Here is a 72,089-nt window from a genome sequence, read left to right as displayed (position 1 = left end):
CATTCTGCCTGCAAATTGTGAAATCATCTCCTTGGGATAATAAGTTCTTGGTAAAGCAATCATCCATTGTACGGAGTAGTCATAAACTGTATAATTGTACTCTATTACACAATTAACCACATGGAAGTCAAAGAGCTAATTAGCAATTTGTATATATTAATTCAAGATTTTTTTTAATAAAAAAATGTTTGAAATCCATTGTATGCAGATCTGTGTCTTCTTTTGTTCTCTGTTATAGCCACGAACTTTGCCATGTTTCGGCTATGTATGATGAGTGCAGCCATATTAAGAACTTCTCGATTCTAAGTTTTGGGTTTCTCCCTGCCTTCCCTTGCTTCTGTCTACTGAAGATAGTTTATAAAGCTTGCCAAAACAATTACATGCTTTCAGAAGAGAAATGAAAAGTAAAGCAGTGAAGCAAAATATGGACCTATTGCAGCCTACAAACACACACACACACACACACACACACACAGAGAGAGAGAGAGAGAGAGAGAGAGAGAGAGAGAGAGAGATTTGAAGGAAATGCTGCAATGCAGACAACCAAGGCTCAAGCATGGAGGATAAAAGGAATATGTTCTACCAATACCATGGGATCTGGGAAGCCCAGGACTGGGCTGTAATGGCATTACTGTGAAGAGGGAGGGGAATAAGGTGAAATTGCTTTAGGATATTTATGGGGGGAGATTTGTTGTAGAGATATTTTGAGATTTGCTAGAACCAATCAGAAGAAGTGTCAGAGCAAAAGGAAACAACCTGTATAGTTGGCTCTGACAGCAACTCTCTTTTGGAGAATATGCCTGTGAAATTAAAGTAGAACTTTCAGTCAGAAACAGAAATTTGTGCTTTTCCTGTACTTTCTCAAAGACTACCAGTCCCAGAGTTCCTTGGGCAGAGGCAGAAAAGGGGTAGAGTTTGTGGGAGGGACAAACGCCATCACAATGGAGGACATTGAACCTAGGGGCAGCAGGAATATGTGTTGATTGTAGGATTTCCAGACAGTGTGCGCGTGTGAGAGAGAGAGGGAGAGGGCGAGAGAGAGAGGGAGAATGTCTATCTCACAGATATCCTACAGATCGTTCTAATGATTTCCCCAATGAAATATTGCACCTAAAATATATACTGTATATTCAGTGTCTAGAACACCAAAAATATTTCTTCTATTTCAGCAATCTGTTGGAATACTGCCTACAAGTGATGAGAAAGAAATTTGGTTTGGTTCATATTAAAATGTGAAATTACACCATAGTCCACACCCTGGCCCACTCTTTAAAGCTTTTGCAAAGTTGTACTCCCCAAACAATAATCAAACACAGCGATGCTTTGAAATTTGCACTTCTCTGATTTTTGCAATGCAGTTCTTCAGCCAAAAATGTGCATAATAACTGAAAGTGTGCATAAGGCATGTTGACATAAATAACATACAAAGCACATTAAATTAGGGGAAATGTGTGTTATTAGGCAAAACTGCACACAAAAAGCATTAAGAGAAAGGCAGATTAACATGTTGTTGGTTTTGACAAGGACTAAACATAAATCACCAACTAATGTGGAAATGTGGTGAATGTAGGTTGGAAAAATGAGAAACCAAGAGAAACTAAAATCAGCAAATTCATCCATCCCTGTTGTCTAATAATGCTTTCCCTTATAAATCTAGAACGTAGAAGGACTGGAACATTTACCGTATTTTTCGCTCTATAACATGCACCTGACCATAACACGCACATCGTTTTTAGAGGAGGAAAACAAGGGGAAAAACATTCTGAATGAAACAGTGGATGTATCATTTTTGTGCTTCATGCTGTGGCCACAGACATGTGATCTGATGGTGAATTTGGGGTGACCCAATGCAAAAATCCTGAGAATTCCTGTGGATCCATGCTTTGTAACCACGTTTTTGCACCATTGCAGCCCCAGGCAACAGTGGGTGCGTGATTTTTTGGGTGCAGGCTGTAGCCATGGACATGCTATGTGATCTGATGGTGAATTTGGGGTGACCCAATGCAAAGATCCTGAGGATCCATGTGGATCCATGCTTTATAACCACGTTTTTGCACCATTGCAGCCCCAGGCAACAGTGGGTGCGTGATTTTTTTGGTGCAGGCTGTAGCCATGGACATGCTATGTGATCTGATGGTGAATTTGGGGTGACCCAATGCAAAGATCCTGAGGATCCATGTTGATCTATGCTTTGTAACCACATTTTAAGTGGGGAGCGAAGGAAAAACAAAGAAGGGACATGAGAGGGGTGTGCAGAGAAGCAGCTGGCTAAGAATGCTGGAGAGGGATTTAACTGGTGGGAGGAAAGAAAGGCAAAAGTTCCCCCCCAAGCCAGCCATCTCTCTCTCTCTCTCTCTCTCTCTCTCTCTCTCTCTCTCTCTCTCTCTCTCTCCTCCCTCCCTCCCTCCATCCCTCCCCCCTCCCTCTCCCTCCCCCCCTCTCCCTCTCCCTTCCCCACTCTCTCTCCCTCTCCCCCAGCAGCACCGGAGCACAGAGAGGAATTAGAAAGAACGACACTCTGCTTGCCTGGGGGCTTTCCCTGCTCTTTGTTCCGTTTCAGCAATCACAGCAACGAAACAGAGGAGGGTGGGCAGTAAGACCCTGAGCCAGAATGCAGGAAAGCTGCCACTTCCTCTTTTCAGGTTTCCCTTCTCCGTGACTCGCGATTTGACTTTTGCTTGATTTTTTGGCTCCAGGGACCACACATTCGCTCTATAACACGCACAGACATTTCCCCTTCCTTTTTAGGAGAAAAAATATGCGTGTTATAGAGGGAAAAATACGGTATTCATATCTAGAGACAACAACTGATTTACATGCAATTGTGCATGCACACACAGCACTGAACCCGGAAGTGACCTGAAAACATCACTAAAACACTACAAAAATGGCACTAAAATGGTGGAACAGGGACATCGCAGGGTGGAACACTTTATGCGGGACCTGCCAATGTGCATGGAGGTTTGGAAGGTAACCCTCACACGAAATGAGGATTGCCTGTATCCATCTACAATCCCCATGTTGCTACAGCCAGAAAACTCACCTTGCAAGAGAAGTATCAAAATATTCCTTTTACTATAAACAAGGACCTCACACAGCATTTTTCAGCAACACAACTATCAGTTGAGATTTTGTCATTTCTCAGGAGACAGCTGCCTACTGAGAGTTTCAACTGCATTACTTCCTTCACTGTTCTATGGAACTTGGCTGCATTGGAACATAGAATCATAGAATCATAGAATCATAGAGTTGGAATAGACCACAAGGGCCATCGAGTCCAACCCCCTGCCAAGCAGGAAACACCATCAGAGCACTCCTGACATATGGTTGTCAAGCCTCTGCTTAAAGACCTCCAAAGAAGGAGACTCCATACTTAAAGACCTCCAAAGATATTCTCTAATTAATTAATATATAGACACTGCTCTTCTTCAAAGACCACGGGGCAATTTACATGGTGCAGCTGAAAGTTGAGACCCCAAAATCTGCACTGCTGTGATATAGCCAGACTTTCTCTTCCTAATTGTTGAGTTGGTACCTTACTCAGAATGGAAGTTAGCACTGTTTGATAGGGCTTGGAAGAAACTCCACCTGCAGCTGTGACTGGCTCTGCAACATGTTTAATTTTTCTTTTCTTTTTCTGCTTGCCTCATAGCAATGCTGATAATTGTCATTTGCATGGTCATTGCACAGTCTATGGTTTGAACGGTCATTGGAATTTTCTTCAATTTATTGTCACAATTTTCTTCTGGCAGATAAGACACTGGGCCAGTCTACTTCAGTGTCTGTGTTCTTGCTCCCCACAAATAATAATAATAATAATAATAATAATAATAATAATAATAATAATAATAATAATAATAATTTATTTATACCCTGCCCATCTGGCTGGGTTTCCCCAGCCACTCTGGGCGGCTTCCAACAAAACACTAAAATACAATAACAAAGACACAAAATGTTTCAGAACTTGTTTTCAGCATTGCTCCACATCAACCCAGAAGACATGAAGAACAGAACAGAGGGAAAGCTAATTCCACCTGACTCTTGCTGCCTGCATGAAAGGGTGGCAGATGCAGCCATCACAATTGCCTTGATAGCTACAATGGCTTATCAAGTCACAGCAGCTACATATTGACATCCTTAAATGAGCACAGCCCAGCCACAGGTGCCTGCATCTCCAGAGACTTGTTGGGAGCTTCCAGCAAGCATGAGCCATTCCTTTGTGCGTTGACAATGGAGAATATGCCAGTAGTATTTTATAGAGATGTATATTTTTTGACATTTTGATTGAAAGCTACTGTCAAATAAAGAGTGACAGGAAATCCTATTTTTGAGATACCAGAAGAATGGTTGTCAATTTTATCCACTGCGGTCTTGAATGTTAGTAACAGTATTCTAATGTAGATGGGCAGTTGTTATAGCATTTGAATGTGGCGCTGTGGGATAAACCACAGAGCCTAGAGCTTGCTGATCAGAAGGTTGGCGGTTCGAATCCCCGCAACGGGGTGAGCTCCTGTTGCTCGGTCCCTGCTCCTGCCAACCTAGCTGTTCAAAAGCACTTCAAAGTGCAAATAGATAAACAGGTACTGCTCTGGCGGGAAGGTAAATGGCGTTTCCGTGCGCTGCTCTGGTTCGCCAGAAGCGGCTTAGTCATGCTGGCCACATGACCCAGAAGCTGTACCTTGGCCAATAAAGCGAGATGAGTGCCACAACGCCAGAGTCGTCCGCGACTGGACCTAATGGTCAGGGGTCCCTTTATCTTTACCTATATTCTTGAATGCCTACCATATACTCTATTTAGTTGAGATTTGAAGCTCACATTGTAGCTTAGAGTTCTGTTTGTTTGTTTTCAAAAGCATGGTCTTATAAATTTGTAGCACCAAAACAAGACAGCTATTTTGCCACTTAAGGTTGTGATCTGATGCAGACTTGCCTGGAAATAAGTCCCACTGAACACAATGGGCCCTACTTCTGAGTAGGTATCTACAGTGAAAGATTTGGTCCTTTACTGTGGCATGGGGAAATGTCAAAATTCTCGTCACTTTCCTCAAAATCCCAACAAGACCCTTTGGAGATTCATTTATATTTCCATTTACTGCAGCTTTTAATATGAACCTGTGGACTGTTTGGTTGGGTTTGTCATATTTCACATGCCAGCAAGGCACAGTTATTAAATTTATTTTAATTTATTATATTTGTATACCACCCTTAATCTATAGATCTCAGGGTGGTTCACAACATAAATATACAACATAGAAGCAGAAAATATATTATAAAAACAAGAACAACAACAAAAAATCAACACCCCCCCCCCATCACACATTTGGGGTGTGAAAGTGCACAAGGGAATATTCTTGATTTTTGTTTTGTTTTTACAGTTCATATTAAAATAATTATTGTTCCTTTGTCATTCCTTTGAGGGATATCTCACACCTGGTTGTTCTTCAGGAAAGTATGGTCACATCCCCACCATTCATCTAGCTTCCCTCAAAGAATCATGGTAGCTGTAGTTTGTGAATTGTGCTGGGAATTGTAGCCATGGGACAGACAACCAAAGTATCCAGAATTCTTTGGGGTTAGCCATGACTGTTAGTATGGTATAAGAGTGTTTCGGATTAATTGTGTGGTTGTGACGTTCTTCACAAGAACAAACAAGTGGGAACTAGGAGATAAGGAGGGAAAGTTCCATTTGCAGAACCATAAGTACTTGTGCTAACTTCGCCCATAAGCATCCAACCCATAGGAACCATTTATGAATCCGACTTTCACCAATAGAGTGTCTTCCAGATGTTTTTTATTACAGCCCAGCCAGAAGAGAGAACAGTCGTCCAAAACATCTGGTTGGTGAAAGCTGTCTTAATAATTCTGTCCTTAGAATAAAATCCTGGAGTATTTCAACACCGTGAAATATATTTTTGACGTTTCCTTGGATCCAGAGACATCAGAAGAAGACAGGGCAATTCTCCAAGGCATGTAAGAAGACACAACCTGAAATTAAACCGAACACCAGAAGTGGGGGGAAATAGGGAAGTTAGCTCAACGAAAAGTAAACTGAAGCAATTTACATCCAAGCAAAGATCCAAACTCTCCCAGTACTCCAATCACAAGGAATTAGCTCCAATAGCAATAAACAGCCCCTCCCCCACTCTAAGCCTTGCGAAATACTTCCCTGGCTTCTGCAGACAGCAAGGAGGTTAGACCTGTTGACTCACTGAGGGACGACGACGAATGAGGAGGAGGCGGAGCTAGCACCACAGCATTAAGCTGCTACACACGTCCCCCGGAGGCACCTGGTTGGCCACCTCCGGTGGGCGTGGGCACCAGCCAGGTAGGAGGGGAGGGGGCTAATGCCCCCTACCGGGTACGGAGCTCGGTCTCCCGCCCACAACCACTCCCCTCTCTTCCAGGGAGGAGAGTCTTTCTCATATTTCTATAAAGTAATTAGGTTTTACTAATTGATGGCAATATACTACCATAGTACACCATTAAGTCGTTTTATTTTACTACAACTTTCCAGCTATTGCAATATTTCTACCTTATAAGCCTTTCGTATTTACTTTTTTATTTTTAAAAAACAAACAAACATGCTTTTAGGATTCTGTTTGTTCTGCTACTATATACTGAATTAATAGATTGGAGTGGTTTAGTTTGTTTTAACAAGCCCAGAAAGGGAAGCATCTTGCAAGATTTAAAAGGTCTCCTGTGGGGCATTTATAATTTTACTGAGAAAAAGAAAAAGAACATGAGTGGGGAAAGAAAACATGTATTATACATTGTTGTACAGCAAAAAATGCTAATTTCGGGTTCATCTTAAGCAAGCTGGAATGTATGATGGCTCTGAAGTTGCATTGTTGGGGCGACGAGAGGCATAATAAATTATGGTAGGTAAAAATAGAATAGCCACAAACCGGGGGGGGTGTGTGCTTTGATATTTGGGCCCCTTAATGCTAATCTTTCAATCTCAGTCAAAATAATAATGTGGTCAGGAAAGCACTGTCAACAGCAGAAATCAGATCAAATATTGTCTTAAATCAATAGTCACAAGTCACTCACCGTATTGTATTTCTAATGCTGGAAAGCAAAAAATAGTAAAACAGATAGCATGAGCAAAAAACAGCCAAAGTTATTAGCTTTTAAAAACATGGATTCTGATGCAGTAATTAACTACATGCTTCTGCTTTGGCTTCAGTTTACTTCTCGAGTTTATTTATAGAAAAGGAAATAAGAAGAACATTTTGCATACCCTTCAAACAATGGAACAAAATTACAATTTTGACAAGTCTGGAAGGTATCGAATGAATCTACCTATCAGTGTAGCTGAAACAAATTCAGTCTGGCATATTTTGGGCAACTGAATCCAAGGAATTTGTACTGCTGTTAACTGCTGGCAGTGCTGGTGTTAGGACCCTCACAGTGTTGGAATTACATGTTGTTTATCTCTTATTTTACTGATGCCACAGCCGGTTCTTCATTACTGGCACAGAAAGTCTTAGAATAGCATCATATGGACATTTTTCATGACATATTGAGTACAAAAACAAATGTATTGGGTCATTAATTGGTGGTACGGGGATATATTGCCAGATTTGAAATTAAGTTGCTCCCCAAAATTTATCCTATTCAAAAATTCCCCTAAGATATTTTTTTTATATCAGATATTCTCCAGGTGTTCTCTAATGTTTGATATCTGTTGAATATTTCTGTTGTCAGCTTTTATATTATAGAATATACACAACATACACAACAATGTCACATATTTTGTAATTCTGTATTTGGACCACATAGCTACATTACCTGATGGCTGGAAAATATTGCATATAAAAAAGGTTGGATCTCTCACACACTAGGTGACAGAGCTCTTTTTAGATCTATCTCACATTTATTTCATAGATGCATTTGATACTCTATGCTAATTGACTTCTACATAGAATATTTGATAATTGATGATAGCATTAAATACATGAAATGCAGTAGATTTTGCACCCAATGATGTTATATTTTACTAGAGATGCAATGATATTTCAAGTTGAGGCCCACAAGGAACTCATAGGAGCAAGGATAATACACAAAAGGAACCAGCTGCAGTGGTTGGTGGGGTGGCAATATTCCTCACTTGGCTTCCCAATTCCAAGCATCACTGATGGCTATTGAGAGGTGAAGGGGCAAGGCACTGGGGGCTCAGTATGGTGTGGGCACAACAGAAGAACAAATCTGATGCCTTCACTACTGCACCCGCACTGAACTCCCCACTGGCTCGCCTCTCTACCTCTCAGTAGTCAGTAACTGTGCTCAGCATTGGATAGTCAGGGGAGTAAAGGTAAAGGACCCCTGAGAGTTAAGTCTAGTCGCAAACAACTCTGGGGTTGTGGCGCTCATCTCACTTTACTGGCCGAGGGAGCTGACATTTGTCAAGCAGACAGTTTTCCGGGTCATGTGGCTGTTAGGATTCTTGTTCTGTGCTTGCAGTCATGAGATTGTTGTCTATCACATGACGGTGTATGTTTTCATTCCACAGTGTGGGAAGTGATGGAGACAGGGTGTTTTGTACTACTGTGTTTGGTGAAGTGGGACTATTATCCTTTGTTCTTTCTCTTTGTTGTCTGATGAGAAAGAGGAAAGAGCTGAGGCAGAATGCTCCGAGTGTATTATATGTAAATAAAGTAGATTAGCCAAAATGCTGCGCTACTGAGTTTGTTACGCGAACTGCCAATACTCTGCAGGATCCGTAAGCGTGCTATTGCCACTTCGTATCAGTCGCTGTGATGTTCAGGCTGGAAAAAGCTTTTGAAGCTACCAAATGATCGACCAGTAGGGAGAGAACATGCCAGTCAGGCATGTGTCTCTGCCAGGGTCCTACACACGAGTAGGACAATCCTAACAGTGGCCAGCATGACTAAGCCGCTTCTGGTGAAACCAGAGCAGCACATGGAAATGCCATTTATCTTCCCGCCAGAGCAGTACCTATTTATCTACTTGCACTTTTGACATGCTTTTGAACTGCTGGGACTGAGCAACGGGAGCTCACTCCATCGCAGGGATTCAAACCGCCGACCTTCCGATTGGCAAGCCCTAGGCTCAGTGGTTTAGACCACAGCACCACCCGTGTCCCACTAGTCAGGGGAGTAATGCTTGCCAACTTAGGCTAGTAACTGGTGGGTTGAAGTATACCCAATTGGTGGCTCTTGGTCTTGGTTGAGCAGGAAGCAAGTGTCATTCCCCATCTTCCCACTGGCCCAGCAGTGGTGTCTTGTATTCTCCCTGCTTCAATTGGAATATGAAGTAAGGAAAGTCAACGGGACCACTCCTTCTGTTTGGACAAGCAAACTCTGTGCAATTTCTCCCCGTTCCCTCTTCCCAAGGAAGCACGCTGCCACACAACCCAGGCTTCCCATCAGAAGAAGTTATGGATGGGTTGCAGTGAAGTACATCCCCCTTGTCCTTCTGCTCTCTTAGCATTTAATGCCACCCAATAAATGGTGGGTGATGCTGAAAGACCAATTTGCTCATAGACCTTTTGGTTAGGGTTAGCATCTCTGGTGGTTTGTATTTCTAGCAGCATGTCTAGTGGCTAAATTTTGGTTTGCTTCTATAATTCCTTTCTTCTTACACTTCCTCTCCCACTGTTGTCTTGTCTTGCTTCTGCCTCCCCTCCCTGATTGTATGCCTCTTGGGGCAGTGACTTGATTTCCCCCTCCCTATTACACTATCCCCCCTTCTATCCATATTATATTCTTATTAAAATTCTGAACATCTTCATGTACAATCAGTTGGATGGGTCTTTAATTTAAAGCAGTATGAGGAAGGGAAGCAGATAAACCTAGTCATACTGTTCTATCTGAATTTATGTCTCCCCACCAACACCTACGTGCCCCCACCCCGCCCATGAGTGGATCTTTGTGCAAATTACTGTGAATGCACATTAGTCCCATATTTTGCTTTCTGGTGAAAGCTGTTCTTTTTTTTTTTTTAAAAAAAGCCATTATTGTTAGTATTTGCCAGCTAGGGCAAACAGTAACACTTAACTATAGAAAAGCTTTGGAATTCTTAAGTGGCAGAAAAATCTCAGGCTACATGTTGGTACGCACCTTTCCTTATTGAACAGGGAAATGTGTGTCAACACACAGAAGATGGCAACCTTTTAAAATATTACCTCTCATCTGTTTGTCTGAATTAATGTCAAGTCCCTTTGTAAAACCAAAAGGTGGGGAGTGCACCAAACAAAGCTTTTACACCATTAATTAAAGGCACTCAGTTGCTCCCTCCTTGAAGAATGAGGGTTGTGTAGGGAATGGATGCACATTTGCAGAACTGTATTTTTATCACCAAGGAGAAAAACCACTGGTGTTTTTTTTAAAAGGCTGAACAAATACACCCCTGTGCAAGGGGGAAAGAAGCTTGGAGGGAAAGAAGGAGATGTGACTGGAGAAAACAGGGAGGAGGAGAGATAGAAGCAAAAAAGTGGAGCTGGAACATCAGCAACTGCCCAAATGTTTCGCCTGGCAGTGCTTGCATGTACCTCACTTCTTCTGTTGCTGCAGCCAGGTGGAATGTGGCTTAGAAAAGAATGATCCGTGGGAAGAGGAGCAAATTATTGAACTTACCAAACCGTAAATGATCTTATAGCCCCCTTCAACAACTCCAAAAGGGGGTTATCTTGTGGTTTAGTAGCATCTAACTGTATTTAAACTTGAATAAAAGTGAAATCCTACATATATCTGCTCAGAAGTGGAGTTCAATGGGACTTACGCCCAGGTAAAAGCATGGGTTGCTAACCTCCACCACCCACATCCTAGGGGCCTGATCTTGCTCCCAGGAAAATATCTCTGACCTCCAACGATTTTAGACACATAAGGAAAAAGGGGGGAAAATGCACAGCACAAGCCTGGGAAGAGACATTTAAACTCCCCTGGTAGGGAGGAAAATTTTCCCCTTTCTAATCATCAGATTGATTATTGTCAAGAGCCAAAATTTATTCCATGCCCTCACCTCAGATACTGATTCTTGACCAGAGGAACAAGTACAGTAGTTGCAGACCTCAGAACACACTGAGGTGGCAGTGGAGGGTATGGCGAACAGAACAATTCCTGCAACTCTCAGAGAAGAAAAAGACGTGTCCCGTATGGAAGAGGACAGAAGTAGCAGTGTGTGGAGGAATGACTCGTGGTTTCAGTTGTTTCTACATGAATGCACAGAGTATTGGAAACAAGCAAGAAGAACTTGAACTCTTAATATAGGATAGGTTTCCAAGTCAAAGAGACAAAAGTGAAAAGAAGGAAAACACCTTGTGAGGTTGAGAATCAGTGCTTTGTCCAGTGCTATCTAGTAAGCCTGATTGGGGTTTTCCAGATCCTCAATTCAACACTTTATTAATATACCGGCTCAATTTTAGCTCCAAACGAGCACTGGTTTGGCACAGTGCGTAAGTTATATCCAGACTTAGTTTTGCTGAAAGAAGATCCACTGAAATCACTGAGTCTTAACTTAGTAACGAAATAATTTAGGTGCCATTGATTTCAGCAGGTCTACTCTAAGATTGAGGGACGCAGGTGGCGCGGTGGATTAAACCACAGAGCCTAGGACTTGCCGATCAGAAGGTCGGAGGTTCAAATCCCCGCACTGGGGTGAGCTCCAGTTGCTCGGTCTCTGTTCCTGCCAACCTAGCAGTTCGAAAGCATGTCAAAGTGCAAATAGATAAATAGGTACCACTCCAGCGGGAAGGTAAACGGCAGTTCCGTGCGCTGCTCTGGTTTTCCAGAAGCGGCTTAGTCATGCTGGCTGCATGACCCAGAAGATGTACGCCAGCTCCCTCGGCCAATAAGGCGAGATGAGCGTCGCAACCCCAGAGTCGGTCATGACTGGACCTAATGGTCAGGGCTCCCCTTTACCTTTTACTCTAAGACCGATAAGTCTGGATCTAATATCGTGTGCTTGTAGAGCAGGGGGTGAGGAACCTTAGCTTTCCAGATGATGTTGCACTCCATCAGCTTCAGAAAGATGTCCAATGGCCAGGGATCTGGAGTCTAACATCATCAGGAGGACCACAGTTCCCCACTTCAGCTGCATACACATCAGAGATACCCCAGACCCTGACAAAAGGGTTGCCCCTCCACACTCCGTTCTCCTTGGCTTTTATCTACAGTACAGGCTGATACTAGTTTAAAAGTCTTAATTCAACTTTTCAAAGGTAGGCACAGTTCCAAATGGTATAAAGAAAAAAGGAAGAGAAAAGAGAACCTCAACAACCAACAGAAAAACAGTTCATGGTAACAAAATGCTGTAGGCCAGTGTATTCAGGTTAGATAGCCCTTCTTCCAAGGTAACTCAATTATGAGTAATTGAAACAGCAAAAATGTAGTATTGTCTGGTGACATAAATGAATGGATTGAGCTGTCCCTGAAGAAGGCTTTAAACTCAAATCCCATTTGGACTGCAGCATTTCTGAACAATATAAAATTTCATAGAATCTGTTGAGGCAATGTATTCACTCGTTTCCTCAACTCATTGTGTTGCCCTCATTTCTTCCCCCTCTTATCCAGCAGAGAGACAACATAAAGCTTTCCCTGTGTTGCACTGGTTTGGTGGACTTGAGTATCTTAAATATTGAATAGGGGCTCTGAAAGTTGCTTTTGTTCTCTCTGCTCTTTCAACCATTGCGGTAACCACGCAAACTATGTAAAAGTGAGGGACGAAATTCAGAGATGAACAATTCCTGGAAACCTGTGCCTTTCAGAAACTAGAAAGACAAAGAAAAGTGTCAGTCAGAAAGCTTCAGGCAATTACAGAAAGGACTGATGGTTTGAAAGGGGAGATGCCCTCACTTTGCTCTGTATCGCTGTTCAGCAGAAGCGAAAGTATGGGAAGAAAACTTCCCCACCTCCCCTTTTGCACTGCATTCAGCAAGTCTTGTTAAGTGCAGTTTCTGTTTTCTTTACATAATACGTAGTCTGTCAGGACAAGAAACGAACAGAGAGACGGATCATGAGACTCTTCATCTCTGAGGAACAATTGCTTTAATAAGAAATGTAAGAATCAGGCACTTCACTTTCAGTGCTTGAGTTTTCAGACGGCTACGCAACCAAGATTAGTGTTCCCTCACAAGTGCCATGGGTCCAATAAATGTTATTTAGGCTTTTTTTTTTTTAAAAAAAAAAAAAAAGTAGAACCACAATCAATGTTTAACTGTTTCATTTTTGAGGCAGAAAGAGTGCCTCCACCAACATTTCTCAAACGCTCCACTCCCCAGTACTGATCATGTTTAACTTTTTTGCACCTGTTAGCTGATATCTGATCTACTCCTTTCTCTGATCAGTTGGTATTTTGGTGTCCTTTGCCCTGGGGGAAATCACATGGGAAGTCCCAACCTATAAGGGATCATGCAGTAAATGGAACATCATGAAAATTGTTATGTGCTGCTGTCATCACAGAGGGAAATGAACCAAGTGAAACATGATAGCCTTCACTCTCAACACAGTGAACACTTTCTCTTCTGAAGAATCACCCATACTGAATACTGAATTGGGGGTGGTAGGTGCTTCCCCCCCTTCATGGATCACTGCCTTGTCATGGTGAAGGGGCTTCAATAACTCAGAAAAGCTATGAGCTATGCCGTGCAGGGCCACCCAAGACGGACAGGTCATAGCCGAGAGTTTAGACTAAATGTGATCCACCTGGAGAAGGAACTGGCAATCCACTCCAGTATTTTGCCAAGAAAACTCCATGGACATCAAAAAGGAGAAGCTTTGAGAAGAAAGTGAGAGTTTCCAAGGCATGCTCTGGTTCATGGGGCCACGGAGAGTCGAACACGACTAAGATGACTAAACAACAAAAGGTGCTTTTTGCTGCTGCTTCAAACTTCCTTGAATAACACCCTCCTTCTAAGCTCAGCCCTATCTCTGATTATTTAATATATTGTCTTTTGCCTTCACTGAAGTATGCATCTCCACTCTTAGGTCCCCAGCTATCTCACGCAGCAATTTGTGACTTCCACCAATGCAAACCACCAATGCAATGGGGAAGTCAATGTATGTGGACCACTAGATACATGGACAAACCTGCCAACTGGAACCTGCTTGCATGGAATTTCAGCTTGTGTACAAAACCTAGTAAATGTAAAGGGATCCCTGACTGTTAGGTCCAGTCACAGACGACTCTGGGGTTGTGGTGCTCATCTTGCTTTACTGGCCAAGGGAGCTGCTGTACAGCTTCTGGGTCATGTGGCCAGCATGACTAAGGCGCTTCTGGCAAACCAGAGCAGCGCACGGAAACACTGTTTACCTTCCTGCCGGAGCAGTACCTATTTATCTACTTGCACTTCATGCTTTCGAACTGATGGGTTGGCAGGAGCTGGGACCGAGAAACGGGAGCTCACACCGTTGTGAGGATTTGAACCACCGACCTGCTGATTGGCAAGCCCTTGGCTCTGTGGGTTCCCTCTTCAGCTGGATAGACATCAGATGTCAGGGTAATGTGAGACTGTGGAGCCAAGCAATATTGATGATTGTGCCAGTGCTGTATAATGCATGACGTGAGCTTTGGAATTAGACAGGTGTAACTGAGATGATGTGTCTGCACCAGAGGACTGACCACATCTGTGTCCCAAATCGGGCCTGCCAGTTTACTGCACCATCTTGCATTCCTATCAGAGTCATATGTAGAGACTGAGCTGATCTCATTTAAACTGCTGGATTCTAGCAGCGCCTGATTGGTAATTAAACAGCATTTGTGTTAAATGGTTATCTTCCAAGCTCAACTTTACATTCTTGAATATGTTATTGTAATGAAACTGCCAAACAAGGAAGCATCATAGATGCAGCAATGCATCAAATGGCACACAGCTGTAGGATGCTAAAAAACTCTCTTAATAGCATTAATTATAGCGGACAAGGAGGCTTTCTTTAGTGTCCAATGGCTCCGTTGCCATTCTGCTTAAATAAAAGCACAGCCACAACAGAAAAACAAATGCACAGGGGGCTTTGTGAGCCAAACCCTGAATTAAGCCACAGCTCTAGGAAATCTGTAATTTTGTAAATGGGCAGCTAGGCATGCAACATATGTTAGGAATCAGAAACTAGAGTCTATTGGACCAATTTGAGGACGCTGAGGAATTGGCCAACCTGGAAGCAAGGGAGGTATTTGGAGGGTGTGACAGCTTGCTGGTAGTCCACTTTGGACAGGGTTGTGTGCAATGTGAGGGAATCTTGTCTGTGTTTTATGTGCTTCTGATCAGCAGACTGTTTTGCAGAAAGCTGAGGAGCTAGACCTGGAAGCAACTTGAAATATAGAGTTCTGGTGGTTTTTTCTCATCGTAATGTGTGTTAGAATCTAGCACCTTCTGAACATACTTTTTATAGTGCTATAGCTGCTGTTGCCTCCCCAGCATGCTTTTGTGTGATATTATTACCGCCCACTGCTACTCAAGAACATTGCAATTGGATGAGCAATTTTTCTTCTATTGCAACAATTCCAACATTTGTGAAAGAGCTGGAATCTTTTCACAGTATCCCCATTGTGGAGAAAGTGCTTTGCCTAACTTCCTGCTTTTACATGTGGTTGTGTGGTTTGAATGACTTCCATTTTGTACCTTTCCTGCATCTCTTTGACTGGAGGCCTGAAATTGCAGTGTCTGAAATGGTGGGTCATGCAGATTGACAGAGTGTACTCAATTAATTCCTGCTGTCTAGTTTCTTAACTCCCACTGGGTCAGAATTCCTGAAAACCAGGTTGTGTGTGTGTGTGTGTGTGTGTGTGTGTGTGTGTAAAATGAAAACCTATCAGTATTTGTGTGCATGCTCAGAATTCCAACATTTACTGGCTGGTGAAATTATGGAATGGAAGGAGTGTGACTCCAGGCACAGAACATTTCTTAGTCTGAACACATCCTGTTGTTGGTGTAGACATTTAGAAAAGCACAATTACACACCCTCCAACATTTCTCCAATGAAAATTAGGGACTTCCCATTCCATAATAATAATAATTCCCCCACACAACTTACTGGGTTGCCCCAGCCACTCTGGTCAGCTTCCAACATATATAAAAACATAATAAAATATTAAACATTTAAAAAAGCTTCCTTATACTGGATTGCCTTCAGATGGCTCAGAGGTCAGATATCTCCACACCATCCAACATTTCTGCAGTGAAAATAGGGACAACCTAAGGAAAAGCGGGACATTTGGGGATCAAATCAGAAACAGGGGTGGTTTCTCTAGATCAGGTGCATCCCTGGAAAAGAGGGACACTTGGAGGGTCTGCAGTTACCCTCCAAATAACAGTCACATGCAACTGACGGTGTGGACACAGTCTGCTACAATTTCACTTCAAAAAGTATAAGAACAAACAGCACCTATATTGCTGTAAAGTCGTTTGATCTCTCATCCCCTGTACATCCTACAGGGGTGTGGCCCATGGACCAGAAGCCCTTTATCCTTTTCTCCTGCTACTCCTACTAAATCTAGCTGCAGAAGAGAAGCATGCACCTATTGATTTCCATGAAACAACTATAATTTCTGCCATATATGTGTATTATTAAAGCATCTGGAGGCAGCTGGAAGGTTCAGTAATCATCAATGAGGAACAAGACATAGGTCCCCCTCATTTTCTTTTCTGACAAAGTGTCAAATATTTTCTGCCCCGTGTTGCATAAAGCACATGTGTGGTTTCCCCTTTAAGCATTACAAATGAGAAACCTTTCCATCTGTTACCCCCATTAATCTTCAATGTAAGAAAGAGGAATTTATGATCCTAACAGGAGGGGGAGTATCCAGACCCATGTTTCTGTATCAAAGGGTGAAATGAAATGGCCATTCCAGTTTTATTGCCACATCTTCAGGTGACAAAATTTCAAGGCCATTGTGGTGACTTTTGCATGGGATGATTTTCGACTTCTGAAATGGTCTCGCGAGGAAGGTGTCCTCTTTCCCCACCCCCCACTGCATCACTTTAATTAAACAGCTTCATTCATATATATATATATATATATATATATATATATATATATATCTCCTATCTTTTGTGACTATCTCAGCCAATGAGCTAAGATTCTGATTCTGACTGGAGTGCAATAAAAAGTACATCAGGGAAAAGGTGGTCCTAAAGTTGCTCAGTTCTGCAGCTGTCTGAACTGACCCCACAAATTAAATGTAACCAGTGAAAATGGTACAATATTGAGTTAGACGCTCTGTGCTGCCAGTTCACATAACCATCCTAAAATTGGCATTTTGGGACAAATGAACTTCCTAGCACACTCTTCACAAAGGCCTAACCCTCCTAGCTCTCACCTGAGAGCCTTCTATTCTTCTCCCAATGTCTCACCTTTGAGATCTTTCTTTCCCTACCTTTCTCTCAGTGTCCTTCCACCAACCATCCAGAAAAGAGAGAAAAAAAGGGAATGAAAAGAAGAAAATAAAATAAAGATAAAAAGGACTTCTAATTTTCCATTAGTCAGTTACATAAAACAGAGAAAGATCTTTTGATGATGCGGAAATATTTTAGATAGCAAAACGAGACAGAGTTCAGACATAATCTAACATACATATTTTATCTGGCTATATCTAATTAATAGATGCTGCCACAAGGAAACACTGTTCAGATATTGGTTTTCTTCTAGAATATTGGCAATATGAAAGATAATTCCTCAGTCTCTGTAGACTACTTATCCTTATAAGTGATCAACAAATGGGAGATGACAGTGATTTAAAAATGGCAATGTATTTGAGTTTGTTAGCATATGAGTGTGAGCAGGATAGTGTAGCCAGTTTTCACACACCCATACTGGGAGTCTTGACTTCACCTGTAGCATGGAAACAGAGGGAATGATTGTTATATCTGAAGGAGAGTCTCCACCCCCATCGTTCTACCCGGATGCTGAGATCCAGCACCGAGGGCCTTCTGGCAGTTCCCTTGCTGCGAGAAGACAAGCTACAGGGAACCAGGCATTATATGTTTACAAGAAACCCATGTAACCAGGCTCCACAGGAAAGTTTTGGTTAACAAAAGACTAGGCCAAGAGTTTATCTCTTCAGATAAGGTGAAGAAAAGAGGAGTGGTGATCTACGCTAAGGAGAGCCTGTCACCTAAATTTCTATTTAAAGATGAACATGGAAGAATTTTGGCAATTGAAATTCAGACTCAAGGAGAAAAAATATTGTTATTAGGAATTTATGCTCCAAATGACGGGAAATCGGAATTTTTCAAGAAGCTGCATGAGACTTTGTTGGACTATCTGGACTATGCTAACATCATAATGATGGGAGACATGAATGGAGTGGTGTCTACACATATGGATAAGTCTTACAACCAAAATTTAACATCAGACGGCAGACTGCCTAAAACTTTTTTTGAAATGACTGACAATCTGGATTTGATTGATATTTGGAGGACAAAGAACCCCCTAGGTAAAGAAGGCACTTTCTTCTCTGAGGCCCACCTGTCCTGGTCAAGGATCGACCAAATTTGGACCTCCAGGGGGCTGGCACCCAAGACCAAAAAGGTGGAAATCTGCCCAAAAACATGCTCCGACCACAACGCTCTGAAAATAGAACTCAGACTAACTCAACCCGGTTCCTTCAGATGGAGAATGAATGACACACTATTAAGAGATCAAGAGATCGTGAAGAAGGCCCAAAAAACACTAAAGGATTACTTTGAGATAAATCTGAACACTACAGTAGAAAAAAGAACAATCTGGGACGCAAGCAAAGCTGTTATGAGAGGGTTTCTGATACAACAGAATACAATTAAGAAGAAGCTCTGGAATGGAAAGAAAGATAAAATATTGGAGAAAATACGCCAGGGAGAGGAAAAATTGAGAACCAAACCAAAGTCAAAGGAACTGCTGAGAGAAATTAAATTCCATCAAGCAGAATATTCAAAATTGACTAACCAGGAGATTGAATGGAAAATAAAACAGATGAAGCAAAGATCTTTTGAATCAGCAAACAAATGCGGAAAGCTGCTAGCCTGGCAGCTGAAAAAAAGACAAAAGCTAAATACGATAACAAATCTAGAGATTGAAGGAAGGATGGTACAGAAACCAGAAGAAATTAGGAAGTGCTTCCACAGATATTTCAAAGAACTCTATACACAGGGGCCTCAGAAAGAATCTGAGATAGACCAATTTTTAAAGATAAATGGATTATCAAGAATAACTCAAGATAAAAGATCAATCTTGAACTCTATAATAACTACTCAGGAAATTGAAGGTGCCATTCAGAACATGCAACTAGGCAAATCTCCAGGCCCGGACGGGCTTACCTCCAAATACTACAAGACTTTGAAGGATTATTTGATACAACCTTTGTTGGAGGTATGCAACCAGATTTTGGATGGGAAGAGGGCACCAGAAACGTGGAAAGAAGCCTTCATCACATTGATACCTAAGACAGAATCTGAAAAGACTCAGCTCAAGAACTATCGCCCCATCTCACTCCTGAATGTGGATTACAAAATATTTGCAGACATTTTGGCAAGCAGACTTAAAAAAGTCTTAAATGAAGTAATTCACAAAGACCAAGCAGGCTTTCTCCCTGGTAGACATTTATATGAGAATACCAGAAACATCATTGATATCTTGGAACTTTTACAAACCAACATGAACACAAGGGCGGTGTTAATTTTTATTGATGCGGAGAAAGCATTTGACAACATATCTTGGAGGTTCATGAAGAAAAACTTGGAAGGGATGGGAGTGGGGCGGGGGTTTGAAAATGGGTTACGAGCAATTTATTCAGAGCAAAAGGCTAAATTAATAGTGAACAATGTGGTGACGGAGGAGTTTAAAATTGAAAAAGGGACACGACAAGGGTGCCCTCTATCCCCTCTTTTATTCATTTCAGTCCTGGAGGTGCTATTGAATATGATAAGGAAGGATCGGTTGGTACAAGGGATAGAGGTCGGAGTGAAACAATACAAATTGAAAGCCTTTGCAGATGATCTAGTTTTGACACTGCAGGAGCCAGAATCCAGTACAAAAAGAGCTCTTGAACTTATATCTGAGTTTGGTCGGGTGGCGGGATTTAAGTTGAACAAGCAAAAAACCAAGGTTTTGACCAAGAATTTGACACTTACAGAAACAGAGGGGTTTCAGAGAGAAACAGAACTGAATGTGGTAAAAAAAGTGAAATACCTAGGGATCTATTTGTCTTCCAAAAATTTGAATTTATTTAAGGACAACTATGAAAAATGTTGGTCGGAAGTTAAAAAGGATTTAGAAATTTGGTCAAGATTGAAACTTTCCTTGTTGGGAAGGATTGCAGCAATAAAAATGAATGTGTTGCCGAAAATGTTATTTTTGTTTCAAACCCTACAGATCGTGGACAGAGTGGAATGTTTTGGAAAATGGCAGAAGGATATATCTAGGTTTGTCTGGCAGGGCAAAAAGCCCCGAATAAAGTATAAAATATTAACAGATTCAAAAGAAAGAGGGGGGTTTGCCCTGCCGGACATGAGATTGTATTATGAAGCTGCAGCCTTCTGCTGGCTGAAAGATTGGTTTTTGCTAGAAAACACTGATGTCCTAGATCTGGAAGGGTTTGATAATGCTTTTGGTTGGCACGCATACCTATGGTATGACAAGGTTAAAGTTCACAAATTGTTTAAAAGCCATATTGTCAGAAAAGCAATTTTTGCAGTCTGGACGAAATACAAAGACTTATTAGAGAGTAAAACACCGAGGTGGGTGTCACCGGTGGAGGCCAAGGCTGGAAAAAGACCCAATATGGAGGCTTATTGGCCGAAATATTGGGAATTAATTGAAAAAATTGGAGACAGTTGGAAGTTGCAGAGCCAGGATAAACTAAAAAACAAGGTGCGAGATTGGTTACATTATGCTCAAATGCAAGAGGTTTTTAAAATGGATAAAAAAGTTGGTTTCCAGGAGGAGAAATCGAAACTAGAGACAGAATTGCTAGAACCAAAGACCAAGATTTTGTCTAGAATGTATAACTTGCTGCTTATGTGGAACACACAGGACGAGTTGGTTAAATCTGCTATGATAAAATGGGCACAGGATGTTGGACATAATATTATGTTTGAAGACTGGGAGAGGTTATGGAACACCGGAATGAAATTCACGGCATGCAGTGCCTTGAAGGAAAACATTATGAAAATGATATACCGGTGGTACATGACCCCAGTCAAGTTAGCTAAGATACATCACCTGTCTGACAATAAATGTTGGAAATGTAAGGAGGCAGAAGGTACATTTTATCATCTCTGGTGGACCTGCCCAAAAGTGAAGGCTTTCTGGGAAATGATTTATAATGAATTGAAAAAGGTATTTAGGTATACCTTCCCTAAGAAACCAGAGGCCTTCCTGCTGGGCATGGTGGACCAGAAAGTGCTAAAGAAAGACAGAACGTTGTTTATGTATGCTACTACAGCAGCAAGAATTCTCATTGCAAAGAACTGGAAGACACAAGATTTACCCACGCTGGAAGAATGGCAGACGCAGTTGATGGACTACATGGAATTAGCTGAACTGACCGGCAGAATCCGAGATTTGGATAAAGAAACAATTGAGGAGGACTGGAAAAAATTTAAAGACTATTTGCAAAAATACTACAAGCTGTATGAATCTTAAGATAGTGCATGATTAGGAAAAGTTATGCTTCTGCAATTATGATTAAGTAAATTGTAAAATAAGTGATAAAAGAGAAAAGGAGACAATTTGAATCGAACATGTTATGTTTATTTTAAAGGCATCGAATATGAGATACAATATATCGAATTTGGGTACATAACATTGGAAAGTTACAATAAGGCATGAAATAAGGTAACAAAATGCTGACATTGTTAATGTAAATAACGCAGAATCGGAAGGGGTGGGGAAGTCCAAGTTGTTTTTGTTTGTTTTTGTTGTTAAAAAAAGGGAAAATTTGTTTCTTGCAATTATGTTATTTGTTTGTAACCTATAAAATTATGGAAAGAAACGCAATAAAAAATTTATAAAAAAAAAAAAATACAGGGAACCAGGCAGAGGGCCTTCTCGGTAGTGGCGCCCTCCCTGTGGAACGCCCTCCCACCAGATGTCAAAGAGAACAACTACCAGACTTTTAGAAGACATCTGAAGGCAGCCCTGTTTAGGGAAGCTTTTAATGTTTGATGTATTACAGTATTTTAATATTTTTTTGGAAGCCATCCAGAGTGGCTGGGGAAGCCCAGCCAGATGGGCAGGGTATAAATAAATTATTATTATTATTATTATTATTATTATTATTATTATTATTATTATTACTACTACTACTACTATTATTTACTAGTCACCTTGTTTCATTTCTAACAATGCATGCTATTAGGTCAATGGCTGGTACAGGGATGTGCATTCGCAGAAATTACAGTTGATCCACATAGTTTCAGCTGGCAAGAAAACTGTGACAACTTTTCAGGGATGGCTAGTGAGAAATGCTATTTAAACATTATTGCCTAAGAAATTATGAAACTAAAAGAGAGAAGGGGCTGAGGAAACAGCAAAGAAAAAGCACGAAAAAAACGGTAAGAGGAAAAATAGAGAAGGGAGGATAACACATTTTGGTGCAGAGCAGACAGAAATAGTAAGAATACATATTTTCCTGCAAGTAAGCTCCACTGAAGTCACTGGGACTTACTTTTGAGTAGACATGTATAAGTGGTTTGGCACTTGAATCACAGCAACCCATGATGTTTCCCTATAATACAATGCATTATATTTGCTTGGATTTTAATCTGAATTTCTTGCTAGCACTTAACTGCCCATTGTAGCAGCTGCTGCTGTAGCAACAAGGAGTTCTCTCCACTGCTTCCAGTACGTAGAAGATGGCAATGACAAGTATCCCCGGCACTGTGAGCCATGGGAGCCAGAGCACTTGACATTTGAAGATGGGATGCAAAGGAAGACATCTAGATTTACTGCATATTATGGATTTATCTTGCTGAAAATAAAAACAAACAAAAATGCTGGTCTCAAATCCACTGGAATAAATGCACAGGTTTGTTTTTTTAAATTGTGTTTTAGCTTCTTATAATGCAGTTTCAGCTGCTGGCTAGCCACTGATTCGCTTAGAATCATTGCTTATTGTTGGGTAATAGCCCAAAATGGTTGGCTGATGGGAGCTAATGGCTGGGGGTTATATGTATTTCTGAATGGGACACTACTCAGAGCTCAAAAAAGATGACCTTCAACTTCCATTGAAGAAGAGACATCTATGTTAATACACTTATGATCTGCTTACATATTTATAAATACTTATTTTTAAAAAAGGAAAACTTATCCAGGGTTCTCTTGCAGGAATGCAAGTATGAGTACTTCTGGAGCTGGGATTTCTCAGTTGAGCTAGTGGGAACCAGTGGGAGATGATAGAAAATGCAACCAGGTTCCCCTCACCCTCCTCCTCACTGATTCGGTGCATCTGCAGCAGCTCAACCGGATGGCTTCATCTGCCCCAGCTGCAACAAAACATGTCTCTCCTGCAGGCTCTGCAGTTTTCTCCATACACACACACACACACACACACATTTTTATTATTTTTTTTTAACATATCCATTCCAACAGTCATACAACATGACTTCTCATCTTATACAATATTTTGTATAATTATCCTTAATTAATAGTTCTCTTCATAGTCTTTCTTGCAATACTTCAAATAATCCACCTTACAAAACTTCTTGCAGTCCTACTAGCATAATCTGTTCATCACAGTTACTTTTCAAATAGTTCATATATTTATTCCTCCCTGTTAATTTATCTAATTCTGCGTAGTCCATCAACTTCACCCTCCATTCTTCATTCGTCGGTAATTCTTCTTGTTTCCATTTTTGTGCCAATAATATTCTTGCTGCTATCATTGCATATAAAAACAATTTACAATCCTGTCTGTTAATATCATCTCCTACAATGCCAAGTAAAAACGCTTCTGGTTTCTTAACAAATGTATATTTCAACATCTTTTTCATCTCATTATAAATCATTTCCCAGAAGTTTTTCACTATATATATGTGTGTGTGTGTGTGTGTGTGTGCGCGCGCGCTCTGCATCTTTCCAAGTTTGGCCTCATTCCCAATGACACACTCCTCCATTGTCTCCTGAGATAGATGGATGCCAACAATATTCCTTCTCTCTTAGTAACTACTTGTAAGTAGGCTAGATAACCACCTTTCAGACTTTTACTTCCTTCTTCCTTCTTTTTTAAACATTTTATTTTATATAAACAAATACAAATACAATAACCATTAAGCACTTATCCAGCAGTATATCTAATGCTGTTTGTTTTATCCATTGTCTCTAGAAATACACTTACACATTCAATATTCAAACATAATATTTAACGTAACCCCTCCACTGAGAATACTGAGTGGTTAGTTCAAGCCAGTTACAGTATGAGTTAATATGTGTCAGTGCCTCCATACTGACCACAGGTAAAACTTGTACAGTGGCACCTCGGGTTAAGAACTTTATTTGTTCCGGAGGTCCGTTCTTAACCTGAAACTGTTCTTAACCTGAGATACCACTTTAGCTAATGGGGCCTGCTGCGCCGCTGCTGTGTGATTTCTGTTCTCATCCTGAAGCAAATTTCTTAACCCGAGGTACTATTTCTGGGTTAGCGGAGTCTGTAACCTGAAGCATCTGTAACCCAAGGTACCACTGTACAGTCATAACTCATGTTACGTTTGCTTCATGTTACGTTTTCCAGGTTGCGTCCCGTGGCAACCCGGAAGTACTGGAAAGGGTTACTTCCAGGTTTCGCCGCTCACGCATGCGCAGTAGCGCTAAATCCCGCATGCACACGCGCCAAATCACACCACGCACCTGTGCAGATATGGCGCTTCAGGTTACGGGCTTTTCACGTTGCAAATGGGTCTCTGGAACAGATCCCGTTCGCAACCAGAGGTACCACTGTACTCAGAATGGCTTTGTTTGCCATGAGTAATAAACTTCAACTTTCCTTTATCCTCACCAGACTATTTCTTTTTCTACACTGATGCAATACATTTAGCAAACTCCAGTAGGAAGCACATTGTTAACACAGCACATTGGGCACAAACTGGGAAAACATAAGTCGGTCCAAATATTCATTGCATGCATGCCAAACATTTCCAATGACTAAATGCAACTGCATGCTTCTTTTTATGTGTTGATGTATCTCTTAAATCATCATCACCATCACAAATCAAATGTTAGAATGTATAACTTTTGCATCACCACAAACCAAGGATTTTTCAGTAGTTAGTTGACCCGTGCAGACGGTAATCAAGTGTACAGAAATCAGATGTTATATATGCATGCATAAACCAGGCTAAAATCACAATTAAGTTCCATTGAAATTGATGGCATCAAAGCACTTAACTGTGAACTTCCATTCCACTGATTTCAGTGGGACTGTGGGTCAAACTAGATATGACTTTTAATGCATCTTGGTATTTTCCAGGCAAGGTTTATAAAAAATAATAATCAAAAAGCTTCAGCTGAAGGGAGGTTATAGCCAGATCACAACAGGTGTGGAGGGGAAATGTGAAATGTATATCCCTTGACACCAAATAGAGAAACGGTATTCCACCCATCTCTTCAGGATTGCAACCATGTAGGAAAGGGTTAAAATCCCATTCCCCCATGAGTCCAATATTTTTAAGTCACCTCCCCCCAGCTGATTCTTTTTTGACCTACATGATTAATGAAAGGGCATATTTAACGTCACATCTCGTTTGACTCTAAATCGTGGCTTACTTTTGCTGGAGTCTGTCCACTAATTAGATGTTTTAAAAATGTTTTTATTTAATTTTTTTACGGGGGAATCATAGAATCATAGAATCATAGAGTTGGAAGAGACCACAAGGGCCATCGAGTCCAACCCCCTGCCAAGCAGGAAACACCATCAGAGCACTCCTGACATATGGTTGTCAAGCCTCTGCTTAAAGACCTCCAAAGAAGGAGACACCACCACACTCCTTGGCAGCAAATTCCACTGTCGAACAGCTCTTACTGTCAGGAAGTTCTTCCTAATGTTTAGGTGGAATCTTCTTTCTTGTAGTTTGGATCCATTGCTCCGTGTCCGCTTCTCTGGAGCAGCAGAAAACAGCCTTTCTCCCTCCTCTATGTGACATCCTTTTATATATTTGAACATGGCTATCATATCACCCCTTAACCTCCTCTTCTCCAGGCTAAACATGCCCAGCTCCCTTAGCCATTCCTCATAAGGCATCATTTCCAGGCCTTTGACCATTTTGGTTGCCCTCCTCTGGACACGTTCCAGTTTGTCAGTGTCCTTCTTGAACTGTGGTGCCCAGAACTGGACACAGTACTCCAGGTGAGGTCTGACCAGAGCAGAATACAGTGGCACTATTACTTCCCTTGATCTAGATGCTATACTCCTATTGATGAGGCCCAGAATTGCATTGGCTTTTTTAGCTGCCGCGTCACACTGTTGGCTCATGTCAAGTTTGTGGTCAACCAAGACTCCTAGATCCTTTTCACATGTACTGCTCTCAAGCCAGGTGTCACCCATCTTGTATTTGTGCCTCTCATTTTTTTTTGCCCAAGTGCAATACTTTACATTTCTCCCTGTTAAAATTCATCTTGTTTGTTTTGGCCCAGTTCTCTAATCTGTCAAGGTCGTTTTGAAGTGTGATCCTGTCCTCTGGGGTGTTAGCCACCCCTCCCAGTTTGGTGTCATCTGCAAATTTGATCAGGATGCCCTTGAGTCCATCATCCAAGTCGTTGATAAAGATGTTGAATAAGACCGGGCCCAAGACAGAACCCTGTGGCACCCCACTAGTCACTCTTCTCCAGGATGAAGAGGAACCATTGATGAGCACCCTTTGGGTTCGGTCAGTCAGCCAGTTACAAATCCACTGAGGTTCCAAAGATTTTGCTTCATGCTAATGATTTTTTTCTTCCTCGTGGACTTTTGTTGCTAGTTCTTGCTGCTGCTGCAAATTTTTTCCCCTTCCTTTGAAGAGCATCAGTGACAAAATCCTGGAAGACCTGATGACAGCACTGCCAATTAGTTAATGTTCAGCAAAATTTGTAATACATTTCACAGAGAGTGAGTTCTTTGGCATCAAAAATGCTATTCTTATTGCTGTAGTCTTGCAGCTAAGCTTGTGCTTACTGTAGAATTGCCGCCGCACCAGCAGCAGTGAGTACAGAAGTCCAGGCTATCATGCCAGTCAATTGCCTGGTCAAATACTGGCCATCTGTTATTTGGCAGCAAGTGAGGACAGTCAAATAATCCATGAAGTGAAGTACAGCTATACATAGATGGTAGTCTCTCTGTTTGTTACAGGAATGAGGGCTCTTTTGTCCCCAAATCTGTGGAAGTTGCAGTTGACAATACACAAACATCCAGTGATCTAACGGTAGATCACGATCTACCTGTTGGACGTGCCTGCACTACACTCTATCTGTAATCACTAGGCCCTATGAACAACTGATTGGTTCAAAATTGGGAAAGGAGTATGACAAGGCTGTATATTGTCTCCCTGCTTATTTAACTTATATGCAGTATTGATCATGTGATAGGCTGGACTGGATGAATCCCAAGCCGGAATTAAGATTACCGGAAGAAGAAGAAGAAGAAGAAGAAGAAGAAGAAGAGGAGGAGGAGGAGGAGTTTGGATTTGATATCCCGCCTTTCACTCCCTTTAAGGAGTCTCAAAGCGGCTAACATTCTCCTTTCCCTTCCTCCCCCACAACAAACACTCTGTGAGGTGAGTGGGGCTGAGAGACTTCAAAGAAGTGTGACTGGCCCAAGGTCACCCAGCAGCTGCATGTTGAGGAGCGGAGACGCGAACCTGGTTCCCCAGATAACGAGACTACCGCTCTTAACCACTACACCATACACATCAACAACCTCAGATACGCAGATGACACAAACGTGATGGCAGAAAGTGAGGAGGAATTAAAGAACCTTTTAATGAGAGTGAAAGAGCAGAGTTCAAAATATGGCCTGAAGCTCAACATAAAAAAAAAAAAACAAAGATCATGGCCACTGGTCCCATCACCTCCTGGCAAATAGAAGCGGAAGAAATGGATGCAGTGAGAGATTTTACTTTCTTGGGCTCCATGATCACTGCAGATGGTGACAGCAGTCATGAAATTAAAAGACGCCTGCTTCTTGGGAGAAAAGCAATGACAAACCTAGACAGCATCTTAGAAAGCAGAGACATCACCTTGCCGACAAAGGTCTGTATAGTTAAAGCTATGGTTTCCCAGTACTGATGTATGGAAGTGAGAGCTGGACCATAAAGAAGGCTGATCGCCAAAGAATTGATGCTTTTGAATTATGGTGCTGGAGGAGACTCTTGAGAGTCCCATGGACTGCAAGAAGATCAAACCTATCCATTCTTAAGGAAATCAGCCCTGAGTGCTTACTGGAAGGACAGATCCTGAAGTTGAGGCTCCAATACTTTGGTCACCTCATGAGAAGAGAAGACTTCCTGGAAAAGACCCTGATGTTGGGAAAGATTGAGGGCACAAGGAGAAGGGGATGACAGAGGACGAGATGGTTGGACAGTGTTCTCGAAGTTATGAATATGAGTTTGACCAACTGTGGGAGGCAGTGGAAGGCAGGAGTGCTTGGCGTGCTTTGGTCCATGGGGTCATGAAGAGTCGGACATGAGTAAAGAACTAAACAACAACAACAACAAATATACTAATGGTTGGTTGGATGATTTGTAGTGTCTCTCAGCAGTTGGGATATCCATAATAACACCAGCAAAAGTTGAGTCTCTTTCTTGGTAGACCTCATTTCAATGTGCTGAATAACCACCAATAGCTGTAAATGTTTAAAAAATGCAGCCTCCCTTTTACAGCACTTTTAATGCAAACTTGCAAAATGTCTATTGTTTTTTCTGAGTTCCTCCTTATCTCGTTCTTTAATTTAGTATATTTGTTACTCTAAAACCAAAGTACCTTAACTGCTATCCAAAGCTGACTTGCCTTTGAAGATAGATACAGAGAATTGGATATGTATCAGGAACAATGCAGCAATTATTAGCCAGGATAGGGAAAGCTGCAATCCCATGCTCACATTCCTGGAAGAAAGTCCCAGTCCATAGAACTAGCAAAGTGGAATAACACAATCCTGCGGTGGGAGATGGGCTCTACCATTTCATGCAGTGTTGGTAGAGGGGGCTATACCACTCCAGAAAGTGGGTGCCATTTTTGAACGATGCCCAGTGTAAATAACCACACAAAACCCTGGCAGATAAAAACCATAAAAACCTAGCACTTCAAGAAGAAAAGCTGTAGACCAGTCGTCTCACTACCCCATTAGAGTTCTACTTGAAATAGGTTTTTGTTTACAGAACAGAGCATTCAAAAATTGATTCTCATTTGCAATATGAAATGTTACCAGTACAGTCTGTTCTTCCACCTAAGTACTCTACAGTTGAAGTCTTTTTTTGTCATTTTTCTCTTTGGGCAGACCACTAGACCTCGGTCCAACAAAGTGGAATTTGTTAATTCCAAGTAAAGTTGTTGAGGATCGGGATGCAATGTGGCAGAAATCCATGGGCATGATCCATTGCCCCACTTTAGATGTCCTTGTGCAAAGTTTGGGTGAGCTCTGTGGAATTTGTGACTGCCTCCTTCTTTGCACAACTTGAATGCACACGGAAAGGAAGATTGTGTATGAAGTTGGTGCAAGATTGATTTCTGGTTGTGAATCAAGGTCATTTCAAGCTTTCACAAAATACTCAGCATTTGTGTTGATTTATGCCAGCTTCCACCTTGTGTCTCTTACAACAACTGGACCAAAACACCAAACAATTCAAAGCATGAAAGAAAAAGACTTGGCTCAGGTAAACTTGAAATGCATGGATGATATAGGGCCCTTCCTTCTGCTCATCAAATATACTAGAGGTGTATTAAAAGTACACTATTTTTCATAAGTCTTCCCAGGCATGAAATCGAATCATGCATTTTTCAAGCATGAGGCTTTCAACCAAATTCCTCTTGGAGAATCCAAGTAATTAGAGTTGAAGCCCCACATAATGGGCTCTACAATGACATTATGTGCCAGGCTCTGTGCTGTAAACAAACAAGTTGTGCCACTGCAAGGTATGCAACCTGCCTCAATATTTTGCTACACACACACACACACACACACACACACACACACACACATTTGGGAGGAAGCAAAACATTTTACAGATTAACATAGAAGGACAGACTCTACTATGTGTGTCCATTCTAATTTTGGCAGCATTTAGCTTGATTAAACTACCCCAATTTTGGAAATAATTAGAAGTGTTGTAGTGCATGCCAGCAAAAAATGCTCTGTTTGTCTAATTCTGCTACTGCATTTTCCAGGAAGGTAGCCTATACATCATTTAAATAAATAAAAGGTAAGTAAGTAATCACTAGGAAGATGGATGGGCGGATTGATAGTGGTTTTCACCAGATGGGATTTGAATAACATCCTTTTCCCCCTGTTGAAAACATGTGAGTTCTAATCAACAGGAGGGTTAAGAATGTTAAATCAGCCAGCCATAAGAAATGTGTCACACGGTTTGCTGTCATCCTAATTAATTAGATAGCATTATTTGGTGTCCCAAGTGAACCTTGATGAGTTCAGTGCCTGATAATAGCTTCATTCTTGTCAGTATTTTTTTAAAAAATATATTGACTTTTTTAAAAAAAAACAACCAACAACATAATTTAAGATTTCATATTTATTTATTTATTTGAAAATAAAAAAATCATATTTAAAGTAAGAAGAGAGAGAAAGGCATATGGGGGGTATCCAGCAATATAGTATGACTTCATAAGGTTGAGCAGATCTTTGACCCCCACATTAAGGGCATTTTAATTTGAAATCTTCAAGGATAGTGCTTCATAAGTAATTATAGTCAGTAATTATCTTGCAGTTTCGTATCAGATATCTGGCCATGTTTTGTTCCCATCCTTCTAGTCGTTTAAAAGAATTTTGTAAAAATGACTTTAACATCATTAGTTTTCATCTCACACCATACATATGAAACAGTTCATAAGGGTTAATGTGATATGGCTGTCATCCAATCAATATTAACTTTCTCTCTCAAAAAAAATGAAATGTTAAGGTTCAGTTGTTGTCAGTTAAGGACATATAATTAAAAACTATCAGAGGACTTAATTCTCAAATATTTGCTGCATATGATAAGAGACCTAACTCATGTCACATGAGATCAAATAGCAGTGAACATTTCAGCTGATGAAGAGGTGTCCTCTATAACATTGACTGATTCTCGGAAATTATAAAGAAATCTAAGCAGGCTAAGTAACAACAAGTAATGTTTCTACTTTGCTAAAATAATAATTATTGATTTAATTTAATTTAATTGATTTAATTTAATTAGATCCCACATCCTTCAGAAAGACCTGCTCCTTTAACTATATCCCTCTTAGTCCCCACTTCCTTGAGTCTTCTGCTCAGGAGGCTATGGTGAAGGTTTATACCTTCTCCTGTGAGACTGCTCCAGGCTTCTCCTCCCAACTTTTTAAGCCTTGGCTAGATACTTTCTTCCAGCCTCTTCTCTGTGTTGGTTTATTTCATGGCTTTAGTCAAGAAACTTAAGGGAATAAAAAGAGCAGATTGAGAGAGTTCCAAGAATCTCAACTTGAACTTCAGAAAAGTCTTCCATTTTCTTTCCATTCTCTGGATTTGATTTTATTCCTTTCCTTTTTCTATATCTTCATTTCCTAAATCTCACTATCTTTCTGCCCTTGCTTGGCAAATCGTTAGTGTTCAAGCACCGCCCTGGTGCATCAAGTGATGAAGGGCAGACCTTGGTAATATGGTGACCTGTGTGAGGTCAACATTTGATGCCCACCCCCAACCAAAGCCCCATTCCCAAAGCTGGGTAAGGGAGGTGCTGGGATTGGAAAGGAGACATGAGGCTCTGGCAGGGTCCCAGAACCCTTGTTTCTTTTCCAAAGCTGGACGGGTACTAAATAAGCTTTGGGAAGGAGGCAAGAAGACTCTTGGACCCCATCAGAGCCCTCAAGCATCCTTCCCAAAGCCCAGCGCTTACTAGGCTTTGGAAAGGAGAAAGGAAGGTACCTCCTTGGCCCCTCTGCCCTGAGAGGGGGAACTGGTCACACTGCTGTCAGGCAGCAGAGGAACCAACCTCAATAATAATAATAATAATAATAATAATAATAATAATAATAATAATAATAAATCTTTATTGTCATTGCCCCCTCTCGGGGACAACGAAATTACTTGGCTGCTCCATCCACCCAGGTAGGGCACTCCACACAAAATCAAAACAAGTATAAAAACACTAATTAAAACAATACAGTATAATACAGCAAGGAAGATTAGATGACTTTCAAAGTCCAGGCTTCCCATTCAGGGCTGAGATCGCTCTAGAGAAGAAGCTGTTCTTAAGACGGCTCGTTCTTGTCTTCATCGTCCTGTATCTCCGTCCCGACGGCAGGAGCTCGAAGAGACAGTGACCAGGATGCGATGGATCTTTTACTATGTCCAGTGCCTTCCTATGGCACCTTGTGGCATAAATCTGCTCTAAGGTGGAGAGTGGGCAGCCAACAATGCTCTCTGCTGCCTTAACAACTCTGCACAACCCCATCCTGTCCTGGGTAGTACAGCTTCCGTACCACACACATAAGCCATAAGTGAGCACGCTCTCAATGGCACAGTGATAGAAGGCAAGCAGCAGTTTCTGCGGAAGATGATTTTTCCTTAGAATTCTCAAAAAGTACAGTCTCTGCTGCGCCTTCTTCACAAGCCCCCTTGTGTTGACACTCCAGGACAGATCCTCTTGTAATTCAATGCCCAAAAATCTGAACGTTGTTACCCTCTCCACACAGACCCCATCAATCAAAAGTGGCTGGACATTGCTCTTCTGTCTCCTGAAGTCCACCACTAGCTCCTTTGTCTTCCTTGTATTTATGAGCAAGTTGTTAGCTCTGCACCACTCTGTCAGCCGCTCCACCTCATCTCTATAGTCCGTTTAACCTCCATGGCAGGTTACTAGGAATGGACAAGACAAGGGAAAGTCCTTACCATGTGCTTTTATTCAATATTCACAGAGAAAGTCTTAGAAATGCATCTACTAGGAGTAATGGCATTGCTCTGATTGAAACTCCACTCCCTCCGTCTCTCCCATTATGCGTCATCACTAGAGTGGCTGAGTTGTGCCTCTGAGCTCTCTCCTCTCCTACTTTAAATGCCCATTGGGTTTGGGGAGAGCGGGGTCTGGAATGCTTTCTAAAGATACTGTGTCCATCAACTGTCACCCCCCTGGTGCTCCTTCTTCTTCAACCTCCTCTCCCATAATTTCCCAGCTTTCCCCCTCATCTGCCTCTGAGCTGTAACCACCCTCAAACCAACCCCCATTGTAATTCTGAACTGTCTCCTTCTCTGGAAGGGTCAGGCTGGGGAGGCAGTCTCCACCATTCCTCATCTGCCCTGTTGTTGTTGTTTAGTCGTTTAGTCGTGTCCGACTCTTCGTGACCCCATGGACCAGAGCACGCCAGGCACTCCTGTCTTCCACTGCCTCCCGCAGTTTGGTCAAACTCATGCTGGTAGCTTTGAGGATACTGTCCAACCATCTCGTCCTCTGTCGTCCCCTTCTCCTTGTGCCATCAATCTTTCCCAACATCAGGGTCTTTTCCAGAGAGTCTTCTCTTCTCATGAGGTGGCCAAAGTATTGGAGCCTCAGCTTCACGACCTGTCCTTCCAGTGAGCACTCAAAGCTGATTTCCTTCAGAATGGAGAGGTTTGATCTCCATGGGACTCTCAAGAGTCTCCTCCAGCACCATAATTCAAAAGCATCAATTATTTGGCAATCAGCCTTCTTTATGGTCCAGCTCTCACTTCCATACATCACTACTGGGAAAACCATAGCTTTAGCTATACGGACCTTTGTCAGCAAGGTGATATCTCTGCTTTTAAAGATGTCCCTGACAACTGCCTGCCTAGGGGCCGCAGCAAAAGGCTGGGTGAGTTGCATTCGCTTTGGTGGGTCATAAGTTTTGCACAACCGCTCTAAAGACAATTCAGCTGATGAAATCTGCCCAGCAGGTGTGTGTGGAACAGAATGGAAGCAGGAACCAAATAATTTCTAAATAGATACCAGGAGCGCATGCTGCATACCTGGAATCTTCCACTGAGTTGGTCCCTGACCAAAAAAAGAGAAGCAAAATCCAAATCCAAATTGGCTGCTTGCCGGTTGTAGCTATGGAGCTTAGACTGCAATGCACATTGAATGTGTATGTCTGCTACAGTGCAATGCTGTTGGCTATTAGCATAATCACACAGCAGATTTGAGAATGTGTATGCAAATATTAAAACAGGACCTATCCAAATATCTTAAAATATAGCAATACACAGCCTTCTGAAGCCAGAGGAGGGTTGTACTTTTGCCTTAGATTATATGAGAACTCTTGGGAGACGCAGCACAAGCACATAAACAATTGAGCATGATTACTCAATAAAAGAGAATTTAGCATTAATACACACACCTCATTTTGCTATAATGGGTAAACAGCTCCCGAGAGGTCAGCATCTAAAGTGCTTTCCAGCTGATGTACTTCACTCTGTTGTAGCCAGTCAGTTTGGTGCATCCAATTAATGCCTCTGAGAAAGGTGGCAGCCCAAAAGCTGTACGTGTCGTAATTGACATTACGAAAATCATATTATCGCTTCATTTAATAGGTACTGAAGACTCCTGGGGAACGGAAAGCACAAGCCCTCTGAAAGCTGAAAGAATGCATTTTGCTAGAATACATCTTCCTGAATTTGGTGGAGTTTACTCTCAGGTATAAAAGGTATGGTTCAAATTGAAGCCAATGTAACTGGGGTGGGGGGCTTTGTGGACAGAATTCTCAATTGCCATCTAGGCAGGAATACAAAACTAGCATCAAAGGTTCTGCAAATTACTTTTTTAAACAATGGATATTTGGTGAATGTTCATTTGCACATGAATGCTGGAATTTCGTGATGATCTGAAAACTAGATGTATACCAGTGGACAGTGCACACACTTCCTCTTTCCTCCTCAAGGGTTGTGGTGACATATTGTGGCTACACCATGCATTTGGCCTGTGATTCTATGTGGAAATCACGCTCATGCATGTTTGGCCACTAGTGGCAATTACTGGAATGGAGTTAGTGGTTTTAGCTGACAAAAAGCTTACTTGCCTGTGGAAGTGCTAGACACACTTCTGTACAGTGTAGTGTCAGAAAATGCTTCTTCAGTATCATCTACCTGATAACCTGTTGTCATAGGTGTGTCTACAGGGTTAGCATCCATCAGGTTTAGTTTGCTTAACAGGTAGACACTTGCCTCCACTGTGCGTGGGAGACATAACTTCCCACTACCGAGGAGGAAAGAATTAGTTGCGACAAGACACAGTATTCACCTATGGCAAAAGGGCTGGACAGACATGGGAGGTAACTGCTGCAGTTATACATTATAACAAGTGTCTATGTGAGATGGTATGTCCAGACACCCAAAGATGTTAGAGTGGTGTTGGGTGTTGGTCTGGAGCCCAAATCAAGGGCCTGCCTCTGATACTGGTTGACTTATACATGTTGTGGCCAACTCCCAAGAGACTGTGATCTACTCACAGAGTTGAAAACTGGCAGTGATCTACCCCCTTTTTGGGGGTTCGGGTCAAAGTTGTTGAATTGTTTTCAGGGAGGAGGTAAAATGTTGAGCTTTTTTTAGGGGAGCCACAGTTGTTCAGCTTCTTTGGGGTGAGCCAATGATCTACCTGTGATCTACCAGAGACATCCAGTGATCTACCGGTAGATCACGATCTACCTGTTGGATATGTTACACCATCTAAACATCCAGTTGGGACTGTCTGAACACAATTTCAGTTCACTGAGATTCCCATTCTAAATACTGCACTGTACATTTAGCTGTCCATCTCGTACTGAACATTTTAATTGTTAAAATAGATTACTGCTGTCAGGTTCCAGAGGCAGATTGATAAACAAAGCAGTTCTTTAACGAATGGTGAATCACGTCTCTGCTTTCTAATGAGTCTCACACATTCCAAAATGGTGTTATTTGTGCCCATTAAAACTGTAGAATACTTTAAAACAGAAGTTTGTGATGCAAAAAGTTGCTGTAGTTCCCCCTCCCCTTTCTTTCTAAATAAGATATATCAAGAGTTTATTTCAAAAGTCCCAAGCATCCTCTTCTACTGAAGCTGTAACAGGCTCTGGAAACTTGCCTGGAATTTTGCAAATAAGACTGGCACTGCTTTCTACAGGTTTGGGACAGGATTTGAGTTTTTTGGTAAGAATTACTAATGCATCCAAATGATTGGAGCATTAACTTTCCCCAAGACATTTGGCAGATGTTAGATAACAGGAAATAATGTTTCGAAGAGAACACATACTGGGAAATGACAGAACCCAAGGGGGGAAGTGTAAGGGCTTATCGGTATGTACACACTGGAAAAGAATGCAAGTTGCTGCTGCACTGTTACCAAGTGTGTCCACAGGTGGCAGATCATGGGTGAGTTTTCCAGAAAGGCCAGCTGAAAAATAAGTGAGCAGACCCAGAAGATAAACAGCTGTGGACCATTTTCTATCTTTGAAGTGCCTCACTACAAATGCTCAGTCATTTGATTTACCACAAATGAACAAACAAATCATTGAGGGTTTTTTAAAAATAGATCAGAGCAAACATTTTGGGAAATGGTTTCCCCATTGGTTCTCCATACCTTTGAACAGCTCTGGATATCATTGTCAAAGTTGGCACAAGGGTGGTTTTCATTGGCATTGCCCAACAACAATATGTCAGTGATCACAGGCTTCCAATCCCTCCCCTGGGAGATCTCGTCTGGGAGATCTATCAGATTCACTTCTATCACTTGAAGGTCAAGCAGTCTTCGTGTCACCAAGGATCTCCTATCAATTGAGAATGATACGCTGACTCTGACCCCCTCCTGGACAGAAAAAGTCTTGCCACAGTTTTTCTTCTTCTTCTTCTTTCTTCTTCTTTCATTTCTTTCTTTCTTTCTTTCTTTCTTTCTTTCTTTCTTTCTTTCTTTCTTTCTTTCTTTCTTTCATTATGTTGCAATACATATATTAAATCTTTACATAATGATACGTATACATTATATTCATAAATTCACATTTTCACATTTCATTATGTACCAACATTTATCCATTTCTTATTTCTTGCCCTGTGTCTTCCCTCCACCCGTGCGTGACTTCCTTGTTATTATTTTGTAACTTTATTATTGAGAATGTAATTTTGTATCTTAATAATTAAACATCCCATCATATATCTGCTTAGCTTAACTTAACTTTGTGAAATCAGTCTATACATATCAATAAATTCTTGTTGGAGCGTCTTTTGGTTATGTATTCTTCTACACATTTCCATTCCTGTTTGAGATTTTGGTTAATAATCAAGTCTTGCCACAGTTTTCCTGGTAGCTTCTAGACTGGATTGGAGCAATGCATATTACGTGTGGATGTCCCTGGAGACAATTCAGAAGCTGTAACTAATCCAAAACAATCTAAATAGTCAGCAACCAGAGACCAGGTAAAGAAGTCATAGATCACTTGTATCCAAACAACTTCACTGAATCCCAATAAGATTTCATGCTCAATTCAAAGTGCTAGTCTTAACCTTCAAGGGCCTACATGGCTTGGGGTCGAAATACCTCTCAGATCTGTTTCACTGAGAACTCCATTGCAACTGGATTTCTTGAAAATCACCCCCCCCTTTCTCCTATTGCATTTATAGGCGGAATACATATATTGCAGGGACGCGGGTGGCGCTGTGGGTTAAACCACAGAGCCTAGGACTTGCCAATCAGAAGGTCGGCAGTTCGAATCCCCGTGACGGGGTGAGCTCCTGTTTCTCAGTCCCTGCTTCTGCCAACCTAGCAGTTCGAAAGCACGTCAAAGTGCAAGTAGATAAATAGGTACTGCTCCGGCGGGAAGGTAAACGGCGTTTCCGTGCGCTGCTCTGGTTTCCCAGAAGCGGCTTTGTCATGCTGGCCACATGACCCGGAAGCTGTACGCCGGCTCCCTCGGCCAATAAAGCGAGATGAGCGCCACAACCCCAGAGTCGGCCACGACTGGACCTAATGGTCAGGGGTCCCTTTACCTTTACATATATTGCTACTGAGTTGGAGGCCCCAATGGATGCAGAAGGAGAAATAGTTATTTTAGCTGGAAAGAAATCTAGCATGCTTGCTTTTAAAAATTAGGCCACAAATTTCTTTAGATGTTGATATTCCTCAGTGATAGGCTCCTGGGGCAACAGAGTGGGTGAAAAGTACAGCATTGCTGAGTCATCTGAAAACAGCTCAGATTCTGTTCCAAACACACAATTTTAGAATATTTAGATTTTCAATGAACTGTGAAGGATAACATCCAACCATAATTAAAAGTGATGTGTTCTCTTTGTACTCTGTACTTTAGAAATGTTCTAAGTTATTAGGAGTTTTTTTCCCCCCAGATTGGGCTAAACTGTCTTTTGTTTTTCTTCTGATCGTCTTCGTAATTTTTTACATAAACATGAGTCACATTTCCCTACATGAAAATTCAGTGCCACATTCAGAAACGATCTGCACTCTATAATGATGACACATACTAACAGGATACCCTTTCTATCATTGCCGCCATTTTGCTCTCATTTTGTTCTGCAAAATCAACAGCTCTTTTTCTTTGCCCCCTCCCAGAATTTGCATATCTTAAGTTACCACAGCCTAATGAAAATAAGAAAGTTCAATGCTTTGATTATACCACAAAGGGAGAGCCAAAACAGTATTTTATGTTTCTGGAGATCAGTACAGTAAAACATATTGTTCGGCACATGCATCCCTCCACACACAATTCCCCAAGCAGTAAGGACAAAACCTATTTGGTCACCTGCCAAATGACTAAAGCCCACTGTGAGGCTTCACCACTTCCCTTCCCATAAGAACACCAACAAATCATCATGGTCCCAGCTGGATACAAATGCTTGTTTAAAACCCAACACAGCATCCAGGTACAGTGGTGCCTTGGGTTACAAGACACTTCAGGTTACAGACGCTTCAGGTTACAGACTCTGCTAACCCAGGAATAGTACCTCAGGTTAAGAACTTTGCTTCAGGATGAGAACAGAAATCGCGCGGTGGCGGCGTGGTGGTAGCGGGAGGCCCCATTAGCTAAAGTGGTGCTTCAGGTTAAGAACAGTTTCAGGTTAAGAATGGACCTCCAGAACAAATTAAGTTCTTAACTCGAGGTACCAGTGTATTACCTATTATTGGTTTATATCCTCACCTTATGAAAAGGGCTCTCAGAACAGAATACAAAAATCAATTGTAAGACGGTGTGTGCTCTGAGGCTCAAAGTCTAAAAAGAATGTGACATGTGAAGAAAAAGGAATGGAAGGGAGAATAGAAAAGCAACAGTTGGCAGAGTTGCTTACCATGTCAGTGATGGCTCTGTCTGTCCGGCCCTTGATAAACAGCAGTCCATCCCTGGAAGTGCTTTTCCTGACCAGTGCATATCCAGTAGCAGAGCAGACGACAAGTCAGGAGGACAGAGCAGCCGTTGCTACACAGTTCTTCCCTCAAACAGGTCCAAGATGGCTCTTGGAATCCCTAAAGTGATGCTAGTTAGAACTGATACTATGGCCCAGCTTATCTCCCCATTGACAGTTTCCTTCCACTTCATCTAGTGAATAAAGCATCCCTGGTGCCTCTTTGCTTTTCCTTCCTTGCTTGTTATTTTCACACAAGCTAAACAGATAAAAGACATTCCTCACTCTCCTCATGCACTCACATGAAGCCAGGGATCCCTGTAGGCTCCTCTTTAATCTCTTTGATAAATTTGGGGGGGGGGGTCAAGAAATAGCTGTTGGGGGCCAGGTGGAATCAGATCCCCTTTTTGTCTCTGTCCTCTGGAGCAGACCAACAGTTTGTATTGCTCCTTTCCTGTGAGTGGATGGATCAGCCCAAGTCAGGTTCATGTCCACTTCTTTTGGGGGGTAAAATGAGATCTGTCCTGTCCTGTTTCTGCAAACAATGTGAGGATTCTCCTCTCCCCCCCATTGCACAAATATAACAACAGCAGTAACAAACACAATACTTGGTCTGAAGGCTTGTGAACCCCTCCTCTGTTTATTTAAGACATGTACTGTATTTTTCGCTCTATAAGACACACCAGACCACAAGACGCACCTAGTTTTTGGAGGAGGAAAACAAGGAAAAAAATATTCTGAATCTCAGAAGCCAGAACAGCAAGAGGGATCACTGCGCAGTGAAAGCAGCAATCCCTCTTGCTGTTCTGGCTTCTGGGATAGCTGCGCAGCCTGCATTCGCTCCATAAGACGCAAACACATTTCCCCTTACTTTTTAGAAGGGAAAAAGTGAGTCTTATAGAGCAAAAAATACGGTATTTGTTACACGGAGTAACTAGGAAGCACAACTGTTTCTTTGCAGGCCGCAAACTCATTCTTTCCCTCTGTACCTCCACAATTAACAGAACTAATAGATAGAGATTTATTTAATTCCATTCCTGCACTGGGAATTGTGTGTTTGCATTTGGGGTTTTAAATGAAGCTGAAAGCAAATAAATATGTGAAAGTTTTCTGTGCTTTTAAAAATCTATTCAGTCAATTTGGATGAATAGCTTCTAATAGAGTTCCTTTATCATTAACATATTGTTTTTGTTTAGAAACTCTGCACTGTTACTTTAATGTTACTTTGGTTTCCTTCATTGGCACCCCCCCCCCCTTGTCATTGGATGAAACAGAAAGCAATAGCAGGGATATTTTTAAAGTTCATTTGTCTCAATGTCATTTGTTCTACATTCCACCAACAAAGGATGTCACTATGCGAAAACAATGCTGTTCAGGTAACAGCAATGCTCTGCGAATGCGACTAGATGCAAACAGAGACATTTCGTCTTGTGATCCCATCCCTGTCTGATGCCGTGATTTGGATACAATTCAGAGCCAGTGCTGTTGCAAGTGCTGAAAGATTTTACAACACATCTGCAAATAAATGTTGATTTACACGACGTATACCACAGATGGGTAATGCATATAAATCAATGCCCGCGACATTTATTTCATAATGTACCATAAAGCCTTACAGCTCTGCTGATTGCATTGTGTTGCTTAGCTTGACCAAATGAGCAAATCACTAAGAGAATTGATTTTATTTTCTGCCAAACAATGCTGCAGAATTTAAAAGCAAGCCTACATAAACAAGTCAGTGTTAACACTTCATGTGCAAGGCATAAAGTACACCAGGATTTCTGCAGCTTTAAACCCCCCTAAATGATGGTGGGGAGGCTAACTAGAAAACAGGGTATGTTGTGGAGCAGAGATGGATTTTCCCCCCTTTTAACATCCCTCCTTCCACGTTCTTCTGCACGGTTGGAGGCTTTGCAGTACTCCTCTGGAAAATATTTGGCAAAACATCCCAAATTTTGCCATCTGTTAATTTTGAATATTACTGTGAATCCAGTCTGGTACATATTTAATATTACACTGATATTGCTGAAGGAGACAGTGAGTCTGACTCTTTCTGCTTTCCCTCCTCAATTTCACTGCCCACAAATAGTACGGGCAATTCTGGGAGGACATTTTAGATTAGCTATATTATATTTTACCAAGTAACTATTAGTAAAGATGTTGGAAAGCTTTGGCCAGTTCTACAAGTACTTTTCGCAGCTTTGTGAACCAGACATCTATTTTATTCATTTGCATTGGACACATTAAAGGTAAAGGTAAAGGTAAAGGTACCCCTGCCCATACGGGCCAGTCTTGACAGACTCTAGGGTTGTGCGCCCATCTCACTTAAGAGGCCGGGGGCCAGCGCTGTCTGGAGACACTTTCCGGGTCACGTGGCCAGCGTGACAAGCTGCATCTGGCGAGCCAGCGCAGCACACGGAAACGCCGTTTACCTTCCCGCTGGTAAGCGGTCCCTATTTATCTACTTGCACCCGGTGGTGCTTTCGAACTGCTAGGTTGGCAGGCGCTGGGACCGAACGACGGGAGCGCACCCCGCCGCGGGGATTCGAACCGCCGACCTTTCGATCGGCAAGCCCTAGGTGCTGAGGCTCTTACCCATCAAATACGCTCGTAAGTGAAGTATAATATGAAAAGTGAAAAACATTTGAACAGCAAACAAAAATGGCCGCTTCCTTACTGGTGTAGCTTTAAGCTGTTGAGATCAGTTATTGCGGTCGCTATTTGCAGTTCTATAACTTTTCCAGAAGCAGCTCAGTGGATGGGGCAGAGTCTCAGAACTAGAAGGTGTCTTGCTGCTGCTTACTGGGAGAAGAGGGAAGAGGCAGTAGGGAGGCTGAGAACCAATCTGGTTTTCCTGCTGCTCCACCTACATGGTGCCAGTCTCCCCTCTGCTGCACCCCTCCCAGCCTCATAAGCAAAAGTAACATACCTGCTGAGAAGCTAGAGTTGCAGCGTTGCTCCATCCACAACAACAAGCTGCTTCAGAACTTTTATTTCTGCTGTTTTGCACTGTTTTTTTAGTAATTTTTTTGCAAGTTGTTCGAAATGACTAAGCTATTACAAAGAGTGCTTTTTTGCAGGGGTAAGCTGAGATTGGCTGAACATCTCCCAGGAGAAGTCCTCCTTTCTCCAGCCTACCAGTAGTGAAAGATCCGGTGATCGAGTCACCATCAGCATAGCAGTTGAGTAGTCACAGGAAGCAAGGGAACAACAAACAAACTTTAACCAAAACAAACCATGGTTAGTTTGAACATCACGAGCTTGTTCAGAAAATATGGTTAAAACATACAATATGGCTTGGTGCTATAATAGTACAGTGATACCTCGGGTTAAGTACTTAATTTGTTCCGGAGGTCCGTACTTAACCTGAAACTGTTCTTAACCTGAAGCACCACTTTAGCTAATGGAGCCTCCTGCTGCCGCCGCGCCACAGGAGCCTGATTTCTGTTCTTATCCTGAAGCAAAGTTCTTAACCTGAAACACTATTTCTAGGTTAGTGGAGTGTGTAACCTGAAGCGTATATAACATGAAGCATATGTAACCCAAGGTACCACTGTAACAACAACAACAACAAACAACTATTGTTGTTGTTGTTGTTGTTGTTGTTACTATTATTATTATTATTATTATTATTATTATTATTATTATTATACCCCGCCTATCTGGCTGGGTTTCCCCAGCTACTCTGGGCGGCTCCCAACAGAATATATATAAAAAAGCGATAAAACATCAAATTGTGATCGGAAACGTACTGGGAGCCAATGTAGGTCTTTAAGGACCGGTGTTATATGGTCTCGGCGGCCGCTCCCAGTCACCAGTCTAGCTGCCGCTTTCTGGTGCTCTGTTGAAACCGGGCCAATATTTATGATGAAGATGTGCAATCCAATGAATAGAGACTCCTCCCTCTCCCCCATACATACATTTTGCTAGGTAAGGATCAAATGATATTGTCATGCCCTTAGGTAAAGGTAAAGGGTCCCCTGACCATTAGGTCCAGTCGTGCCCGACTCTGGGGTTGCGCGCTCATCTTGCTCTATAGGCTGAGGGAGCCGGCGTTTGTCCGCAGACAGCTTCCGGGTCACGTGGCCAGCATGACTAAGCCGCTTCTGGTGAACCAGAGCAGCACACGGAAACGCCGTTTACCTTCCTGCCGGAATGCTCCCAATTTATCTACTTGCACTTTGACGTGCTTTTGAACTGCTAGGTTGGCAGGAGCAGGGACCGAGCAACGGGAGCTCACCCCATCATGGGGATTTGAACCGCCGACCTTCTGATCGGCAAGTCCTAGGCTCTGTGGTTCAACCCACAGCACCACCCGTGTCCCGTTGTCATGCCCTTACTTAACTGAATTTAGGGACTTAAAGTTGGGTGTTTTATTCTCTCAGAAAGCAATTGACATCATTCCTCATAGAGCAATTTGTTCTTGCTGATAAATGTCCTGAATATGCTGCAAGATAGAGAATGTGTTTGCTGTTTTCAGAAGTTGTGTGAGAAGCTAAAAGTATCAGGTTCAAAAATTATGCACCAAGAAATGTAGCCTTATTAGACTTTACCGATTGGTGGGCTCTGTGTTGCTCCCGAACGGGAGGAAGGAAGACAAATGACACTGAGGGTTGGTTCAGAGAAAGAGTTCTTTATTTCTGCTCTCCGGAGCAGCAAACAGGCACTTGCGTGGTCAGTCCACAGCAAGTCCAAAGAAATGAGAGATTTCATGCAGTATATATATCCTCCAGGCACCCTCTCCCCCTTCCCCAGGAATCCAGCCACGTCAGCTTATATACGCAGGTTGACATCACAGATGTTCCTGCTCCGGTACTTTTAACCATAAAAGGGTGTTCCTTCCTGTACTCCTGACCATAAAAGGGTATTCCTGTTCCTATGCTCTTATCTTGGAGCAAGAGGTCACCAACTCCAAGCACACACTCTGGCGCTGTTCCCGGACTAGGTCTGTGCGTCAGAGCGTGGTAAGATAAGACCTCGACATGTCATCCCTACTCCACTGGAACAGCCAAGGTCATCCCTCGCCGTGACTGATAAAGGAGAGAGTTTGTTTATGCATTTGCTCAACAGCTCAAGTTAAAGCATTTTAGAAATGCTCTCTTGGAGAAAGAAGAAAAGGGGGGGGGGGTTGAGTTAGTTTCAAACTGACTGTACAGAAACCCATTCCTTCATTTCCACTGGAGACATAAAGGCATTGAAGGGGCTGGTGATGTCCTGTGTTTTCTCCTACTCAATTCTTTTATTTCATTCTATTGATTGGGGTGGTGATTTGGATTTCCACAGATATCAAACGATATCTACCTGTTTCTCTGCTGGAAAGAACTCCTGCCTCCAACCAATCTGGAGGCAGATTGAATCGAGTTTAGATAAATGGCTTCTTCTAGGTACCTTTTATTTCTTTTATTTTTACACTGTCCTTCCTCCCAAAGGAGCCCAGTGCTGGGAATACCACGATGCTTAAACAAGACAATCAAAAATAAAACATATTGAAAAATATTTACAAGCAAGCATGTACCCTCCTAGCTAACAGCTTTGAGGATGCTGGGAACAGTATTTTTCAGCCCTCAAATGCCTAGGTAAGCAAGAATCTTTTAAAATTCCTCCAGAAATGCATCTCACCAGAGAAGGCATCCCAATAATAATAATAATAATAATAATAATAATAATAATAATAATAATAATTTATTTATTATTTATACCCCACCCATCTGGCTGAGTTTCCCCAGCCACTCTGGGCGGCTCCCAATCAAATGTTAAAAACAGTACAGCATTAAATATTAAAAACTTCCCTGAACAGGGCTGCCTTCAGATGTCTTTTAAAGATAGGATAGCTGCTTATTTCCTTCACATCTGAAGGGAGGGTGTTCCACAGGGCGGGTGCCACTACCGAGAAGGCCCTCTGTCTGGTTCCCTGTAACCTCACTTCTCGCAATGAGGGAACTGCCAGTTGCCCTTGGCGCTGGATCTCAGTGTCCGGACTGAACGATGGGGGTGGATGCAAACTAACCCCCCAAAGGCCCTGTCATCATCCTGTTGATTATTGGGCATGAGATGACTGATATAAAGGGAGGGGGTTTTTTTTGTTGTTGTTTTTGGTATGGGACTCTGAAGCCATTTGGAGCTCTGAAGCTGAGCAGCCACCACCCTATTAAGGAAGTTGACCAATAAGGGGTTATTGGCAACCACACAAATAGTAATCAGAAACCTCTGAGCCCAAGGAGGACTTCTTGAGGAGGGGAAATACCATTGCCTCTCTACTGGCAGCTGGCACAATCCCCTCAGGCAAGGAAGTGTCCAACTGGAAGCATCCAACTGGCACCAAAATTAGGGTTGCCATACAGTGGTGCCTCGGGTTACAGACGCTTCAGGTTACAGACTCTGCTAACCCAGAAAAAGTATCTCGGGTTAAGAACTTTGCTTCAGGATGAGAACAGAAATTGCACGGCGGTAGTGGGAGGCCCCATTAGCTAAAGTGGTGTCTCAGGTTAAGAACAGTTTCAGGTTAAGAACGGACCTCCAGAATGAATTAAGTTCTTAACCCGAGGTACCACTGTATGGAGATCTCATAATGTAATTTCTTCCAACAGTCACTCCTGGAAGCATGTGAGTCTATGGAGATGCCGGAAAGATTTATTCTTACTACTGTTATTGTATTATTATTATTATTATTATTATTATTATTATTATTATTATTGAAGAATATCACTCAGCCACCACACGTCACAAAGAAAAACATCAAGGAAAAATGTCAGGCTTCCACTACTCAGCCACCCTCCTCACAATTTCCCAGAACCTTCCTGTTTCTGAAATGTGACAAAGAAACACCTGGGTAAATATTTTTTGCGAAATGGAATGCTGGTTCAGCAATGCATAATACACACACACACACAGCGCAGTTTAATTTAATTTTAATAAATAGAACCTGACATGCTTAACTCTCCCAGTGAAATATTCATCGGGAGCAAAAGTGCTTAAGTGCTTGGATTATTCATACACCGTTTTAGTTTTAATGGCTTATTCTCATAGATGTCTTTATAATATTGCTATCCACACCAAACATGTGTGCGGGAACAGGGTGCAATCTGAATAAATTAAACAAGTGTAAACGATCTGCCTGTTTGCAACAAGGCTTGTTCGAGTGCAAATGCGTTTTGCTTAGAACCTGTGATATGTCCCTACCTCCTTTCCACAAATAAGAGTCTATTGCTGGAAATGAATGGAAGGGGTGGGGAGCAGATGGCAAGGAGCTCAGTGGCAGATTTAGGGCAGTGAAATGGGATTCTCCTTAATGAGGGTCCTGGTTGCACAAGGGCCCCTGATACACCCCCACACACACTGGGTTGTGGGTGGGGGGCGTGCCCCAGGCCTTGTCTGTGGGGCCCCACAATCACACCAGGCCATTTGAGCCAACCCGATGCAGGTGGCGTAATTGGTGGGGGGGGGGCTATAAAAGTGGCTGCACGACGTGTCTGAGGCACTTGCTTTGCACTGCCAAACACCCACTCTCCCGTCCCTATTTGTTTGTGTTGCTGCTTCGGCCTTGCTTCGGTTGGTCCCTGTTTTGAAACAGGGGTCAGGTAGGAATTTTTTTTCCATTTGGCAAATTGGCAGTGTCCACTTGGTTTTCAACTACCCCCTTAGCAATCGTCACAACTTCATAAGGTTTGGCAGTTAGGCATTGGCTTATTGAAGTGTGTGAGAGGGGAGGTGCGGCCATCACCTGCCCCTCCATGAATAAGTCCTGGATCTCGTCCGAAGCCCGCTTGAGGGGCTAGGGCCATGCCAGGACCACAGGAACCCCGGGGTGAGCTTCAGTTGATCTTCACTGATGTTGCTCCCTCGTTTGGTGTTTACCCTTTCAGACTACCAGCCAGAGAGGCAGGAGTCAGTTATACAGTGGTACCTCGGGTTAAGTACTTAATTCGTTTCGGAGGTCCATTCTTAACCTGAAACTGTTCTTAACCTGAAGCACCACTTTAGCTAATGGGGCCTCCTGCTGCAGCTGCGCCACCGGAGCACGATTTCTGTTCTCATCCTGAAGCAAAGTTCTTAACCCGAGGTACTATTTCTGGGTTAGCGGAGTCTGTAACCTGAAGCATATGTAACCTGACACGTATGTAACCTGAGGTACCACTGTATTCTGTTGCCAATGCCTAAGCCAATACCACTCACTTTGCTGTAGTCAATAAAAGTTGTGGCCTAAATTTTGCCCAAAATCTTATACCAAAATTACGTGTCAGTGTGAAGTTATTTACTTAGGGGTGGGCTTGGGGGCCTCGAAGCGCAAACTGGTCCCCCTGTACAAGGCGTCTTCCCACATCCTTCACAAAGCATGTTTTTAATAGGCTTTGAGAAGGTTGTATGAGAGCTCTGACAGGGTCCTAGAGTTGTCCCGCTTCCTTCCCAAAGCCTAGTTAAAACTTGCTCAGCTTTGGGAAGTAGACAGGAGGGCTCTAGGACCCTGCCAGAACCCTGTGACATCCTTCTCAAAGCCTGGTGCCTGGTTTAGCCTGCTTTGGGAAGATTGCACGATGGGTGTGTGTGTCGAATTTTGACATCACAGAGGGCGCCATATTGCCAAGGTCTGCCCCTGAGTAGCAGCAGAGGAAGTGGTCAGATTATGAGTTGGCCTTGGATTCAAAGGGGGGGGGGGGTAAATTTGATTTCTGAACACTAACTCCCCACATATTAGCATGTCTGGTAAGTTGGCAGTGGAGGAATTTGGCAAACCCAGAGGAAATTTGGGTGCTAAATCCAGATCTTACACCACAAACATCTATCCATTTCTTATGCCATGGCTTTCTCCAATGAATGCTGAGAATAATTGATGAAATATTGAGAATTCTCTGTTGAAAGTCCACAGCCCTCTTATTCTGAAAATGAAGAAATGCAAGAATATTGAATTTTCCGATCCACATATACCACCTAATTTAAGATGAATTTTACATAGATTCAGTAGATTCTTTGGAGCAGTCTGCTACTGACATTCTATCTCTCACTTAATGCATGCACAGGATATGATCTACTTAAGAACTTGGAAATCCCATTGTTTTCAATGTGAGAATTAAGCACATATTTAACTCTTCTGTGTTGAGTTGAATTGGATTTACATTTGCTTGTATTCGGCAGGATCCTGCAGGTAAGCATTTGATCATAAATTCCTGTGCAGCTTGACTGTGTAACAATACAAAAATGTGTTTTGTATCTGCAAAGTTATACTTTTTAGGATGACTTTTACACCCTGACTTTTCCATCTTAGAATATTACTTTAAAATGGGAGGGGGGAGATGAAGTAGCTTTTGCACACTTTAAGTCCCCCCCCCCATAACTTTCTCATGACATTTAAAAAGAATTTCTTTTTCTCTTTTCCCCTTCTCTTTTTCTTTTTATATCTTTTAGTCTTAATGGAAAAAGGTGAACCTTGGTCTTGTCTGGGTTTGTAAAAGGATTCATTGTGACACTTAAAACTTTTACTCAGAGTTCTTGGGATTGTATTCCATAAGCACAACCATTAAATGTTTTAAAACAATGGACTGGATCCATTCCAGTCCGGCTTCCGCGCTGGTCATGGGACCGAGACGGCTCTGGTTGCCCTAACAGATGATCTTCGTAGACAGCTGGATCGAGGCGGGTCGGGGCTGCTGATTCTTCTAGATCTATTAGCAGCTTTCGACATGGTCGATCACGAACTTCTGGACCACCGCCTTGCCGACGTGGGGATCCAGGGCACAGTCCTTCAATGGCTGCGCTCGTTTCTCTCTGGTCGGGGACAGAGGGTGGCGCTTGGGGGGGAATTGTCATCGCGCCACTCCTTGGTGTGTGGAGTACCTCAGGGTGCGATACTCTCCCCGATGCTTTTCAACATCTTTATGCGCCCCCTCGCCCAGCTTGTTCGGAGTTTTGGGCTGGGTTGTCATCAGTATGCCAATGACACCCAACTCTATCTGTTGATGGATGGCCATCCTGACTCGGCCCCAGACACACTGACCAGATGTTTGGAAGCTGTGGCTGGATGGTTACGTGGGAGCCGGTTGAAGCTAAATCCTTCGAAGACAGAGGTCCTGTGGCTGGGACGGGGCGATATGGGATTGGGGGGGCAACTCCCATCTCTTGCGGGGGCGCAATTAGTGCCAGCACCGTCCGTTAAGAGTTTGGGTGTAATCTTCGACATCTCCCTTTCCATGGAGGCGCAGATTGCAGCTATAACAAAGGCGGCATTTTCCCATCTCCGCCAAGCTAAGCAGTTGGCTCCTTACCTCTCTCGCCCTGACCTAGCCACTGTGATCCACGCGACGGTCACCTCCAGACTGGATTATTGTAACTCGCTCTACGTGGGGCTGCCCTTGAGACTGACCCAGAAACTCCAGCGGGTGCAGAATGCTGCAGCGAGACTCCTTACGAGGTCTTCGCTACGAGATCACATTCACCCGGTGCTATACCAGCTGCACTGGCTCCCGGTGGAGTACAGGATCAGGTTTAAGGTGCTGGTTTTAACCTTTAAAGCCCTATATGGCCTAGGACCCTCGTACCTACTGGACCGCCTCTCCTGGTATGCCCCACAGAGAAACTTACGGTCTTCAAATAAAAACATCTTGAAGGTCCCAGGCCACAGAGAAGTTAGGCTGGCCTCAACTAGAGCCAGGGCTTTTTCGGCTGTGGCTCCGATCTGGTGGAACACTCTGTCACAAGAGACCAGGGCCCTGCGAGACTTGACATCTTTCCGCAGGGCCTGCAAGACAGAGCTGTTCCACCAGGCCTTTGGCCAGGGCACAGCCTGACTCCCTCCCTCGGTAATCTTCGCGGAGCTCTGGCCCAATGGTTGCTAGTGGCTTGAATTAATTAATTTTTATAATGAATGATTTTAGAATGTTGTTTATGTTGTACTTTTGTACTGTTTTATTGTTGTTAGCCGCCCTGAGCCCGGCTTCGGCTGGGGAGGGCGGGATATAAATAAAATTTATTATTATTATTATTATTATTAAAAGGCATTTCAAATTATTATTGTTTTTCTTCCATGCAACTTCACAGAGCAAATATTAGGAAACATAGAAAAAGTGAATCCATTAAGTGAAAACATAATTAAATATATGTGCATTCTCAATTATTGTCCTTCATCTGCAGATTTTCACAGACTACTTTGATTGAATCTTGAATGTCTAATATATTAGCATATGAAGCTGCCTGGTTGAACCCCCCCCCCCACACACACACACTATTGCTGACTTGGAATAGCAACGTCTCTCCAGGGTCTCAGCTATGTTGTTTAGTCGTGACCGACTCTTCATGACCCCATGGACCAGAGCACGCCAGACACTCCTGTCTTCCACTGCCTCCTGCACTTTGGTCAAACTCATGCTGGTAGCTTCAAGAACGCTGTCCAACCACCTCGTCCTCTGTCATCCCCTTCTCCTTGTGCCCTCAACCTTTCCCAACATCAGGGTCTTTTCCAGGGATTCTTCTCTTCTCATGAGGTGGCCAAAGTATTGGAGCCTCAACTTCACGATCTGTCCTTCCAGTGAGCACTCAGGGCTGATTTCCTTCAGAATGGAGAGGTTTGATCTTCTTGCAGTCCATGGGACTCTCAAGAGTCTCCTCCAGCACCATAATTCTAAAGCATCAATTCTTCAGCGGCCAGCCTTCTTTATGGTCCAGCTCTCACGTTCATACATCACTACTGGGAAAACTATAGCTTTAACTATACGGACCTTTGTTGGCAAGGTGATGTCTCTGCTTTTTAAGATGCTGTCTAGGTTTGTCATAGCTTTTCTTAAAAGAAGCAGGCATCTTTTAATTTCATGACTACTGTTCTGATACCTGACAGTATAGCTGTATAGTATAGAAGGTCTTTCCTCCCCTCCAGAGAAAATTGCTTTTTTCTCATCTCAATCCCTAGGCCAAGAAGGCTCTGCAGAATTATATCCAAATTTAATCCCAAATTCTGGAGCGTTGTTGAGGATGCAAAATGATGGCTAGACAGCCAACGAAGGGAAGACAGGGGGCAGGCTTTCATGACAGTCACTCTGGGATGGTAGGATGCTGTAGTCAAACAACAGCTGAAGAATCACAGGTACCACATTCGAGCACTAAAATTTAAATAAATAGAGCAAGCCACCCCACAATTTGCAAAGTCTAATAATACATTTCCTTCGTGCAATTTTTAGAACGAAACTGATGAGCTAAAGCTTGTTTGGGAAGAAAAGGTATTTTGAAGAAATGGGATGATGGGGAGCTTTCAAATATCAACCCTGAATAAGCAATCAGAATGTTCTGAGTTAGTGAATTACTGAACATGGCATCTTGAACATGTCCACACTTACTATGTTTTGTTCCTCTTTGCCACAAGTTTAATACCTAAGGGGATTATTATTATTTTTCTAGCCCTGGTTGGAAAGCCCTTTCTTGCATTTATGTGTTCCCAAGACAGCACGGTACATTGCTTAGTGGCAGTTGAGCAATAATAAAACTATTTGTTACCATAGGCAACGGGGATGTGTGTGTTTTTCCCCACACATTGTTAGCTGGATGATAACATTTGAATTTTGTTAGCTTGGTAAAGCACACTCATATGACTGCCGTCATAGAGGGAGTAGAAAGTGTTTTCATTGGTTAGCACATTGCAGGAGTCTCTAGTGGGATGTCTTTGTGCCACCATCTGCACTACACATGTAAAGTAGTATCATATCACTTTAAACAGTCAAAGATTCTTTAAACAAGCAAAGTTTCCTTGGAGGAAGCCATGGCTGTTTAAGATGGTTTAAAATGTATCGTGCAGATGGGGTCCCATGTTTGCTACAGGACTGAATTCTGCTCCCTGTTTATCATAATCAGTATCCCCATCTGGACTAATGGATGGTTCTTGGGGAGAGAACAGCTTCCATGGTCCAAAACCCTTCATCCTACAAGGGGCACTCACAAGCTCTTAGACCATACACGGGCAGGCCACTCTCATACATTCATTCATTTTCTCAGAATTGACATAGTAAGATATCTCACACCCTCACTAACAAATGATAAACAGGTGCTTGACCCAACAATATAATAGCTACACAGAAAAAAAAAAGACAGTCATAATCAGATATAGGCTTGCCATACGTCAGGAAAATTCCTGACGTGTGCTATTTTCCAGGTGTAAAAATGGCATTTGGGAAATTTTACCACATTGGCAAAATGTCAAGAAAAACCCGGATGCATGACAATGTGATGGAAAAAGCAGTGGAAACAGCTCCGAAAGCTTAAAATCACTATTTTGGGGGGAGGTTTTCTAAAAAAATGCTCAACAATTTTGGTTTGTACGCCAAAAAAAAACTCTTGTTTGTGCTTCTAAAATAATCCAAAGTTTACTGATTCTTTGATGATGGGAGGTTGTTACTTGGCATAATGGAGGTCTTTGCAAAATCAAGATATACTACGCCCACAGCATTCACGTGATCCACCAAACTTGTAACTCCATCAAGAAAAGAAATGAGATTTGTCTGACATGACTTATTTTTCAGAAACCCATGCTGGGTCTTAGTAATCATCCATTTCTTGTTGTGTCAGGAGTAGGGTCATGCCCTCAGCTACCTTCTGCACTGCCATTCTCCAATGAGTGAGATCCTATTTGTGTGGAAGAAATCCATGCAATTGTGGGCAAGTTTAGAAATGATGCTGGGGGGAGGGTGGCTAAAAGAATGCCCTGCTCCTGAGTGAAGACTACATTTCTCCATCTGTGTTGTGTGATGTGTGTGAGAATAGGCTAAGATCCTGTGCGATCCAAACGGAGGTGCCATTTAGCCAAATAAACGAAAGCCTCCTAAGTTACTGAGACAGAGATCATTGTGCTTTATTGATTCTGTTTGATAAGATGTGCTCCAAGCTAACAAGTCTATTAAAGCTTTTATATGTGCATGCATCCTGTTCATTTTCTCCCCTGCCAAAGGAGGAAAACCTCGGTGTTTCTTGCCATTTACAGTAATAGCTATTTTCCTCTAGACAAAACGATGTCAGCCTGAAGTTCACTGTTATACCAGCTGAGAATCAGGCTTGGCAGCTGTGCTGAGGAAACCATCAAGCGTAGCAATCAATACGCACATTCAAAACACAATATGCTGTGCCATTTATATCCGCTGAGCTTCACTTGTCTCTGCACCTCAGACTTTGTGTGGGGCATCACCCTCAGGACGTTTGTGACAGTCTCACACGCTGGAGGAAAGACCAGACATGTGGAACTTTCCATTCAAATGGATTATAATGTCTATTTCAGAAGAGAAGTGAGTTTTTAAAGGTCCCGTGTGGGCAGTGCTGGCCTTGTAGCTGCAACTTTCTTCCTTAAGGCACACCCATTTTTGCACCACACACTCCCATTTTGTGGGAGGCCTTTTCTTTAAGGAAACATGCATGGAATGCAATAAAATGGTTCTCACCGTATGCAGAATTTCAGCACACATAGAAGACAGATAGGAGTGATCCTATGCTGGATATCTCCCTTCTACAGAGTGGCTGGGGCAAGTCAGCCAGGTGGGTGGGGTATAAATAATAAAATTAGTATTATGTTATTATAGAAAATAACTCTCATTTTATAGATAGCGTTTTGAAAACACAGTTGTTAAAAGAATAACACATTTTTAAAAAGTTTCCTGAAGTGGTATCCTGTCATTTTCTCTCTCTTACTCTTAGCTTGGAATTTCTTCTCCAGAATTTCTGAGCATTTCCAGATCTGCCTTTTAATACAAAATGATAATGTTCATTCAGCTTTTACAGGGCATCCAATGGGTGAAATTCTGCATTAGCAATCCTCCCAATGTTGTGGGCCCAGTTTCCACATCCCCACCCAGCTAAAGCACTTTAAACCACTTTGCTTCCTACTCCAGAAAACCCAATAAGGAAGAAAATATATTGCATTTGTTTCTCAGAACCCCTGACTTTGGTTAAACATCAGACAGATGTTATCAACTCTCTACCAGACACGAAGATGACTTCTGGATTCCTCATATCCACAGAATGTTGAGTGTGGACTGAGATACATGTATTTTTATGTAGGTAGGTCCTGCATGGCTTATCTGCTCACTACCAGATTACAAGGGTGTGGTCTACTCTTCTTTAATTTATGTGCTTAAGTCTATATCCACACTAAGGGCAAATCCATCTCAGTGAGGACATGGTGCCCACAACATGGGGCATTCATTGCATACTGTCCAAAAGAACTGCCCCCCCCCTCTATTCTCTCAGAGCAACTAAATGCAGTGTGCACAGCAGTTATGGCTCCCATAGCCTCTATCCAGTCCTCTCTCTTACTTTTTGAAATACTAGCTACAACTCAACGTTTAAGACATTTTAATGGAGCTGGAAAGGAGACTTAGATGCATATAAATGTAAAAAGTTAAAGGACCCCTGGACTGTTCAGTCAAAGACGACTATGGGGTTGTGGCGCTCATCTCACTTTCAGGCCAAGGCAGCTGGCGTTTGTCCACAGCTTTCCGGGTCATGTGGCCAGCATGACTAAACCATTTCTGGCACAATGGAAACACCGCGACAGAAACCAGACCACACAGAAACGCTTTTTACCGTCTGCTTGCACTGGCGTGTTTTAAACTGCTAGGTTGGCAGGAGCTGGGACAGAGCCATGGGAGATCACCCCGCCATGGTGATTCGAACCGCCGACCTTCCGATCAGCAAGCCCAAGAGGCTCAGTGGTTTAGACCACAACGCCACCCGCTGGGCAACTGCACATGGGCACTCCAATCCCTATACACTCATTAAAGAGTTGGAAAGCACCTAATGTGTCTTAAAACAAATACTTTACAGAATTGGATCATGCTCACACTCTTTTTAGGGCAAATACACATCCAAAGTTCATCTCTATACTCTATACTCTACTGCGGGTCCTCCACATCTCAAGGCAATGTGAAGTAATCCTTTGAAACACCAATAATTAAGAGCCACCAAATTTCCTATTGTGGCATTTAATGTTCCTATATGCCTGATTTTACACTCTGAAAGCCTGTAATTACTAAAGCAATGTGACAGACCTCCTCTGCCTGAGTCAGTAACAGTGAACGACTTAGGATCAAATAATCATAAATGCTCTGGAATGTCACCAAAACTTGAAGGGGACCCAAGCCAAAATTGACTTTCAAATGAGTTTAATTATTTCTAAAAATGTGTTTGTGTTACTAAGTAATTCCATTTTTCTTCCTGGCAACTAATCTAAGAAACTGATTTGGTGTAACCACCAATTAATTTTATATTGAGGATACTAGATCCTTGTTTTACAATAATAAGTTTAGATTGTACCTTTTTTTAATGCCAAGACTGCCATGAGCTCAGAATGTTTGGAAATATGTAATTAGTGGATAATGTGTTGTTTCCTCAAACATGAATAAATAGCCAGAAATGCAGGGTTAAGGAATTGCTCTACTCCAATATATAAGTACAGACAGTTCCTGCAGCTTAGCAATAGCGAATAATGCAAAAGGGGGCAGGGAAGGAACAGAACAGAAAAGAAAAGAAAAGCATATTGTCAAATCTCATTTTAGGACACACAGCCATCTTCTCAGCCACACTGACAGAATCAGCACTTCTGTCTCTTCTTTGTTCCAAACGCGTTTGAGTCCAGCTAACTGGCCTTGTCATGCTTGCAGAGTAGCTTGAGTACAGCTTCTCACATCCTGAACTGATATACTTGCTAACGCAAGCACAGGATATGTGAAACTTGTCTTTGTCCCCCCGTGCCGTACCAAGCCCCCTCAGGAAACAGTCCTATCAAAGGCTGCCTTAAAGCCCTTCAGATGGTTTGTCTGAGCAGCACCCACCAAATTCATCTTACATTTTCCTTCACAAAGCATTCACTGGCAATCTGAGCATATATATGGAAAATATTTCAACAAAAGGAATTTCACTTGTCTTTTGGATTCTTGAAAAATTCCTCTTGCCCAAGCAGGAACAACAACAACAACAACAACAAATTACTTATACCCTGCCCATTTGGCCAGGCCTCCCCAGCCACTCTGTACGGCTCCCAACAGAATATGAAAAGCACAATAAAACATCAAATATTTAAAACTTCCCTAAGTTAGATGTCTTCTAAAAGTCAGATACCGTATTTTTCGCGCTATAGGACACACTTTTCCCCCTCCAAAAATGAAGGGGAAATGTGTGTGCATCCTATGGGGCGAATGCAGGCTTTCGCTGAAGCCTGGAGAGCGAGAGGGGTCGGTGCGCACCGACCCCTCTCGCTCTCCAGGCTTCAGGAAGCTCTGCGCAACCCTCGGGAGACCAGCTCCGAGGGTTGCGCAGAGCTGCCTGCAGTCCTGGGCTCAGCGCAGCTCTGCGCGGCCACCGGGAGCCGGGCGCGAAGTCCCGCCCCGCTCCCGGTGGCTGCGCAGAGCTGCCTGCAGTCCCGGGATCAGCGCACTTCTCCCCATCGCCAGCCCCACAAGCTCGGGGGACAGCGGGGAGGCAGAGCGCGCCTTCCCGCTGTTCCCTGACCTGGTTCTTGCAGCCCCGCAGCTGGGGGGGGGGGGGAAATAAAATTTTTTTTCTTTATTTCCCCCCCAAAAAACTAGGTGCGTCCTATGGGCTGGAGCGTCCTATGGGGCGCAAAATACGGTAATTGTTTATTTACTTGACATCTGATGGGAGGGCATTCCACAGGGCAGGCACTACCGAGAAGGCCCTCTGCCTGGTTCCCTGTATCCTCACTTCTTACAGTGAGGGAACTACCAAAAAGCCCTTGGCACTGGACCTCAGTGTCCGGCCCAATGATGGGGGTGCAGAATCTAAATACTTGATTTGGATTTGACTTTGGTTGAAATCCAGATGCAAATCTGCATCCAACCTGATGTTCTTATGGTATGGTGAGTCTTAGGAGAATCTTTAAGTATTTCACTAGGCATGCAGGCAACTTTCACACTGCTGTTAAACCATTAAATGACCCTCTTGTCTATACAGGGATTTACTGCATGCATCAGTGCTAACCATTAACCTCTCTGCAATGGAGCTACTCCCAGAAAAATGGGCATTTATGCAGCTGGGATAACAACTAAAGGGCACCATACCAGGTTGGTTTTAGAGTCTCATTCTCTCGTGGTTAAGCTTTTGGATGTGGTTATCTGTTGTTGTGAACATCTGGTTCCATGAAAGCCTCTGTTACGCAACTTCTTCACACTTTGTGAGGGGAAAATCATATCAACCAGACCGATCCACATTTAAGCGTTCATGCAAATAGCTTGGTTCACACATTCCACACATATACATATGTGTGCTCTTGATGGGGTTACACTTCCCCTGAAGGAGCAGGTTCGTAGCTTGGGGATACTCCTGGATCCTTTGGGATTACTCAAGGCTCAGGTAGCCTCAGTGGCCCAGAGTGCCTTCCATCAGCTTTGGCTGGTGGCCCAGCTATGCCTCTATCTGGACAGGGATGGCCTAACTGCTGTTGCCTATGCTCTGGTAACCTCAAGGTTAGATTACTGCAATGCGTTATACGCAGGGCTGCCTTTGAAGACGGTTCGGAAACTTCAGTTGGTGCAGAATTCAGCAGCCAGGTTGCTCACCGGAGCAAGACGCTTTGAGTATATTACACTGATCCTGGTCCGACTGCACTGGCTACCACATTAAACGGCTCAGGACCGCAATACTTCAAGGACCGCCTCTTTCCATATGAATCTACCCAGACCCTGAGATCATCTTCTGAGGTCCTCTTTCATGTGCTCCCTCCTCGAGAGGTCCGGAGGGTGGCAACATGAGAACGTGGCCTTCTCTGCAGTGGCTCCCCGTCTGTGAACTGCTCTCCCCAGGGACATTCGCCTGGCACCTTCATTATACACCTTTAGGCACTAGGCAAAAATGTTCCTTTTTAGCCAGGACTTTGGTTGATCCGATTTACATCCTATGCCCTTTTAAAATGTGTTTTTTGTGGGACAAGGATAATTGTAATTTTAAGGATGAATGGGAACCCTTTACAAAGTATCTGAAGATGCAACAAAGCGAACTGGACTCCTTGGCAGGTTTTGAATAAACATTCACAAACCTTTTATTGATAATAATCAGCTAAATAGTTTGAGGATCTATACCAAAGACTGGAACTGAGGGAAGTTGGAGGGTGGGGTGGGGGTTGGTTGTTTTTTTTTGGGGGGGGGAAGGATGATATGTTTTTGGATAATATGTCTTGTTATAATTTTGAATATATTTTTTAAAAAATGTGTTTTTGGGCGACAGTGGGGCTGTTGGGTTGTTGTTTTTGTTTTTATTAGGTATTTTATGGTTTTATGTTTTGATTTTATTCTGTAAACTGCCCTGAGACCCCCAGGTATAGGGCAGTATATAAATAATAATAATAATAATAATAATAATAATAATAATAATAATGTGTATATGCTCATAAATAAGACCCATTGGTTCAATAGGACTCAGACTTAGTCTATTTGATCTCCCATTCCACTATCTAAGTGCCACAACCAAGCTCAATGTATTAACTAGGCCAGTGTTTTTCAACCACTGTTCCACGGCACACTAGTGTGCCGCGAGATGTTGCCTGGTGTGCCGTGGGAAAAATTGAAAAATTCGAAAGATTTTTTTAAAAAATAAAATGTCAATTTTTCGCCCATTAGGCGGGCGCTGGACTGTGTCCTGGGTATGGGTTGGGTGGGGGTTTTGACCCCACCCTTGGCCAGCAGGGGCGCCGATTGGCGCTCCTCAGGGGGACACCCTCCTCTTTTCTGATGTCCGGGCTGTGATTGGTCCAGCCTGGACCTATCACAGTAGGACATCATCTTCCGACTTCCTTCCCGCCTGAGCACAGTATGCGCAGCAGCGGAGAGAAGAAGACGTTGCGACTCGAGTCACCAGGAGGACCGGAGCAGGAGGAGACGGATGGAGACCAGGACTCGGCGGGAGTCGGCACTGCAGAGAGACCGCATCCGGATCCAGACCAGGCCGCAGGTGCAGCGTGAGGTGAGGAGGTCAACTGGAACCAGTCGGTCACGGTCGGGTCTCGGAAGAGAGACGAGTGAGTCCAGCCCTGTGCAGCAGCAGCAGCCCGGTAAGTTTATATATATAGTCAATATAGGCACAGAGTTAATTTTTTTAACATTTTCTAATGGTGGTGTGCCTCGTGATTTTTTTCATGAAACAAGTGTGCCTTTGCCCCAAAAAGGTTGAAAAACACTGAACTAGGCGCTGTGGTCTAAACCACAGAGCCTAGGGCTTGCTGACAAGAAGGTTGGTGGTTTGAACCCCTGTGATGGCGTGAGCTCCCATTGCTCAGTCCCAGCTCCTGCCAACCTAGCAGTTCAAAAGCACGTCAAAGTGCAAGCAGATAAGTAGGTACCACTCCAGCGGGAAGATAAATGGCGTTTCCATGCGCTGCTCTGGTTCGCCAGAAGCAGCTTAGTCATGCTGGCCACATGACCCGGAAGCTGTAGGCCGGCTCCCTCAGCCAATAAAGTGAGATGAGCGCTGCAACCCCAGAGTCGTCCACGACTGGACCTAACGGTCAGGGGTCCCTTTACCTTTATTGTAGTTGGTATAATGCTTAACTATTTAATACTTAGATGTGTCACAGTTGGATAGCTCCCCAGACAAAAGTTCCTTGAATGTAGTGAAATGGGGGGGGGGGGGGTGTTAAGCGCGTCTCCTCTCCTTATATGTGGAACTACTATGAGGGAATAATTTTATATGGAGAAACATGGGAAGGTCACCCTGTGCCAGCAAACATACCTGCAAAATGCACCACCTCTATCAAATCACATTATTCTGTCCTTGCAATGATTCCTATTCTCTACTATTCTGGTTTATTGTTTGTTTATTTGTTTTTTATTAGAAAGAAAGGTAGTACAAACATGGATGAAGAATTAACACTGAAGAAAAATGGGGAGTCTTCAAGTTTCCTTGAAGTGTGATAATTTCATGTGGGGGGTAAAAACTGGTAACAATTTACACCGGAGCCATAACCTAAGATGAGCCAATTTGAAATGATATGAATAGAAACATCACAACAGGGAAGCGTCAATGACATGACATTTTGAATTGCATTAATTTATAAATTATAAAATTTCCATATATAATGCATGCCTGACTACATGATCAGACCATGTTTCTTCCTAGTTGATGGAATAAGGAAAGCACTTTGAAAACCTGGCTGTTGTTAAATTGGTTTGTGTCCGTCTTACTTTCATTTCCACAAATTAAATGAAAGCAGTAAATGAATTAAATGAAGGTGAACTGAATTAAAGCAAATTACACAACCTGAACTCAGCAAAGGCACATCCAATAAAAAGCAAATTGAACCATTATGAATCATAGGCAAGGCCCGTGAATCCAAATTTGCTATCTGTTAAAGGCAACAAAGGCTTGAATGGGACTTAAGTACTGCAATTTATTTGTATGCCAGCATCAACAAAATGAGAGAGCTGGCCCTAAGACGAAAGGAAATATAGCCGTGCACTGACTGTTGCCTGAAAGGCTCATCAAGGCCAGTTCTGGGTTTGAAGGGGGTCCAGGTCCAGGCCGGATTTAGGTTCGATGAGTCCCTAAGCTACTGAAGGTAATGGGGCCCTTTATATTTCCAGCTGTCCTTTGTCAACAACAAATTGTCACTGTTTTTTTGTGTTGAATGTATGCTATATGGTAATTTATGGACCTAATAGGTATCTAAAGCCATTTGCACGTAACAAAATATGTATTTTATCAAAGTAATTGTTGAACTGAAATAGAATTAAGAAGAAGTATATTAATAGTGGACGCTGGAGGTCTAAACCACAGAGCCTAGGACTTTGCCGATCAGAAGGTCGGCGTTTCGAATCCCCGCGACGGGGTGAGCTCCTGTTGCTCGGTCCCTGCTCCTGCCCACCTAGCAGTTCGAAAGCACATCAAAGTGCAAGTAGATAAATAGGTACCACTCCGGCAGGAAGGTAAACGGCGTTTCCGTGTGCTGCTCTGGTTCGCCATAAGCGGCTTCGTCATGCTGGCCACATGACCCGGGAAAACTGTCTGCGGACAAACGTCGGCTCCCTGGGCCAGTAAAGCAAGATGAGCGCCGCAACCCCAGAGTCATTCACGACTGGACTTAACTGTCAGGGGTCTTTTACCTTTTATATTAATAGTGAAATGCAGTTAAGAAGAAGTATATTAATAGTGAAATAATTATTAAGCTCTAACTTAAAATGATTTTTTATTCATAACAAACTCAATAATGCGAACACATTGGCATTTGGCAATAACAAAAGTTCCTTCAGAAACACAATTTACAAAGACTCATAATCTAGTCTCTCGAAACTTGCTATAACATGAAATAATAATAGGTGTAAATATATGATGCAAACTACTAATAATTATAAATAGCAGAATGCAGGCACCCTATATATAGAAATGAGCAAACAAGTGATATTTTAGGGAGCCGACTAGCAGGCGGGGCCCATTACTTACATCATAGGAGCCTACACAACACAAAACAAAACACTGTTGCTGTATGTAGGTTTTATTTTATTTGTTTTTCATATTATATTTTGGAAATGTACATCCAGGTTTTTTCCTTTAATTTTTTTAGGGGGGCCCAAGAGAGTGGGGCTCTAAGCTATAGCTTGTTTAGCTTATATGTAAATTTGTCACTGGTCCAGGAAAAAGAGATAGGCTGTTCCCTCTTAAGTCATACTGGGCAAGGGTGGATGACAGTGGTTGGCTCCAGATCAGATGATGAAGAGTTCCACTTTAAGAGGACATGGGAACAGAAATTGCTGCAGACTGCATGCCCATTTGTGGTCAGGAACATAAATCAGGCAAGTTAATGTGGTCAGTATTCACTTTTTTCTTCATCTTTTAATTAATAAACAATGATAATGTTCTGGATATGTATTTTGTTTTTGTTATTTATTTATTTATTTAAAAAAACACAGATTAAAGTAAAAATGGAATGGAATAATGAAAAGCATGAAAAATCAACCCATGCCACAAAGAAACAATTTTGCACTCTCCTGTAGTAAAAAGAAATTTTGACAATGACCAGATTTCCGCTGCCACAAACAAATGGCATATCTGTCCTGCTTGCCATGTAGTAAATATTTTTTTTTAGTGAAGTGAATGATGACCATCTCTATTACAGATTAGAAATGAAGATTCAATAAGCAGATATAGGGATAATGTACAACTAAGTTATACTCAGAGTGGATCTGTGGAAATCAATTGTCTTGTTCATAGTCTACTCCAGTGCTTTTTTTCCCTTAAGAAAATGTTTCCTACTCATATTGAAATACTGCCCCTCAATGAGGCCAAACTTAGATTCACAAAATGTTTAGGGGTATGTGTACCCCTGCGTCCCCCCCAGAAAAAAGCACTGGTCTATTCTATTAATAATATTATATGGCATCCAATGTTGCTGACATACTGTGATGGGATGATGAGCTGCTTGTGCGTAAAATCCTGGTCCCTCAGAGTTTGGTTAAGTCAGCAAACCTCTGTCCATAACGGAGCCCCTTAAGCATGGCTCCGTCAGTCGCTAGCAGAATCCGACAGTGGGCGCTTACGGAATCTCTTCCAGCATAAAAGCTCCTTAACGGAAACGCGTCTTCTGGACTCTCGGCGCGACAGTTTCCAGCGAGGAGTGGGTGTCCCTATAGGAGGTCCTGACACCTCCCCACTGTTTTCGCTGGAAGTGTCTCTGAGCCATCCCTCCGACTCACTTTCCCTCGGAGCTCCTTCTCTCCCCCTGCTGGTTCCCACTTCAGCTGCTAAGTCTCTCCCAACCTCTGTGAGCCCTTCCACCTCCTGTCCTTCCGATGAACTAATAAAGTTCTTGCTAGAGAACTCAGTATGAGAGAAAATAAGCCTGTTATGTTTTTTGTTTTGTTTTGTTTACAAAAGCAGATCTTCAGGACTTCATATTTAAGTTGTCATTTTTGTTTTGTTTTAACCAACTGGTAGTTCATCTTTGTGAGTTTCATTAAGCTATTTCGTTAAACAAACAGACTTACTCACAGAACAATATTAAACTCCAGAACTCCCATTTGTATTGATTAAAACCCCATTCTTCCTTGGCCATTCAAAACCAATTTAAATAAGAAGGCTTTACACTGCTTTTTATAAGTATCCAGAGCTAGTTACTGGTGTTCAAATGATTGTGTGTTGGTGGAAAGAGCAGAATCTTCAAATTTATTTTCTCATTTTTCCAGTCTTACATTCATCTCGACATTAGTGTGTGCGTGTATTCAAAAGACCTCATGAAAATTCACCAGCATCTTGGTACACATTCTTCCTAATAGATATTTTATTGCCTGCAATTTGCAAATCTGCACATTTTGCAAGCCGTGTCCCCAATATAATGCACTTTTATGCTATTTTCAGCTGTATATGCATCTTATGAAGGGACGCGGGTGGCGCTGTGGGTAAAAGCCTCAGCGCCTAGGGCTTGCCGATCGAAAGGTCGGCAGTTCGAATCCCTGTGGCGGGGTGCGCTCCCGTCGTTCGGTCCCAGCGCCTGCCAACCTAGCAGTTCGAAAGCACCCCCGGGTGCAAGTAGATAAATAGGGACCGCTTACTGGCGGTTTCCGTGTGCGGCTCTGGCTCGCCAGAGTAGCTTTGTCACGCTGGCTACGTGACCCGGAAGTGTCTGCGGACAGCGCTGGCTCCCGGCCTCTAGAGTGAGATGAGCGTACAACCCTAGAGTCTTTCAAGACTGGCCCGTACGGGCAGGGGTACCTTTATGCATCTTATACACACTTTCCCCTCATATATGTTTTTTTACAGAGACTCTTGAAAGAGCCGAGTCAAAATTAAGAGAAGTGTGAATTTTGAACTGTAGATGTGCTTTTCTCCCTAGCTTATTTATTTATTTGACTAGATAAATATATCTTAAAGGGTATGTGAATTGAGCGGTTAATATGTATAACAACTGGCCATTGTGAACATTTCTGGAGAATGTGCACATTGCCCAGAGAATGTACAAAATACAGTAGATTTGCACCTTATGCAAGGATGGTTGGAGATTTAATTATATTGACCAGGAGATGTGCATAATTTCCTATTCAAGGAAGGATATTAATAATAAGTATGTATAATAATAGGTCTAGTGAATGTACACATTCGCCAGTTGTTAATGTAATGCATTACATTAACAACTCAATTTAAATTCCCTTTAACATATATACCACGTAATCAACCCAAACCTATAAGCTGTTTCGATAACTCTGTTCTACATTTCCAGGTATTTGTGGGGAGGAAGCGCTGCCTATTCTTCCTGTGTTCATAAAAGAACATACAGGTCAGAAGCAGCAGAACATACTTCTGTAACATCAACAACAATTTTATTATTTGTACCCCACCCATCTGACTGGGTTGCCCCAGCCACTCTGGACCTAAGTTACTCAATGGGCTTAAGTTACTCAAGTCTATTGATTTCAGTGGGACTGAGTATGCTGCGTTTGTGTAGCACATTTGAATGTTCAAAGTGCTTTACATACAATATCCTATTAGGACCATTGTCTATGAGTTATAACAAAAGAAACCTAGACCTAGTAAATACTTTTTTATTCATCCAGTCTTATTAAACACATAGCATTTCAAGCAAACCAAAAATAGGTTCTAATGGTTTAATATTAGATTTAGCTGCTAATCGCTTCCATTTTTCTCTGCCAAATAAAGTTTTATACTGTACTTTAATGTGAAGTTGCTGTTGTTTTTAATTAGTATCTTGCATTTTAATGTTTTATTTTATTCTTTGCTGGGAACAGGTGTTGAAGGGCAGTCATAGCAATCTGGTATAAATAAAAATAAGTAGACTAGTTCTAGCCTGGTGCTATGAATCTTTACATGGAAGTAAGTTACCACTTTGTCCAAGTAAGTCTGCATAGGACTGACTCGCTTTCCTTCTCCAGCTTTTAAAAGAAAAAGGAAGAAAAGAGTAAACAAATGAACTCAACTGTTGCCTATGAACGCTAATGCCGCAAATAAATTTGCTAAGCCCCATTCCAACCACAGAAATATGATTGAGATACAGATTTGAAATGTAGAATCACTAAAAGGCAACAGACTAGGGATTATTATTATAACAAAACAAACAAATAAATTTGCATACCACCCTATATCCATAGATCTCAGGACGGTTCACAACATAAAATTGCAGTATAAAAAATGCAACATACATAGTAAAGATAAGAACAAACCGAAATTTTACTCTCCTGCACATTTAAGAGGGCATCAAATGTCAATCAGCCAAGGTTCTGCTTGAACAACTGAAGTCCATCTTCTGCATGTAATATTGTGGTAAATATATAATGACATGCTTTTTTTTAAAAAAAAAGTCTCCTTAATTTGTTGCCTTTCTTTCACTGTGCTTTATTTCATTATTGGTTTAATCTAATTTGCTTTATCTTGCTTTCAAGAAAAGTTAACAACAAAGATGCATGACTTTTAATATTCATTACTCATCTAATTAAGTAATATGGCCTGCAGCAAATGATACATTCTCAGCACACTGCCAAGTTGCAGGCAACAATATTGGTCTTCAAGACGATCCAGTCTGAAATATTTCAATCCTCTCCATTTTGTTTGTCTTTTCCTCCATTTTATGTTGTCCGTAAAGGAATAACCAAACACCTTTCAGAAGCAAAGGCCGCACAATAATTCATATAGAGATTTTTCAGCAGGAGACTCTAATCTGACTGTTCTCTGCTTGCCCTAAAACATAAAGGTAAAGGTACCCCTGCCCGTACGGGCCAGTCTTGCCAGACTCTAGGGTTGTGCGCTCATCTCACTCTATAGGCCGGGAGCCAGTGCTGTCCGCAGACACTTCCGGGTCACGTGGCCAGCGTGACATCGCTGCTCTGGCGAGCCAGCGCAGCACACGGAACACCGTTTACCTTCCCGCTAGAAAGTGGTCCCTATTTATCTACTTGCACCCGAAGGTGCTTTCGAACTGCTAGGTTGGCAGGCGCTGGGACCGAACGACAGGAGCGCACCCCGCCGCAGGGATTCGAACCGCCGACCTTTCGATCGGCAAGTCCTAGGTGCTGAGGCTTTAACCCACAGCGCCACCTGCGTCCCAAAACATGCCCTAAAACATGCACAGAGACAATTGTGCCATATGTAAGCTGACTACAAAGTAAGTAACACCAGGAATGGGAGCAGGGCCTTGCATGCAAGCCCCGCCCTCGGCATTTCCAGGCCAATGAAATGCATTTCAGATACTCATTCCGTTAGTGCAAAGGTATTAGAGGGGCTCTAAGTGCATTTGATGCAGTTGGAAACCCTGAGAAGCCGTTGTTCACTATCATGAGCAGGTTTGAAACAACTTCACTCAAATGAACTTAAAACCTTGTGCTGATCACATGATGATCTGAAGAACAGACCACATGCCAGAAGACTTTGGTGCGGGCTTCGGTTTACTTTGTGGTCAGGAATTTGCCCCAAAACAGTTAAATGAGATTTCTCATTCCTTTGTATGAAAAGTACAGAACCATTGCCCCATTAAGGCATTATGACTGACAGGAACAGTGAACACCAGTTGTAGTACAGTAGTAGTAGTAGTAGTAGTAGTAGTAGCAGCAATAATAATATTAATTTATTATATATACCCCATCCATCTGGCTGGGTTTCCCTGGCCACTATGGGTGGCTCCAAACAGAATAATAGTAATAATAATAATAAAGTGATAAAACATCAAATATTAAAAACTTCCATGAACAGGGCTTCCTTCAGCACTGAGTAGTGCATCTCCCTGACAGGAAGTTTCCTAATGTTCAGGGGATTTGTTTGTGCTCGTTTATAGAAGCATTAACAACAACAACAATTTATACTCCATCCATCAGTTTGGGTTCCTCCAGACACTGTGGGCAGCTTCCAGCAAAATATTAAAATACAATGATTCATCAAATATTAAAAGATTCCCTAAACAGGGCTGCCTTCAGATGTCTTCTAAAAGTCTGGTGGTTGTTTATTTCTTTGACATCTGATGAGAGGGCATTCCACAGAGTGGGCGCCACCACTGTGATGGCCCTCTGCCTGGTTCCCTATAACTGCACTTTTCGCAGAGAGGGAACCACCAGAAGGCCCTCGGAGCTGGACCTCAGTGTCCGGGCTGAATGATGGGGGTGGAGATGCTCCTTCAGGTATACTGGGCTGAGGCCATCAGAAGAATGCCCTCTGCACCCTCTCCTTATGATTACATCCCCTGTTCAGGCATAACATCTAAACAGGGGTTGTGCATCTGAAGGGATTTAAAACAAATATTATAATCTGATGCCTTGATCCTAAGAAGATCTGTTGGAAAGTAAGCCTTCTTGTTTCAAAGGACATATAGCTAGGTGGTAAGCCTAGGATTGCATTTGCAATCTTGGTTCTTTATAACATGATCGATATGCTTTCTGTGGTAATAAATTCAATGGCTATACATTTTTTCTCTTTGATCACTTTCTGCATTGCAGCCTCCCATGCCCCCCACCCCCATGCCAGAGTAATATTGCTTACACTGGAGGGCTCTCTCACACTGAAATATGCAAAGCAAGATTTCTACTTCTTTGGGGGGAATACTCTGACCTCAGTTCAATGTGACTTACTTCTTAGAAGACACACTTTGGATTGCAGTTTAACGTCAACAGGCACAAAGCAGCCAAATCTGGACTCATTTTTAAAAGGCTCCACAATTTTCTGAACAACTGTTCCAGGGATATTTGGCTAGCTGAAAGGTGAGCTGTCTTATATGAGCTACCACAGAGCAATAGCACCTGTACTTATCAGGACCATCTGCTTGCTTAATAAATCATTGGTTACCCCTTGGAATCAGCCCCCCCCCCTTGACTTTGGGGATTTCTCTCTCTTACAGTTAGCCTACATAAATACCTCCCAATGCATATATTCCAGTTAAAATTGATGCTCTGTTTAAATCTTCCAGTGTTCCATTGTGGTCCATGGTGCTACATAAACTCTCCTAATCTGATGAATGAGTTGTAACACTACATTAATATTCCTCTGTCTGATCTGGACCTGTGTTCTATCACTCAGTTCTGCAACAGAGGGAAGCCCCAGCATATGTTATCTCTTCCTATCCAATGACCTTGGATCATTTGTCTTTCCTGTTATATACCTCTGTTCATTTCCTTTGATCAAACATAAGGGCACTGAGGACAAACTGTGTTTTCTCCCCAACAAGATGCTACTAACTTTGGCAATAGGCATTTACTGTGAATTAAACATTCCAAGGTAAGCTTTGTATGAACAAAAATTCTTTACAAACATGGCACAATGAATAGTTTTTAGAAGAGTTTCCCTCTGGCAAATGTAGGCATCGTTATATTCAGGAGGTAACATTTTAAATGGTGTTTTGGGATTTTACATGGATTTTACATGGATTTAATAATCATATATCCAGTCTCATAGGGTAAATTTATAGCCCTTTAGAAAAGCTTAAATTCCATTAATTAGTTGTTGTGGTGGTGGTTGGTTATTATCAACAACAACAACACTTTATTTATACCCCACTCTTCTGCTTGGGTTTCCCCAGCCACTCTGAGTGGCTCCCAACAGAATATTAAAAACATGATAAAACACCAAACATTAAAAACTTCTCTAAACAGGGCTGCCTTCAGATGTCTTCTAAAAGTCACATAGTTGCTTATTTCCTTGACATCTTAATGGGAGGGTGTTCCACAGGGCGGGCGCCACTACTGAAAAGTGTCATGGTCCGGGTTACAGGCAGTCAGAGTCCTGGCATGGTACGTCAGGACTGGGGTAGAGATCGGGAAGCAGGAATCAGCAGTCCAGGGGTCAGGAAGTCAAGAGTCCATGAATCAGGAAACCAGGAGTCAGGAAGCCAAGAGTCCAAGGGTCAGGATACCAGGAGTCAGGAAGCCAAACAACAACTAAGTGGGTAGCATGTTGCTGTGGCAAAGAGCCAGAGGGAAATGCTGGTCTTATATACCCCTCCTGGCCCTTGCCACCAGGTGCTACGAGTCTTCTGTCAAGCCTCACCTGTGCAGCTGCACCTTGCCCTTCCAGGCCAAACTCAAGAAGGCCCCAGTCCTGCAAGGTCCTACCAGTCACAGGGTCTGGCTCCTGCACGCACTCCTGACAAGAAGGCCCTCTGTCTGGTTCCCTGCAACCTCACTTCTCTCAGGGAGAGAACCGTCAGAAGGCCCTCGGAGCTGGACCTCAGGCTGAACAATGGGGGTGAAGACGCTCCTTCAGGTATACTGAGCCGAGGCCCTTTAGGGCTTTCTTGGTGGCCACTCCCAGTCACCAGTCTAGCTGCCACATTCTGGATTAGTTGCAGTTTCTGGGTCACCTTCAAAGGTAGCCCCACGTAGAGCACATTGCAGTACTTCAAGCAGGACATAACCAGAGCATGCACCACAGTCTGTTTGGTGATGAGGAGAAACTCTTAATTCTTCTGAACATCAAGGGCTATGAATGCTGTCCTAGAGAGCAAGGATGTTCATTATATTATTAGGAACTATCCAACTAAGGCATACCCAGAGTAGACCCATTCAAATCAATGGAGTCACATTGAATACAACTTAGATTGAATATCATCCATTGAATTTATACTGAAGATTGGGCATGCAACTTATACTTGCAATTTTCTGTCTTTGGAACACAAACTAATTTTCAGATGTAGATGGATGTCTTAGCAACAGTTTCCAAATCATTACAGCACCCCTGAATAAACAGCAGCCATTAAGTACAATAGCAAGTTTCTCAAGTCTTTAAATTTGAACCTAAAATGAGCACCAGAAACTTGGTCAGATTTTTTAATGTGATATCAAGCCTCTTCTCCCAACCACCAGGAAGATATTTTTTTTAAAAAAAATCCAAACTATGTATTCCAGCAACAACAACAACAACAGGTCTCTGTGAAGCAAAGTTTTTACCTTAGATTTTGAGTTCATCTCTCCTGATTTTTATAATATTGAAACATTTGCCATTTCCAGTGGATATTTTCTAGACTTTGTGTGGCTAAGCAAATCTGGAGGAAAGAAAAGTGGTGAGGCAATTACTGAATATTGTTGAAGTTGAAAAACAGAGGCTTTAATTGCACATTTTATCTGTTAAAATGCTCTACTGGATTGAATTAGATGGATGTTCAGAAGATCAGAACTTGCTATCCACCTGGGAGAGCTTACTATGAAATATTGCTTCACAAACCACACATGGATACAAGTTTTTAGATGTAGATACAACAAACATGGCATTTTTCCCCTTTCACAGGGGATTTGAGAAGCCAGACACTCAGAAAACATGCTTTGCTTCACTGGTAAAAAATTATACAATTCATAGTCCTCTTAGCAACAAGAGTGTTTGAACTAAAAGCAATTTACTGTGGGGCTTTGTGACAAAAACCTAGCACTGGCAATGTAGGAATTCTCCAGCTGGTATGATGCGTGACTGCAATAAATGGTCTTATAATAATTTTGTTAAGTGCTTTCATGACAATCCAGTGAAAACATTTTACGGATCCTATGAATTGCATAGGTGCAGAATGACTTTTGTTATATAGTCTATTTTATTGATATCCTGCCTTTCAAACTCAAGGGCGCCCCAAAGCATATTGCAATATCATCAAAACCATTCAAAGCCACTGTTAGCAAATTTAAACTGAAATCAATTAGAAGCAGGATTTTAAAGGGGGCGATGATACCCAATCAATCTCTCAGCTGGGATATTTAAATCTTTGAACAAGCCTGCTCTTAGGTCCTCATAGAATGGGTAAACCAGTAAGTAGTGGGGAAAATCTTCAGGCATATTAAATCCACATTGGCAAACTCTCTCTTCCGGCAAGAGGGTCCATCAACTATGTGCATGGAATTGAACCATGAGCTATAAAGGCTTTTCTCCATTTGACACTTGTGATGCTGATCACATAGTGAGGGTGAAGATTCTGAAATGATAGTCTGACATACCAAGCAGCAGATTTGGAAAGACATGCAGAAGTGTGATCACCACAAAAAGGAAACTGTAAAATCGCATGCTGTCATCGTCTTCCCATTTCAAAAGCACAGATATCCTCCTAAATATTGTAATGCACAATCCAGGCATATTCCTATCCACAATTAGCTTAAATACACAACATCTGGTTCTAGCCATTTGGGTTTTTTTTTTTTCCCCAAATATGCTGCCTGTTCGGGAAACTTATCCACAACCCCAAACATGAAATTCTTGCACTGGGAATATAATAAAATAGACATTTTGTAATGCCTATTTTCTTCCACTGTCTGCAGCTCTATTTTCCCTTATCACCTTCTTTCCCTGTTCATGTTCACTTCACAATCCTTCACACACACACATACACCCCATTATCTCTTCTGGTTGTTCATTCTTTCTTTGTCTTCTTTCTGAGAATTCTTGGGCACCGAGCAGCTGGGGAGAATCAGAATCTCACTTTGCTCTTCAACATCTTTCTTCCTTGCTGCCATCTCACCTTTGTGGGAAGAAACAAGGCATGAAATGTTTCTTCGAAGAAATCACTTCTATTCTCCCGAGTGCTTCCGCCACTTCCTCAGTTCCCTCATCTGGTACAGAGAATTTTCTAGCTGCTGAACATTTAGTGCTTTCAGTTTTGCTTCCAGATGCCCAGATGTTATTAATTAAAGCAGAGGAAAAAGAGGGGAGAGAAATCCAAGCCATTGTTGTGTGAATGTTAATTAGCATCTGAAAATGAAAACTTCACCGTGAGGATTTAGCTTTCTGCGCAAAGACATCCATTCTGCCTCTCT

The sequence above is a fragment of the Podarcis muralis genome, chromosome 9 (genome assembly GCF_964188315.1).
Source record: "Podarcis muralis chromosome 9, rPodMur119.hap1.1, whole genome shotgun sequence".
NCBI classification, from domain to species: domain Eukaryota; kingdom Metazoa; phylum Chordata; class Lepidosauria; order Squamata; family Lacertidae; genus Podarcis; species Podarcis muralis.
The sequence above is the reverse complement of the archived record's forward strand: the minus strand, read 5'-3'. Positions refer to the sequence as shown.